Source organism: Cupressus sempervirens, chromosome 1 (assembly GCF_028749045.1).
Source record: "Cupressus sempervirens isolate cs-2001-9-10 chromosome 1, ASM2874904v1, whole genome shotgun sequence".
NCBI lineage: Eukaryota > Viridiplantae > Streptophyta > Pinopsida > Cupressales > Cupressaceae > Cupressus > Cupressus sempervirens.
The window spans coordinates 835,057,845-835,129,933 of NC_143118.1; the positions used below are offsets into that span (position 1 = coordinate 835,057,845).

Here is a 72,089-nt window from a genome sequence, read left to right on the forward strand (position 1 = left end):
GAATTGTTGATATATCACAGCTAGATTGATGAATGTTTTAAACTATTCCAAGAACAATTTTTTAAAAGTATCCCAATCTCCAATGCATCCAAGTGACAAGTTAACGTACCAATTGAAGGCAATTTCCCCCAAAGAGTAGGGGAATAAACGAAGAACCACATCCTCATCAGCAATTTGCTTGCAATTGCAAATTTCTTTGAATACCTTGATGTGATGTTCGGCAGTTTGTATCTCACCATAGATGAATCTTGGGCAAAATTTCTCGAGATCCTTAGGGAGGTCATGGAGTGCACCTCTCAAGTTTATTGGTGAGTCTACAGCATTCACGAAAAAGGCCATCAGAGGGTTTGGCAGACCTAAAGGTGGTTGTTCAGGTGTAGCTATTAGAATATGTGGTGGTCCACCAAGAGGTTGGAGGGGAGGTGGAGTTGAAGAAGACGATGAAAGTTCAAATGTAAGTGGTTGAATTTGGGGTATTCCCTTATCACTACATGGTTTGTGAAAGTGGGTAACCTCAATAAACTCGTGTGCACTTGGCGTAGACCTTAATGCTTGCTAAAAAGGGGATTCTAGATCAGAACCCTCCATCTTGCATCAATTCTAGAAAAAGTACACCTCTACAGAAGTACACTTGCTCACTTCACTGAATTTTGTGCACCACAAAGTTTTTTGCACCTATGAAGTTGCATATCTGTGGACCTGCGAAGTGACAGACCTGAATTTCTCAAAAACTCAAAAAAAATTTTGAACTTGTGTGAAGCGCAAAATTTTGCAAAAAGTGCAAAATTTCAAAACTTTGGCAAATTTTCCACTTTTCTCTGAGAATCAAAAGTGTGGCCCTCCTTCTAGTACCACTTATGTTGAGCTGTCATTTTACACGATGCTAAATGGTAGGAATTCTCGCAAACTCCTCCCTTGAAAAGCTGATTTTGTGAATCAACTCCAAGGTTTAGGGTGATCTTGTGACCTATTGGAATCCACTTAGTTGAAGATAAATGTGAATGTTCATGAGGAGGCCTTTGTTGGTTCATTTTGATCTCGGATGAGATGAAGAATCTGCACACTATTTCAAAAATAACACTAAAAGAACTATGTTTTTGTATTTTCATGTTTTTTTATGAATGCAACCTAACAGTGTAGCTAGTATGAAATCCTATTCTAAAAAAGGGGGGGGGGTGTTAATAAAGAAAATAACATGAAATTGAAATCCTAACGGACATAAGCTACAAAAAGAACAACACTTCTACATGTTTAGCTTTCGAAGAGATCGATAAGTGGTAACCAATGAAAGTAGGAGCAGCACTTCCTCAATTCCACTGATGCAATCGTCAGTGAGAAACTTTAATGATCATATGATATTTCACTCTTCATCAAATCGCAAGGCCACAGAAAGTGCGCTCATGCGAGACAAAAAGTTATGTAGGCACAATTCGATGACTTCCTCTCAAGCTAGCTATGTCAGCAAAATTCGTTCAATTGTAGCAAACACTAGAACTAAAAGATCGTACAACCAGAAACAAAGCAATAAACCATTGGATTAATCACAATTCCATGAACAAAATTCACAAAAATATGACACATTTAGGCAAGAATCACTACACTCCAAATGTGAGCACCAAAAGCATAATTTTATTGCAAAATAATGGCTTCCCTGATTACATATTACAATGGGGTATTTATAAGAAATCGTCTCCTTAATTTGTGTTGAGAGTGAGATATTTTCATGCAATAAAATGCTTTTTAATTAAAAAAATAAACTAATTATATACAAACTACAATCTAATTGGTGCTAAGTAGGACTCCATCCATATTTCATTCATTAATTGGATACATGAGCCTTTACATGTCAAAACAAAGAAATTATAAGTGAGAAAGAATGAGAGCTCTGAGTCGAAGTGGAAGTGTTTGGAATTGCCAAAAATAGAAGCTAATCCTTCACAAGGCATTTGTAGGAGTTAAACTATTGTTAGAATGTGTTTTCGATGCATGGAAAGCTCTATTTTTTAAACTGGCAGTTAACTGTCGGTGAAACTTTTTTGAAAATGCGCACCTGTTGAGCTGTAGACCTGTCGACCTGCAGATCTACGCACCTCAAAATGGTCCAAAATCTCAAAATTTTACTTAGTGTCAAAATTGAAATTCTAGCATTTGGGTTTTGTTCTTCTTCATCCCAACGCCATGTTTGGATGTTTGCCCTTAAATTTCTCTATAATCTCAGTAATTTTGGCCGCATCTGGTAAATCCAAAGCCTTGTATTTTTCCTTGACCTTTTGTCTATAATTGTCTACCTCAATTTAGGTGTCAGCAAAATCCCCAATTTTGGTATCCAATTCTAACAATGCTTCTTCAGTCCTGAAGGCTTGTCGAATGTCCTCATCATCAACAACTTCCACAAAAATCTTCCTGGAATTCTCTACTATTGTCTATACAGGTAATAACTTTTCTCGTTCCTCATCTTCAAAAATATCCAAGCATGCATCGCTATAGTGTTTCTCTACTTCCAAAATTTGCTCTTGGGCTTGGTCCTTGAGCCGATGAATTTCCTCATGTAATGTTTCCATTACTTTATTGCTATCTACTATTTTCTCTATCCAATCATCAATCATAACTATTTCTTCTCCTGTATATACATCAATCAAAACTTGGTACCTTTGCCCCTCTATGGCTTGTAGAGTTTGTAAATCCTTACTCTAGGCCTGTACTTCATCCATAATACTAAAGTCCTACTTCAAAATTGCTACGATCTTATTTACGTTCTCCTGCGTAGCATGTAGTAACTTCAAATTTCCCATGATAATCAAAATACCTTTCTCCTCAAAACTTTCTCGCCATTGCTGATAGGCTTTCAAAAATGGATCCAACTGCACAGCTCCCCCTTCTCTAAGAACGGTATTCAATGTGTCCTCGGGGTGCTCAAGATCAAGAGGACCAACCACTTTGGCCAAATATCCTTTCAGGATCTCCATCTGCCTTCGAAGTTCAGTGGCTCTAGCTAGCCGGGTTCTCTTCTGCAAGGGTAGCTTCTCTTCTTCATTTGTCTCCTCTTCTTCCTCCTCTTCCTCTTTCAGAATGGTTTCAAGAACAGACGAAAAAGGAACCATCCTCCTAGTCACCCTTTGCCTTTTCTTCATTCAAATCTTGATCCTCTTTGGTTTTGTGGGGGCAAAAGGGGATGTTGGCTTTTCTTGCAAAGGAGGAATGGGAACTTGTTGACTATCTCCCTCTTTTGATTGGGTAGGCACAAAAGGAGGCAATTAAGGGTCATCCTGGACTTCAGTAGCTCCAGTATCCTTAGACCCTTGTACATCTTCCTATTTCTAGGAAGGTACTTGAACTTCACCCTGCTCTACTTGAATCCTCTAAGGGGAGGTCTTCTTCCTTTTGTTCTTTCCCTTCCTCTCTAGAGGATGATAGTATCCAACTAGGTGGTCAAGTTGGTATACTGTCTTTGGCTTGATGGGAGACTGAGCCGCAAAGGTAGGAATTGTAACTTTCCTCCCTCTACCTTGCTCAGGGCAAGCTTGATAACTGTATTAGGTATTGGATCAAGTTGTAAAGGTTTCTTGATCCAATCCTTAGTCATTCTAACTATGTGTCTTTCTCGATGATTAATATCATCACCTTCTTCCCTATCAACCTCGAGGTTCATGATAGGTCTCTCTCCTATTTAATCCATAGTTGAACAAGGGTGCAGCAGCTCCCGTGAATCCTATTGCCTTATTTCCTCTAGAATGTTGAGCTTGAGAGCCTTCTCTGCTAGATACAAAGTCATCCTACAATAATCCCTTATGCGAACATCATAGTTGTTTGTGGCATTCATCCAATGATCTTCAATGTCATCTTCGTGATGGAACTCCTTGCCGACCAAACTCTCCACTCTCCCAATATTGTCAAAATAGAGCCTAGGGGAATTGTACTCCTCGAGGGGATAATTCTCCCATTCCGATTCAAAGGATGAAATATCTTGTTTCCATTTCACCTAATATGGTCCTCTAACCAAGGGCCATGTCCAACAAGGTCTCCTTTGTCTCTTCACTCTCTCATATGCATATTCAATTTGCCGAAAAATCTCCAATAACACCAGTTTTTCACTTGGATATCTGGGGAGCTTCTTGGGATTGATAGTGGCACTAGGTATCCACAAATATGTGAATGTCTTGAATTGGATGAAATATGCATTGAGAGCTGATATCTATGCTTTTGCTTCTTCGGATAACCTCATTGCATAATCACCTTCAATGAATCGAATGACCGTGAAGATGAATCCGTCATTCATGATTCTATATTCCTTGCTATGTACCGAGAGCTTCTTCCTCACCAGTTGAGGGTAGACAATATAGGGCCAGGCATTAGGATCCTGCATATTGCCTCTCTTGTACAAATCGAGGTAGTTTTTCACCCTTGTTGCAAGTAGATATATCAAGTAAGAAGTCATATAAAACTTCTTCTTCTCTTTAACTGCACCCAACTGCTCACATAAGTTCTCACTTAGTGTGGTAGTCCAGTCTAAAAGCATTCTTGTCGTCTTGATTATCTCAATGAAATTGACCATGAAAGCACTGAGGTGGCCAACTACTGGTAAACCCATGACTCTACTCAAAAGGATGATGGAATATCCAATGCCATCCTTCATGTATCCCCTAGTCATGTCCACCTTTCCTATGATCCTGCCCCGAGGAGGTGTCTCAATGAGGTAAGATGATTGGATAATTTTGGTCGCCTCTTTCTGGTGCTCCCTGTACCACCTCTCTGTTGCTTCATAGGAAAGTCTAATGAATTGGTCTACACTTGGGAGGTGGAAGACCCTCTCAATGTTGTTGGGTCGTAGGTCTAATACAACTTCTCCAGTTATGCTTTTTACCACGCTCTCCTCAGAAATAAAGTGTTGAGCCAATGTCATAACCAATTCTGTTGATTGCACTGATATGGGATGCGAAGTTGTGCTCACCAACTCGGAACAAATTAATGTAGATACTAAGGCTGATCTCTCCGTGGGTTTGTTGTAGATTCTGAGGAATTTTCCTAAATCAATGTGCCCCAAGTCGGTGTCCCTGATTTCTGCATAATCGTCATGAAATCTTGACTTTGACGATACGCCTTGGAATTTGAACACAACGGGTTTGGGTGTCATTTTATCTCTAGATGAGGACATCATTTAATCTATGCATGACACAAAGAAAAACGTTTATTAGTTCACAATAATGAAAAAAATTAGAAAAAAAAAAATGCAAAAGTATTAAATTTATTCTCCAATTAATGTGTTATATATATATAGGGCTTATTAAAAAAAATGTTGAGACAAAGTTGGGTGTACGCAGCATGCTCGGGCGCTGAGCGGAAATGGAGGCAGGCACGCGCTATGCATGGCGCGGGGCGAAGATGCGAGACAGGCGAGGGGCGCTCCGTGTGAGCGAGGAGTGCGCGCAATGTCGCGCAAGGGTTTTTTACCTCTCACCTCTGTTTTGAAACGTGCCCACATACAAAACATTTTTGAAAAGAATGAAAGTTGAACAAAGGTGGGGGGCTTTATAGCCTTGCCCACCTGCAAGGTGTGCAACGCACGGCACCCACATCATGGGCGGTGCGCACGCCTTAATGCGGTGAGCATTTTGTTATATATTAATTTATTTTTTAATTAATTTTTATTTTTTGTTTGAATTTTTTATATTTTTTTGGATCTTTTCAATTTTCTGATTTTTGGAACTTTTGATTTATTATTATTATTATTTTGGTTTTCTCAACTTTTCAATTTTTTGATCTTTTATGATTTTCTGACTCTAACATCTTCTCGAATCTCGAATTGTGAGTTGGGGAGCCCAAAAAAAGTAGGGGGTCCCCATTATGAGGGAATGGGGCATGTGTCATTTATTATTTTGATAATCTCTACTCGACTTAAGTGTCAAATGGAGAAAAATATTAATCTGTATTAATCACTTACTTTTCTTAATTCCTAAATACTAATTGGATTAGCTAAATTAAACCTCTTAATTTAATTAATTTAATTATAAGTCCTAAATACTTTAATTAAATTAAATCTACCCCTTTAGCTAATACACATAAAGAAGGAATTTAAATGCTTTGGTTTAACTAAATATATGTTTTTGATTAAGGAAAACAAGTTTTAATGGGGCCCTGAAACTCTACAGAACTTAAAGCTTAACATATAGAAAGTGCTTAAAGTATCAACAACATAAAAGCCACAGTTTGAAAAAGCCCCCCATAGAAAAATTAGATAAAACCAGATAAAAACAGGGAAGTAGAGAAAAAAACCAAGAAAGGCCCAAAAGCCAAGAGATCAGCTCAGGCAATTTCTTTGAGAATTTTTGTAGATCGAATCTCCAGCTCAGACATTCTTCCAGCTGCCTCTTTCAGGTTTAAAAGATCTCTATAAGGTTCCTAGATGTCCTTCTTCTTTGTGTTGGATCTAGTTCTCTTCCTCGATCCATCATCAAGAGACTTATCTTTGCCTTTGTTGGGACATTGGTCATCCTCCTTACTTGTCCTATGTTCTTCAATTTTTTTTATGAGCACCTTTATATTATCATTTGATGCTTTCAAAATGTTGTAGCTTTGCTCAACAATTTTCTGCAGAGTGCCCTCCATGGTCTTAACTCTACTCTTCACTTCCTCCACTATGTTTTCCATATCTTTTACCTCCTCGTTTTTCTTTTTTTGTGTGTTGCAATAATCTCTCTCTAATCTACCCACTCTATAGTTGAGCTCCTGGATTTAATGGTAAGTTCATTTAGTGGTTCGATAGCTATCAATAGCATTTTTTTTACATTGTTAAGCACATCCATCTGAGAGTTTTCCTTGGTGTTGTCGCTCAAAATAATAAGAATAGGGTCAATTAGCTCCTCTATTTGTATTTTTCCCTCCTTATTCTCCTTAACCAGAGTTTTAATCATCTATCTCTTAAGCCTCATCCTCGCAGAAACATTATTGAAATTCCTCCAAACCACATTCATATCTTTGCTCAAAATCATACAAGTGTAGTGGCTGGACCCAAATTCCTTAAAATCTTACTCCTCTTCTCCACTACCTTGCTTCTCATCTTCCTCATCGCTATCCTTCCCCTCTTGCCTTTCCTCCTTAGACTCGATATGTCTCCCTCTTTTCAACCTCCTAGAAGGCTTGCCCGCGTAATCCTCCTCTCTATTGGCAAATATCTTAATAGTAATGTTTCTCTTTCCACCTATCCTCTCCTCATATCTTAATAGTAATTAAATATATGTTATAATTATGGAAATCAATTATTTAATTAATTAGAATATCTAATTATGACCACATGTTTGAATGGATCAATATCCTTTCCTATTTCATCTCACATGAAAAAGGAATTAATAATATTGATTAATTCAAATATATCCTCATAATTGTTGAAACTATTTATTTAATAAATCAAAAAATCTAATTATGAGCACATATTTGAATGGATCATTGTTATCTCCTATTTACTCTCATTCAACTCTATCAAAAATGGACTCAATCTCATCTTTAATCAGGACCATACATGCGGTTTGATCTTGACCGTTGATCAAATTCCAAAGTTCTACAAAAGAAACCTTCAATCTCTCATTTTGAAGGATGCCCATGAAAAGTATCGAATTAATGCTAATTTGATTACTCAAGTGCCTTGCATTTGAATTTTCTCTTGCTTTCATATGCTCATCATTTAGACTAAAATGCATTCATCTAGTTATTACTTTCCATTGTTCTTAGATTAATTTCATTTTCCTTTAGATTAATCTTTCTATCTTTGCATTCGAAAAACATCAAAATCATAGATTGGATTGCATTTGCATTCTTCCAAATCCTTCATACTAGTTTGGTCTGGTTGTTGATCTCTCAATCTTGAGAGTGAATAGCAAAACCCCGTCTAGTTAGAAGGCAACAAATCACTTTTTCAGGCATATCGATTGGACAATCTCATGTTCATTTCGGAATGTTTCTGACATGTAAAGATCATGTTGAAGTGTGTGTGGATTCAGAGGCCCATAATTAGCACTCACACAATCCACGACCAAATCTAGTAGTGAATCTCATCTAAATAACATCACTAGCTTCTCATACCACGATTCGACTCCACCAAAACTATCCTAAGGAAATATTGATCCACTATCCATAACAGATCACAAATTAATTATTTGCAACCAATCAATGATATATTCACTGTAACTCCTATAAATGAAAACATCAATGCCTACATATGATGACATATATATCATCTCAATACGTACAAGAATATAATCCTAGTTGTGCATGATCTCAACCTCAAAATTGTCTCTTCACTAAAGCTATAAAATACAAAAACCAACTCAAGAACATTGTCTATCTAAACACGTGGTGACATCAATGACAAAACATTAATGTCAAACCAGAATTCCCATCAGGAATCTTACAACATGACTATAATTATAATAGCATATATTTCCCAACTCCAACATGTTATGGACAAACCTATATATGCATCACATGCACATACAATAAATCTATGGCACAAATTTATAACTATCGGAACATAGCAAACAATTTTTTGAGAAGAGGGTGATGCTCCAATGCAAATTAACTTTAATAAGAAAATGATGAATCAACTACATGTACCTATTACACTCTGTGTTGCACTCAATACACAACGTCAATCTACAAAAGTTGATAACAATGACCAACTTTTACGAGAAGTCTTATTATCTAGATTTCAATGTGTCATGCTTACCACAAATGGATAGAAGTTGGCCTTGTCAATGGATCTCTTGGAAAGGTCAAATATATTGTATAGCTCACTAGCTCAAGGCCCCCACAATTGCAACCATGTGTTACACTTGAATTTGCTAACTGTAATCCTCCCCCCCCCCCCCAACTCTAGATGAACGCCATCAAATCATTGCTTTGTTACAACCTATAACTTGAGGTATGTACACACAAGTGTTGTTAGCTACCGCATGCGTTATCACTAAACACAAATCACAATCTTAGCCTAGATAGTCACTGTTGATATAGGTAAAACTAAAAGAACAAGACCTCACCTTAACAAGGATCTCCCAAATAAAATCCCTACAAGGCCTCCATATTGAACCTTCCTTTTCTTACGAATGATATTGCAAAATGAAAAAGAATCCATACAACATTATTAGAACGAAAGAAGAGGCTCACCTACCCTTAATCTCACATGGTTTGCTAAGTTACTTGCATACACTTTTGTCTTTCTATATTTCAAGTTTTTCCCTTCTTTCATTTCAACCATATTTCAATTGTTGACCAGTTCTAATTTTTCACCTTCTACATGTTTAGCCCCCTGATAAACAAGCAGAAACTCTATATATATATATATATATATATATATATATATATATATATATATATATATATTTGTATGTATGTATGTATGTATGTATGTATGTATGTATGTATGTATGTATGTATGTATGTATGTATGTATGTATGTATACATATACATATACGTATACATATACATACATACATGTGTGTGTGTGTGTGTGTGTGTGTGTGTGTGTGTGTGTACAAATGCATTTATTTTTGTTTTCCAATTAATTTCATTGGTATAGTTGTATGGTAAATCTTGTAAAGAATTATAATCAAATAATACTAAATTTTTAAATCATCCCAATGTTATGATGCTTTGTACAATATTTTGTGCTACAATGAAACATGTTTCTACAATGGTATTTGAATATATTTCCTTCTATTATGCAAATCTTCAATTATGCTTTCACATCACCTTGTAGATAAATAATTGGTGTGGCATTGCAAATTGTATAGCCTTTTTAAGTCTATGAGATGCCTTGTTAGTGACCATATATCCCCTTTGACGAGACCTAAGCTTCAAGTAAAAAACTTCTCACTATTGTGGTTTTAGATTGGATTGATTATTAAGGTTTCCCGGATTTTGGATTTATATACTCAAGTATGGCCCATTTGGTTGGTGGAATATGATTTGAGAATTGGCATTCAAAATCTTGGATTTGAGATTCTAAAATTTGAAGTCCAAATTACGATTGCCAGAATTTATATTAGGACCATTTGGTTCAAACCCAAAAATATTTGATATTCAAAATTTGTTATTCCAAACCTGTTTTTTTCAAAAATATGAACAAGTGATTGAGAAGATAAATATAACTGTTACAATGATCAGAACAAAAAGTCTCAAATTTCTAATCTCAAAACTTGAAAAACAACAATTGATAGCAGATTATTCAGAAGGTACTAACTTTCTTCTCCACATTTTCACCTCGAATTGATAGATACAATAGTTTTAAATTGGACTAATTATTAAAGTTTCCAAGTTTTTAGATTTATATACTCAAGTGTCTTTATTCAGAAGGTACTAACTTTCTTCTCCTTATTTTTGTCTCGAATTGATAGATATATTTAATTTTAAGGGAAGAGAGAAATTGCTTCAATAAATAGAAATGGAGTTTTGGAAAGGCAAAAGAATTTAGTATTTTAACCTTGTGTACATGTCTAATATGCATCTCATTCCTTTTTAAGGGAACATAGGTATTTATGGCTCTTCTTTCTCAAAACATAATTGTTAATTTTAGTTATTCTTTAATTTTATAAAATCGTAGTATCATAAAATTATTAATTTATAATATTATTGGGTAAATTAATAGGACTGAACAGTGCAAGCACTAATATCTCCATTGTATTACAAATTAATATATGAGCCTCAATGAAATTTTAACACCTAAATTAAAGTTGCAGGCCTAAACAGTATACCATCTAATATCTTCATGCCATTACAAATTTATATATTATCTTCAATGAAATTTAAACTTCTAAATTATGAAAGACATCTATTATAACAGATTTCCACAGTCCATGATAATATGTTCATGCTTCTGGATAAGATTGTGTGTGCATTTTTTTAACATCAACATTTTGGATCATATACAATGACCCATCATCTCTTTACATTCTCATCTCTCTCATCCTGATGATAGATCATTGTATATGATCCGAAACATTGATGCTAAAAAATGCGCACAAAATCTTTATCCAAAAGCATGAACATATAGAAGACATCATCAATGTCTTTCCTTAATTATAATCATATATGAATAAAAGACGGAAACTCCTCTTTCTGTGAATTTAATTAAAAGTTACGAATAAATCACTCACAAATTATGGCAAATGCTTCTCAATTTAAATCCTCTTCTTTTTAATCTGCATACGATCCAAACGAGGCATCTATATTTGCATTTATTCAAACCCTTGTGAAGGGTCTTTGCTTTCTCCTGTTTTTAATCTGCATACGATCCAAATGAGGCAGCTATGTTTGCACTTATTTACAACCTTGTGAAGGTCTTTTCTTTTCATTTGTTTTTCATCTGAGGGCTGTGGCGGCAGAAGAATGGATCATTATAGCCATAGTACTCCCAATAGTAAATATGATTTTAATTCATTTTCATCAGTCTTGTGTTTTCAAAGAAATAATTCTGTTTCATCAGTAATAATTTTTAATTTTCTGAAATTATCGTTTTAAAAATTCATTTCCCTCCCTACTATTTTCCAATAAACAGTCATAGCCATAGGGCTCAACAGTAAATATAGTAGGAACTTCCTTTTCATCAGAATATTTTGTTTTCACAGAAATAATTGTTTCAACGGTAATAATTTAAAGTTAACTGAAATCTTTGTTTCAAAATTTATTTTTCTCCCTGCTATTTTCCACCACTATGACCAACAAGGTTTTAAATAAAGTCTCTTTAATTTTAATAAATAAATCTAAAATTCCAATTTCAGAAAAAGATTTAAAGCCTTGAAAAAATATTTGACTTTATTGGTCAACAAAAGTTTTTTATTAATTTCCTTCTTCAGCCCCAACGCAAGCAAGCGGGGAAGTCGGTCGACTCAGATGGAACTAAACGGTTCCATAAGTTTTCCTAATTTCCTAATGATAACAGGGATATGAATCTTAAATAGGGGGAATTATCATTTTTATGAGTATTATCTATTACAGCAACGATACTAACAACCAGAACATCTACGGAAGAGTGAATTCATCATGATTGTTTTGCTCACAGAGGAATATACTCAGCCGGACGATCTATGGATGATGATAGTAGGGAAATACCAATTATAGACATGGATATCGTCACCATATCAAAACCGGATGGAAGAAAACATAGGCACTGGGTATCTGGAGGTGTAAGGCTAAGAATGAGTTATTCATACTGACATACATATACACAATGGGCGAATGGGAAGGCATTCCGCTGTGTTTAAATGCTACTTCACATTCAAAAAATTAGATTCACCAAAAGAGACTATCGGTGAATAGCGCTGCAGACGTAAGGAAATGAGATAATAGGGAAAATTAATAAGAGGTTGACTGGAAGGAAGTCACGCCACAGGTAGAACAAACAAAATATGCAGAATTATTCTACACATCATTATCTGAAATCCCTCCGACACATCATAATAAGGTTTTGATATAAAAAAGATCCACTAATTATTGTATCGATTCAGATATAAACGATCCATCAGAAGTTAATTGTAATCGCATGATGGTTAAACATATATCTATTGGCATGGCAAAAGATCTAATCATAATTTAACAAGAATTATAGTACCGGCAAAGAATCCTTGGTATGGCGAGAGAAACACTATCATTGATCTTAATAATTCGTCGGAAATCTTATGAATAGAGGAAGATGGTCTCAGTGTAATCACAAATAAGTATAGTGACATTGATAGCAGAAATCAAGTCGCCAAGAACCAATGATAATGATTTAGTATCAATCTTGGTTAAGAAATATTCATCGCAAGAGGTGTTGTTTGAATATATTAACATACATGGATATTATCCTCATACAAAATGTTATGATTAAGATCATTATAAGGAAGTTACTAATAATCTAAAGTAATCACAATACTAGAGGATGATAACAAGGACATTTCCTGTTAAATAACAAACTGCAAATTAGTAGAAAAAAGTTGAACATGGTGAAAACATCTATACCAAAATTCGTGCATTGACTTCTGAAGAAACCAGTCTCGCCTCCTATAGCTCTGGACAAGGGACGTTACATCATAAAGGCATGACTATTAATAAAAATAATTTTCGTTATCTATTGAAACCTTAGCAAGCAAAACAAAAAATGTTATGATTGGGTCTTCATCAGAATTAATTGCACAAATGGATGTTATAGTAAACTTGCCTACTGGCAGCAACTAACAAGACTGTTATAAACTCTTCCTGCATCCTCTATGCAAAATTCATGACATGTTTCAGGAAAACTGTTCATACGGGGCATGTGTACAGAAAATATAAAGCAATATTGAAAAAAGTAAAATGCCAGACTTTCAGTAAAGGCCTCAAAATTGTAACACAGAACTACACTACATTCTAGATCTCGTACCAAGTCGGGAAAAGTTTGACCATTTAGGAAATTATATTTTCCAGGCCCAAAAATTAAGCTGCAGCAGTTTGAGCTGAATTCCGTTTTTTGGCCTCTTCAATGATAGACAGCTTGACACCTTTGCCCTTTGGTAAAGATATCCAAGGCTTTGTGCCCTTTCCAATGGTGAACACGTTACCCTGTCGTGTCGCAAATTCATGCCCAGCAGAATCCTGGATGTGAATAATCTCAAAGCTACCCTTATGCTTTTCCCTGTTCTTAATTACTCCAACACGGCCTCTATTACGACCTCCAGTAACCATTACAACATTACCAACGTCAAACTTGATAAACTCTTTGATCTTGCCTGTTTCCAGATCAATTTTGATGGTATCATTGGCCTTGATCAAAGGGTCTGGGTACCTAATGGTACGCCCATCAAAGGTATTAAGATAAGGGATACCCTTATCACCAAACTGAACTCCACGAACTTTGCAAAGTTTATACTGCAAAGAGAAGAAATGAATTCAATACAAATTAGTTGTTACATACGTGTAAACAATGCAAGCACGAAAGCACAAGACCAAATTTTATCAAGATTTCTGTCAGTTCAAACCTCACTGGTCTTTACCAAAGTTTCATGTTCCATAACTAGTCTTGGCTAAAGAATCATAACAATTTTTGCAATTCTGAACTTGACAAATTGAGTCAGAAAAATAAATTATATCACCTTTGCTTCCTCATCCTTGATTGAATGCAGTCGGAAACGGCCTTTAGCATCGTAAAGAAGCCTAAAGTTCTCGTTGGTCTTTGCAATAGACACAACATCTGCAAGAGAGAAGATAAGTTTGGATAAACAAAGTTGCATTCTACAATAGGAAAAATTGCCAAGGTTGTTGGTACCCTCAATATAGTAATCATGGTCTAAGACATGTAGAAAGGGATATTGAAAATCAGATCACTGTACACACCCATGAATCCTGCAGGGTAGCATTTATCAGTTCTGACTTTTCCATCAACAGCAATTAGTCGTTGCATTACAATAGCAATGACTTCGCGGTATGTTAGGGCATATTTTAACCTATTCCTCAGAAGGACCACAAGAGGAAGGCATTCTCTTCCCTTGTGAGGACCAGCTGAAGGTTTAGGTGCCTGCAAAAGTAAAAACAATGCCACTAAGAACCACATCAGTTAATAAGAAAAAATATATCTATCTGAAATTTTACATTTACTCCTAGCAATTCAAACACCTGAATCAGCCTCAAACTTCACTAAAACTTTTCAACTTACAAAAGCGCCACCAAGTTTGTCAAGCATCCAGTGCTTGGGGGCATTGAGCCTCTTCAAATGTTTCTTCAATCCACGAGCCTGAATATAAAACAGTGTACCATACCAAACATTAGAAACCTTCAGAAATAGTACATCTCATCTAATATTAATAAATCATCCTATACACATAATAATCACGGCTGACCTGTATACACAAATTAATGTCATTTATATAACCAAACCAACCTACTCGTATCCTTTCAATATAGTTTGACAAATTTCGGCTGTGCTCTCAAACCAAGAATTCCTAAGATAATGTATATTAAGTTATTAACCAATTAAAATGCAATTCAAAGTTAATACTACCATACAACACATTTGTTGCAATTTCAGCTGAGAGATTTGTTGGTTTGTTAAGTGTTGTACCTAACATGTCTTTCGCTGAGGTTCTAAACACATGTTACTTTACTTAGGGACCACATAAGAATCTTCCTACTTTCGCTGGTATTATCGTATTATCACTTTTCCACCTCAAGTGGGACTTCTACCTTTGGTGGACTTATCACTTTATCAATTTTCCACCTTTCGTGGACATGTTGCACAATCGCCTTTCCATCTTGAAGGTGGCTCGCCCCTTTAATGGACAGGTGACATTTTCACTTTCACTTTCCACCTTTGGAGGGTGATCTAGCTTTAGTGGACCTCTCATACTATATCACTTTGACATCAGGTGGGTAAAATACTAAAAAATTATCACTTTATGTATCATGTTAAAAGATTAAGGCACTTGTCATGATCTCATGTCTCACCTTGGTCTATTTAACCAAGGGATCTCCAAATATAACTGGTCTTCTTGTTTAAGGAAAGGTGGGAGGTGTCAACCCAAGTGGTGTTTAGGGAGTTTTTGCCCTACTATTTTAAGGGACCCTATCAATTTTATGGCAGGTGTGGAATTGGGTTTTGATGGATGATTGCTTACTAACTCGTTTTGCTCTTCTGATCTGATATCAGTTACTCCAATTTTGAGGGACTCAACCAAACCCTTCCATGTTATATCTATGATACAATGACTCAATCCCCTTTGCACGCAGGGGCATCTCCTCTCGCCAGGATCAATACCCACTTCTTTCTCAGATGTTTCCTTTCCAGTACTATTCAATTCAATATAACATATTTACCATTTTCCTTACTGGTAAATACCTTAGGGTGTTTATATTTACATACTAGGTGTGCCCTTTTGCCTTGTAATATTTTTTGATTGACTAACAAGGGAGTCAATTGGGGCCCTTACCAAGATACCAAAAAAGATCAACAAGAGGCTAGAAAAGCTCATTGGTGTATACAAATATTACTGAAGCTTGGCCAATATGAGTTTGTGTTGGGACATTTAGTCTTGTAACATTTGGCTATGGAGGTACCACCCAAAATCTAGTGGCATAATAGAAAGCACAATAACAACATATGACTAAATAAACCATATTCTCATCAAGAATGGAGTAATTATATTGAATTAATTGAATTGAATAGTACTGGAAAGGAAACATCTGAGAAAGAAGTGGGTATTGATCCTGGTGAGAGGAGATGCCCCTGCGTGCAAAGGGGATTGAGTCATTGTATTATAGACCTTGGTCTATTTAACCAAGGGATCTCCAAATATAACTGGTCTTCTTGTTTAAGGAAAGGTGGGAGGTGTCAACCCAAGGGGTGTTTAGGGAGTTTTTGCCCTACTATTTTAAGGGACCCTATCAATTTTATGGCAGGTGTGGAATTGGGTTTTGATGGATGATTGCTTGCTAACTCATTTTGCTCTTCTGATCTGACATCAGTTACTCCAATTTTGAGGGACTCAACCAAACCCTTCCATGTTATATCTATAATACAATGACTCAATCCCCTTTGCACGCAGGGGCATCTCCTCTTGCCAGGATCAATACCCACTTCTTTCTCAGATGTTTCCTTTCCAGTACTATTCAATTCAATTAATTCAATATAATTACTCCATTCTTGATGAGAATATGGTTTATTTAGTCATATGTTGTTATTGTGCTTTCTATTATGCCACTAGATTTTGGGTGGTACCTCCATAGCCAAATGTTACAAGACTAAATGCCAACACAAACTCATATTGGCCAAGCTTCAGTAATATTTGTATACACCAATGAGCTTTTCTAGCCTCTTGTTGATCTTTTTTGGTATCTTGGTAAGGGCCCCAATTGACTCCCTTGTTAGTCAATCAAAAAATATTACAAGGCAAAAGGGCCCACCTAGTATGTAAATATAAACACCCTAAGGTATTTACCAGTAAGGAAAATGGTAAATATGTTATATTGACCAACACTTTGGGCTTCTCGCCCTGTAGCTTCTTTCACCATTAGTAAATGGTGTAGCAAACTAAGCGAGCTTAACCCTGGAGGTAACTCCATGCTTAAGTGCACTTGAGTTGAAGTCCTACTAGAATGGGTAACCTCTAAGGAAGGCCTGGTGCTTCACTCCTATGAGTATCACATACATATAATGAGTGTTAAGTATTCCATTGATTCTCATGAGAGACAAGTTCTTGTGAAACACTCGTCAAGAAACATGGTCAATGAGATTGACTCCAAAACTACACAGTTGAATACTAGTGCAATACCGCAATTTGACTTGATGTGGAAAATATCTGCTACTTGACAAGAAACCTTATTGTTTCTCCTATTATTCTGACAACTTACAAGGATATCATAAGAGTGGGTTAGTTTAGGCATGTATAGGCAATCTCGTTAATATATTTTTGTAAGGGTTATAGATCAATCTAGAAATCCAACACACAAGGTTGGTCTTGGAAATGAAATCCCTCATAATTGTGACCAAGAGCCAATATGTTTCATTACTAGAATGGGGATGTGCTTGGAGTTTTATTAAATTTGTATTGAAAACTTAAACCTGATAGAACAGATAGAAAGGGGAGAATTAGAGGTCTTAGAAAGATTGTAAAAACTTACCACATTGAAAAGCCCTAAATTACTATTCCTTAAATTCTAATCATTGTAGAATTAAAAAACTTTAAGAGTAAGAACTTGACAAGAAGTCCCAGTGGAAACTTTTTTTCGATATATTCTATGACTCATTCACCCTGCACCCTCTACCTCCACAAAAAAGGAAAGAACTGTGATGTTTTTGAATCAGTTCTTGAAATAATTGGTAGCATATTCCAAAATAAGAACAAATGTAGTATTGGAGTGTCATCTTCATGTGAAGCAAAGATTCAAATGTATGATTGGATGGATCACAAGACCAGCCAAAATGAAGATAAACTTTGAATAGTTAAGGTTGTACAATGATATAACTAATTTATTCATTTTAGACAGGTCAAGCGAATACTACATATAAAACCCATAGTTAGTAACTGCTTAGTGACATTACCGGACCCATATTGACAACAAAGCACTCCCATTAACATCTGAATCCAATCAAATACAATCAAAATGCCAATTCTTCCAACTCAAAAGAAAACTTAATTAAATTAATGCATGCCTTTACAAAGTTGTGTGAATGAGAAAAATGATCAATTAACCAGAAGCGTTAACATTGTGTACCTAGACAAGAAGACACAACCAATGATGCTAAAATTCTTTTAAGGGATGAGATTGAATTATGTTGGTACTCCTTTGGGAACCCTTTACATCACTCAGCCTTTCCAATGCTAATATGGAGAGGTAGGCCCTCCAACCTTAGAACTACTTAAGTGGAAAATTACAAGAAGACAATGGATCCAAAGGGTTAGGTGGGAACAATAAGGAGCTATGCCACATAAGCTCTAGTGATCATAGCTCATCAGGTATTGGTAATCCCAATGAGGCACAAGGGTAGTATGCATTTGTTCCCTACTACCAGCCATTGACTTTGTTGCACTTTCTTTCACCGTAGGCTCTCAATCAGAAAATGCAATTTAAGGATCTACCACTGGGAATTTTCTTAGTTGCCAATTCGTGAAACGAATCTGATTCGGGTACATGAATCGGATCCGTGGATTCGGGATTTTTATTTTCCCAATAATGATCCGTGGAGGATTCCTGTATATATATGCATTATAAATTTATATATACTAAAAAATAAGAGAAATATACATAATTCTAGAACTAAATAATTTTGTAGTATGAATCTATGATTCTAGTATGCATCTATGAATCTGCTATACTTAATTGATCTATTTTCACTATTATAAAGAAAATCAGCACATTCATGATTTTATGTTTTGGTGCCTTGAATTGCCACGGATTCGTGTTGGATCCTCCAGATTCATGCTTGGAGGGCCGTGGATCCTCAAGGATCCACAGGCAGAATCAAGGATCCTGCCCGGATCCTCAAGGATCCAAGCACGAATCTGAATTGAGATCCGGCCTGTCTGGGACAAATTTGGCTACTAGGGGTATTCTTAATCAACCACCTCCTATGGTACATGGGGAATTATAGATTGCATTTGTTTATTCAATAGGGACTGAATCTGCGCCTGCAAATGAATCCGCAACCAATTACATTCCCCTAATTTCCCAGCTGGGCTATAAATTGTTTTGTCGTTTAGCACCCTATGCTTCATCAGAATAATGGGTAACATGCATTCGTGGAAGGAATTATAGTTGATAAAGGTATCCTCGTTTTGCAAGAAAAACACTCCCCTTTGCACCTAAGTTGCTCCCCTAAAGCAAATATTGTTACTACTCATTCTTCCCACTCAAATATATTTTACCAAATCAGACCATGCACATCTATCAGGAAAATGACCATCAGAATCAACTTTGCACAATATAGATCTGTCAACATAAACAATTATAACTTCAAGAGAGTCCTATAATACCATAAAGAAACATCGCTTTCAGACACACATAAAGAAAATATGAAAAAACAGACAAAACCCATGCAAATCAAAGGCCCCAAAACAATATCACCTTCCACCAAACGGAAAACAATAGCACTTTCCCCAATGCACAAATTGTTTACCTTGGAATTTTGTTTGGCTATTTTTGACCCATCAATGGTATTTAGTAGTAACTATAGAAAACAATCAAAGATTCACTATCATAAACCATTAACCTAAACTGAAAGACCCATTCTACCAAAAGCTTATTTTCCCACGAATATCTAATATAGTCGGGCATGCTTGGTCTAAGACAGAGTTATAATGATATTTTGCCTCAAATGAGTAAAGAGTTGCATTTGATCTTGTTAAACTTATGGTAACCATATATATGCATCAAAGAGCCAAAACTTGGAATCGGCAAGGTCAACTCGACTCGTGAGTCGAATCGGAATCAGTTACAAATTGGCTATTAATTGGCAAAGTGAAAAAACCCTTGAAATTTAGAGATTTTAACAATTTAAAACTTATCCCATGCACCCTTTATAGAATATAACTTTAAAACACTATAACATCATCAAATAGAATTTAACATACATATACAAAGAACATAAATGGCATTCCATCACATACATAAAATTTAAATTGTAATTTGTAGCTGAAGTTAATAGAAAACATAGGATCACATGACATAGATATATAGAATTATAAATGTTGCCAAATCATAAATGTATGTAAGACGAAGATCAATAAAACCAATGACATCAAATCATAAATGTATGTAAGACGAAAATCAATAAAACCAATGACACCAAATAGTAAATGTATGTAAGATGAAGATTCATGAAACGTATGTCCATCTATAAGCAAAATGAAAAAACAAGTCTATCTGCTCTAAGCTCTAACTAAAGTCTATCTCTCACTTTTCCTCTCTTTTTGTCATACTCAACAAGTAGAAGGCCTTTTAAGGCTATAAGAAAGAGAAATGTTTTAAAAAATTGTATTTTTTTATGTTTTTAAGTTTGCCTAATTGGGCTGCCCAAATTTTTGAGCCATTTCATACCAATTCATGTGCAAAAATAGGTGATCCGAATCACTGGCTCAGGAAAAATCACCCATTGTGTTTCGAATCGCAAAATTGCCTGAAATACGACAATTCTGGGATCTCTGATATTCATAGAGCATGCTGACTTGAGAATATTATTTATCATGCGGGATGATAATACTTGTGAGCCAGACTAATAAAAAATAGTAATATGCATAAAACGAGATCAGTGTAATAGAACATAAAGTGTGTTATACTATTGATCAATTACACATCACACATCATGCACCAGGTATCTACAGGTGTAGCTTTAAACATTATAGAAGATGCAATGTATCAATGGTTATTGCATCTAGATGACTTAGTTCACAGTCACACTAAATGAGTTGTGTATCAAAAGGAAATTTATCTAATCAAAAAGGGGTGTTGAAACTGTGAAATAGGAGGAGATATTTAAATAATAAATATCATTATTAATCAATGCAAAAATCACTAAATAATTAAATATTACAGATACACTGACAATTGCTGATAATCATGGACTATCTAGGGTACTCAGTCGGAAATCCGTACTCTAGCACCCCCAAGCACATTACCTTTCCAGGCAGCAGACTAACACAGTTTGACCTTCAAAACTAGGTAATGAACAAATATTTTCATAAAACTCATATGATTCAATTAAGAAATTTACAACTAAAGTTTTGGGATTTATAAACAACAAATGATGAGAGCCACATTCGTTTCTGAAAAACAAAAGAGTCTCAAACCCAGAAAAGCAACAGAAATTTAAAACCCACCTCACGGGGTAGCCCTCGAAAGTGCTAAAAACTCATACTTCAGTACACCCTGAACCATAAAGCCCGATAAAACGTATCCTACAAAGCCCAAATTCTAAAAACCACTCCATATCTCCGCAGTCACGCCTCAAATGATATGCTTCAAGTTGAAACCCCATCCGATTAGCCCAACATTCACACCCTAAACCATAAAGTCGCCATTTAAAGCCTAGCCCGTATACTCAATTCATCCAATTTGAACTCGTAACACCACTCAACTCCAAAACGGAATTTAAAAGACCTTTTAAATAAAAACCATCTATTAATGCAGACTTCTGCGAAAAAAAATTGCAAGCCTCCAACCGATCCTAACAGTATTTGATGACTATTTATCAAAACACAGCATTAAGATTTCAAGGTGTTTGAGATCGAGGGCAGTATAATCACAAATAGTGTAAATCGTTAGGGACAGCATTTATGGTATGAATTCATCAGTTCGTAACTCAAGAACCGAATAACGCGCGTAAATATAAAATTGTTAGCTTCTCGTACCATTGACGCTGTTCCTAGTCGCTCTACTGCTCTCGCTGCTCCGATTCTCTAGCTCGAAACGCACCCCTCGCCGCCCTAGTGAGAAATTTTGTGAGATTCAGGTTTACCGTAGTGTTTGTGAGTTCCAAATTCGTGGAAACCTAAAAACCTAACTAAAGAAATTAGCAATCTTATATTAGGGTGCGATTGTATAGAAGAGATATCTAAAGTGAGTGAGAGAAAAATATTGGTATATTGTTTTTTAAAAAACTAGATTATTTAATCTATTATAGATCAATCTTTTATTTGAGAATTTATTATAACATTAAATTATAATTATAACATTATCTTAATTTTAGGCCAGTTCAAATACAGTTATAATTATAATCATGACATTAATCTAAACAATTATTTTAATTTTAAGAATAATAAAGACTCTAACTATAACTATAAACTATCAATAGTGGCATGTTGTGATGATTAAGTTGTTGTGCTGTTATCCTTGTCATCAAGTTTCTAATCTAATGGGGATGAGGTCTCCCGGCTTCATTGGTTCATAGCTCCAGGTCAAAGCGTTTACCAATCTTTAAAAATAAAAATAAAAAGCTATAACTATAAAGTAGTTTATTCCTAAATTTAACTTCAATTGTAAGCTTAACCCTAATCAATAATAGTAATCATGATGTAATCTCTTACCTTAACCATAATTCTTACATTAAATTCTATGGACAAAGCTAATGCAATCGTAATTAGAAGCATAATTCCAATTGAAACATTAAACCCAAATTCCAAACAAGATCATAACCCAAACTCTAAACCCTATCATAATCCTAACCATGGTGTAAACCTAAATCATTTTACTAACTCAAACTCAAAATCTTAGCCCTGACCATCATTACACCTATTATAAAAATCTTAAGCCTAACCATAATCATAGTCCTAAACTTTGAAAATAATCCTAATGATAATAGTAACAAGTAAAACTTAAACTAACCATGATCTGAACTATAATTGTAACCATACACCTAGAACATAATCATTTTCTAACCATGAACTCTAACAATAATAAAAAACCTGACTCTAATCATGATACTAAAAATAATGTAACCCTACTCATTAGATGTTATTTATTAGTTAATAAATTTAATTTTTATTTTAAAAAATAAATCAATAATAAGTTATTTTTTATTGGAGCTATGAGTCAGTGAGGCCACAAATTTGGGGAAGCTCATCCCCTTGAAACCAACACCTCGGACCCGTGTGTGCTCAGGAGGGACACTGAGCCTGCGAGACGCAAGAGACATACACCCAACATGGATCTAGCACAAGATCTACAAGCACTCCAAGACCAGTGTGGGTCTAACAGTTGGATCGACATGAACACTGTTATCTTCATCTTCATCATACTCATGTGGTTTTTATGTTCAACAACAACTCTCATCCCCAACTTTCATCAATTAACTTCGACTATAATTCTTGTGAGACTTGAACCATGTACTTACATTGAACAATGATTCCTTCAAACTCTCCTTAAGTCGTACAACCCAATTCTTTGTTGTGCTCTATTATGCTCTGTCAAATACCCGTACTAGTATTTCAACTGTAACTTGCGTTGTATTGTTCGTACACATCTGCGCACTAGCATACGTCATCATGATACTATCATAAAGCTATCCTCAATTGTGCATAAGCTAATTGAAAGTGTGTCATCCGTACACATCATATATGTCTCTGTGCTGCTGTAAATTGTCTAACACAGACAATTTTCTAACTCTAAATGCATAAATGAAATGTTGAATATATGTTGCCATAAATGACAACACTCAAGCATTTAACTTTACCACACATATTAAATTGTATTTCTAACTATAAACATACGAAATCAAGCTAAAACTATAAACATAGCCCTATAGCCCCAATCATATAAAAACTATAAATTCAACTATAAAACTAACCATATTCCTCAATCTAGCCTCAATTTGAACCTTAACCCTTATCCTAATTAAAATTCTAACTCCAACCATACTATTAACCATGACATAACTCCTTATTTTAACCATAATTATAAACCTAAAGCCTTTGGCAGTTCAAATCCAACCGCAATTGTAACTAGAACCCTAACCAAGCATTAAACCTTGATCATAAAAAAAATTACAATTCTAAATTTAATCCTAACCTTAACCATTGTGTAAACCTGAGCATTTATTCTAAAACCTTGATCATAAAAAAAAATTACAATTCTAAATTTAATCCTAACCTTAACCATTGTGTAAACCTGAGCATTTATTCTAACTCTGACGATTGTGTAAACTTGAACTTGTTAGAGTAAATAATTAATTATTAATTATTTATTCTATTTACTTAAGCTTACTTAGGTTAATGCATTTATTTAATATTTTGTATTCAATGCATATAGTGGTTAGTTGTTGACAACACGAGAGTTTGTTCCCTTCTAGCATGTTCCACCTTTTGTGGATATGTGTTGAGTTGTCAAGCTTATCTTCTACCACCTTCTAGCTTGTTCTACAAGCTTCCATGAGCTTTTTATAAGCGGGCTCTCCCTCATTGTATTTTCATAACATTATCACATAACATTGTGCATATTGTAAATACATTTTCTTCTTGTGTTTGCACATATTGTCTCTCATGTTTGTTTAGGGTTTTTCCCTTGCTCCTCGCTCTTCCTTCCTTGGCTTCTCTTTGACAAGTTCTCCATGCAGGTGATCTTGTGCATCTTCGGAGTTGGCTTTCCTCAACTCCAACATGGTATCAGAGCCTTCCTGCTGCTACTTCATTGAAGAAATTTTGAAGCCATGATTTGAAGTCACAAACCCTAGTTTGTTTGTGCATTTTTTCTTCAAATTAGGGGATCAACGATTTTTTGAAGCACATTGGGGCCAAACAGACATCACCATTGGATCTGGAAGGCCGTTTGCAGTCAGGATTCATATAAAGCTTGTCGATTTTGGAGACAAAGCTTTGGGAGGCAAAAAAAAATTTAGCCCTACAGACTACCGTACGGACTGTACGGAGCTTTTCGGTAATTTTTTTAAAATAATTTTTTAAGTGGCGCCGCCCAACGGCCATCGCCCGAGCGCGGCCCGCAGCGGCGATCGTAGGTAGTGCCACCGGTCCGCCGCCCAAGCTGCTCTTGGCCCCTGCTCCGCTACAGCGCCTCCTTTTTCGGTGGCGCTTCCTCTGTCATCGGTGGAGCCTCCTCTTTCCGTCGCTCCGTCTCTGATCTCGCCGCTCCTGGCATAGTCAACGATAGTTCAGCATCCTATCGCCAGCGTGTTCTGCCACCTGTGCTGCTCTGTCAACAATTTTTCGCAGGCTGCGTCTGTGATTTTTTTGAATCAGCACGTGACACGTGGCACAGGCGCCACGTGGCACATTACCACGTGGCCCCTGCCACGTCATCTCCTCTACCACGTGGCCTCTTTTTTTGCAGCGACAGCCTGTAAGCTGTCAATTTTAATGCTGTGACTTGCTGACATCAGCATGATGTCATCAGACCTTACATGCACCTCTCCTGATTTTGTTTTGGACCTACTTGTGGTTTTTTGGCCATAACTTTTGCATATAGAGGTATTTTTTCGTGTGTAGGTATTTTTAAGTTTTGATGCTTTTTTATTGCCCGTTTTTTCAATCAAAGTCTGAAGTTCTATTTTTGACTCCGGCAAGCATATCTTTTGCGTCCCATGCCCATTTTTTGAAAACTTTCTATTTTTGGAAAGCTGGTTCTGTCACCTTTTCAGAAATGTGATCCTTTTTCTAGTTTTTTGGCCCATTCTCTTTCTATCATAGTTTTGGCATTTTTGCTATATGGTGGATATTTTGAGTATTTTAGGCCTGAGGATCATTTTCGTGGCATGGTTTCTCTTGTTTTAGGTTGTACTTTCTTTTTTATCAGCTCATTTTCAGTTCTGATCATTGTAGCTATCTTTTTTAAGCACTTTTATGTATCGCACTGAGCTAAAGTGCCACTTTTGCATTTCGGGGATCATGAACGTTGTTTTGAGTCAGTTGTACTTGCACTATTTTCATAAAGAACCATGGGGGGGATAGTTGTTTGATGTTTTAGGTCTTCTCCCTTTGTCAAGTGAGTGTCCCTTCTACGACATTAGCCCCATGTAGAGTCAGTTTGACCGTGTCTTTATAGGTGTTTGTACCTCTTTTCCTCTCTCGTCGTTCTTGGTTCATCTGCAGGAGACTTTGGCCCACCTTCTCAGTTGCCTGTCATCACACCCCGTCTGTATTAAGGGGGGGTTATGATGTTGTTCTAATGCATCCATGGTTCGATGGTTCGATAGTGTGAACTATGTATTCAGTGGTTGATCCTATATACAAGGCAATTGTAGTGGCTGGCTACCTATGCATTTCGGTGAGACGAATCATCTACCATATAGACATGCTCGGTTCGTGCCTTCTTCTTCCATGGAAGTTCTTCAGATCAGTAATTTGGCAGGTTTGCGGCTTCTTCGTGCTTCAGTGATGCTTCTTCATGATCACTCCTTGTTCCTATTTTAAAGGACATTTCCCTAGTTGGAGACTTCTTCAGTTCTTCACTAGGTTACCTCTTTTTGGGGGAGGGTTTTTCCCACGTGGTTTTCTCTCTTTCCCCATTTACAGAGGTTGCATTTTCTTGCATTGTACTTGGGTACCTAACATGGCCTCGTTGCCGGGACCCATTCTGCATTCATCTTAGTTTTGTGAGCTTAAGGCATTTCCCTAAGTTGCATTTAAGGGAGGGTGTTAGAGTAAATAATTAATTATTCATTATTTATTCTATTTGCTTAAGCTTACTTAGGTTAATGCATTTATTTAATATTTTGTATTTAATGCATGTAGTGGTTAGTTGTTGACAACACGGGAGTTTGTTCCCTTCTAGCATGTTCCACCTTTTGTGGATATGTGTTGAGTTGTCAAGCTTATCTTCTACCACCTTCTAGCTTGTTCTACAAGCTTCCATGAGCTCTTTATAAGTGGGCTCTCCCTCATTGTATTTTCATAACATTATCACATAACATTGTGCATATTGTAAATACATTTTCTTCTTGTGTTTGCACATATTGTCTCTCATGTCTGTTTAGGGTTTTTCCCTTGCTCCTCGCTCTTCCTTCCTTGGCTTCTCTTTGACAAGTTCTCGCATGCAGGTGATCTTGGACATCTTTGGAGTTGGCTTTCCTCAACTCCAACAGAACTCTCATCCTAAACCTAATCCTACATATTAACTCTAGTCAAAATCCTAACTTTGACAATAATTACAATGATGGTATAAACCTTTTATCATTGTTTTAATCCTAAATAGTAATCTTAACCCTAATAATCACAATAATGGTTATGTAAACCTTAACCATGACCATGATCTTAATTATAATATTAATCATGATTCCTAAAATATATCATGACTCTCAATTCTAATTCTTGTTACACTCATAAAATCCTTATCATTTCATACATTTTGGTTTTTCCTATCTCCAAAGTCAAAGTTGAACTTGAACCTTCATTTCATCTCAAGTTCAAATTCAGGTTTAAGTTAGTTGTATAGAAGTTTTAAAAGTAAAGATCTTCTTTTGATCCTAGGACTCTTCAATTGACAATCCATTAGTTTGAAGAGTTTAAGTTGAATTTGATATCGAACCTTTCAACTTCAACATTATGTTTACTGACAGATTGTAGCTCCACTTTTTCTACAAGTCTTATTCAAAAAAGGAATTTAAGTGTAAATATTTGAAAACTGTACATAATGTCATGATCAGATGTTGAAAGCATGATGACACTGACAATTGGGAGGCGTGTGTCAAAGTACAAGTCATCATTGAACAAAGTGTGAGTACAAGCTGAGGTCATTCAAGTGTGAGATCGTGTGCCAATTTGACAAGAGCATTTAACTGAAAAGACTAACATGTATTGTCAAATAAATCTTCCCATGGATGTATTAATGATTTCACATTCTCGTATTTATTCATGATCTCTCTCAAAATTGTATCTTAAGTACCAATTTCTTTGTTATTTGTCCCTAACTTGCTATTCTGTAGTCTGGAGCTACAAAGCTAGTAAGAGTTTGTAGGAATAGTTTGGCACACGAAATCGGTGAGTACCAAGCAACCTTTTCTATGTTTTTCCATTTTTGGTTTTCCTTTCAAAATTTAAGGCAATTGTACGTAGTGGGTTAGTTTCATTTTCAAGTTAACATGTCTCTATTTCGGCCAAAACTCCCAAAACTTGAAAAAACCTATTTGTTGAGTTCCCTTCCTAAAATTCGAGATACATTTTTAGTGAATGTAAACTTGGTGGAGTTAGTGGAAAGAACCATAGGTGCCCAAAATGGAACCGTAACTCATAAATTAACCAATAGTGGATTTTTAGTGTTAGAAATAGATAATACTAAGAGGGGGGGTGAACTAGTATTTTACAAACTTTTACCCACAACTAAATATTGTTAATTACTTGTATATGAAAGTAAACCAACAATGTTGAACAGTAAATATAACCATACATATAGAAAACTCATAACACCATTAGTTTTTAACTAGGGAAACCCTGGTTAAGGGAAAACCCCAGTGGGGATGATACCCACAAAATGATTCACTAAACAAAAGGATTGTGTTAAGGATATTGACCCTGTTAGGAGTCTATGAAGTACATATAGTGTCTCGAGTCCTCGTTAGAGGACTAGGCCTTGTTAGAAGCCTCAACCCTATTAGGAGTTGTTTCAACCTTGTTAGGAGTTGCTTCAACCCTGTTAGGAGTTGGTAGATCAAATACAACGTATGCAAGAAGAACCCACTGCCCTAACATGCATTTATACAATAAAGTTATTCACAAGACTAGATATACATACAATACTTTATCACTATTGTAGTTCACACTTTCTTTGATCAATACATCATACCTCACATCACATAAGGCTCATATATCTTTCAATTTGTTTGTACAATAGTTCACATATCATACAACTTTTACATGTAGCACGCTTATTTGTGCAAGATAAGATCTTTACTTATACTTCACAAATTAGTAATTCTCTACTCAATCGGCCTTCATGTCATTTCACGTTTGATATAATATAAAATAACTTATGGACTAATATCCACAAAGTCGGCTCATCATAACTTAGCAATTATTTTGTTACCAAAATAATTCCTTAAGTTGTACAACTCAATTCTCTGTTGTGCTCTAATTTGCTCTGTCAAATACTCGTACTAGTATTTCAACTATAACTTGAGTTGTATTGTTCGTACACATCTATGCAATGGCATATGTCATCATGATACTATCATAAAGCTATCCTCAACTACACATAATCTAATTCAAAGTGATTCGTTTGTACACATCATATATGTCTCTGTGTTGCTACAAATTGTCTAACACTTAGAAAATTTTCTAACTCTAAATGCATAAATGAAATGTTGAATACATGTTGCCATAAATACCAACACTCAAGCATTTAACTTTACCACACATATTAAGTTGTAATTCTAACTATAAAAATAGAAAGTCAAGCTCAAACTATAAAGACAACCTTGTAGCCCCAATCATATAAAAACTCTAAATTCAATTATAAAACTAACCATATTCTTCAATCTAGCATCAATTTGAACCTTGACCCTTATCCTAATTAAAATTCTAACTCCAACCATATTATTAACCATGACATAACTCCTTATTCTAACCATAATTATAATCCATTAGTTTGAAGAGTTTAAGTCGATTTTGATATTGAACCTCTTGACTTCAACATTATGTTTACTGACAGATTATAGCTCCACCTTTTTTGCAAGTCTTATTTTAAAAAGGAATTTAAGTGCAAATCTTTGGAAACCATACACAATGGCATGATCAGATGTTGAAAGCATGATGACAGTGACAATTGGGAGGCGTTTGTCAAAGTACAAGTCATCATTGAACAAAGTGTGATTACAAGCTGAGGTCATTCAAGTGTGAGATCATGTGCCAATTTGACAAGAACATTTAACTGAAAAGGCTAAAATGTATTATCAAATAAATCTTTGCATGGATGTATTAATTATTTCACATTCTCATATCTATTCATGTTCTTTCTCAAAATTGTACCTTAAGTACTAATTTCTTTGCCATTTGTCCCTAACTTGCTACTCGGAGTCTAGAGCTACAAAGCTAGTAAGAGTTTGCAGGAATAGTTTGGCACACGAAATTGATGAGTACCAAGCAACCTTTTCTGTGATTTTCCATTTTTGGTTTCCTTTTTAGAATTTAAGGCAATTGTATATAGTAGGTCAGTTTCATTTTCAAATTAGCATGTCTCTATTTCGGTCAAAACTCCTGAAACTTGAAAAAACCTATTTGTTGAGTTCCCTTCCTGAAATTTTAGATACATTTTTAGTGAATGTAAACTTTATGGAGTTAGTGGAAAGAACCATAAGTGCCCAAGATGGAACCGTAACTCATAAACTAACCAGTAGTGGATTGTTAGTGTTAGAACTAGTATTCTACAAACTTTTGCCCACAACTGAATATTGTTAATTACTTTCATATGAAAGTAAACCAAAAATGTTGAACAATAAATATAACCATACATATAGAGAACTCATAACACCATTATTTGTTAACTAGGGAAACCCTAGCCAAGGGAAAACCCTAGTGGGGATGACACCCATAAAATGATTCACTAAACAAAAGGATCATGTTAAGGGTCTTGACCATGTTAGGAGTCTATGAAATACATATAGTGTCTCAAATCCTTGATAGAGGACCACAAAGTCATCTCATTGTTACTAAGTAATTATTTTGTTACCAAAATAATTCCTTAAGTCGTACATCTCAATTCTCTGTTGTGATCTATTTTGCTCTGTCAAATACCCGTACTAGTATTTCAACTATAACTTGCATTGTATTATCTGTACACATCGACACACTAGCATACATCATCATGATACTATCATAAAACTATCCTCAACTACGCATAATTAAATTCAAAGTGTGTCATCTGTACACATCATATACGTCTCTATGTTGCTGCAAACTGTCTAACACTTAGACAATTTTCTAACTCTAAATGCATAAATGAAATGTTGAATATATGTTGCCATAAATGACAACACTCGAGCATTTAACTTTATGACACATATTAAATTGTAATTCTAACTATAAACATACAAATTCAAGCTCAAACTATCAACTCAACCCTATAGCCCCAATCATATAAAAAACTCTAAATTCATCTATAAAACTAACCATATTCCTCAATCTAGCCTCAATTTGAACCTTAACCCTTATCCTAATTAAAATTCTAACTCCAACCATATTATTAACCATGACATAACTCCTTATTCTAACCATAATTATAAACCTTAAACCTTTGGTAGTTTAAATTCACCCCTAACTGTAACTAAAACCCTAACCAAGCATTAAACCTTGATCATAAAAAAATTTACATTTCTAAAGTTAATCCTAACCTTAACCGTTATGTAAACCTGAGCATTTATTATAGCTCTAATGATTGTGTAAACTTGAACTCTCATCCTAAACCTAATCCTGCATATTAACCCTAGTCAAAATCCTAACTCTGACAATAATTACAATGATGGTATAAACCTTTTATCATTACTTTAATCATAAACAGTTATCTTAACCCTAATAATCACAATAATGGTTATGTAAACCTTAACTATGACCATGATCCTAATTTTAATATTAATCATGATTCCTAGAATATATCCTAACTCTCAACTCTAATACTTGTTACACTCATAAAATCCTTATCGTTTCATATGTTTTGGTTTTGCCTATCTCCAAAGTCGAAGTTGAACTTGAACCTTCATTTCATCTCAAGTTCAAATTCAGGTTCAAGTTAGTTGTATAGGAGTTTTAAAAGTAAAGATTTTCTTTTGATCCTAGTCTTCAATTGATAATCCATTAGTTTAAAGAGTTTAAGTCAAATTTGATATCGAACCTCTCGACTTCAACATGATGTTTACTGACAGTTTGTAGCTCCACTTTTTCTGCAAGTCTTATTTTTAAAATGAATTTAAGTGTAAATCTTTGGAAACCATACACAATGGCATGATCAAATGTTGAAATGATGATGACAATGACAATTGAGAGGAGTGTGTCAAAGTACAAGTCATCATTGAACAAAGTGTGAATATAACCTAAGGTCATTCAAGTGTGAGATCGTGTGCCAATTTGACAAGAGCATTTAACTGAAAAGACTAAAATGTATTATCAAATAAATCTTCACATTGATGTATAAATGGTTTCACATTCCCATATCTATTCATGATCTTTATCAAAAATGAACCTTAAGTACTGATTTCTTTGCCATTTGTCCCTAACTTGCTACTTTGGAGTCCGGGGCTACAAAGTTGGTAAGAGTTTACAGGAATAGTTTGGCACAAAAAATCAATGAGTACCAAGTAACCTTTTCTATGGTTTTCCATTTCCAGTTTCCCTTTCAAAATTTAAGGCAATTCTATGTAGTGGGTTAGTTTCATTTTCAAATTAACATGTCTCCATTTCAGCCAAAACTCCTAAAACCTGAAAAACCTATTTGTTGAGTTCCCTTCTTGAAATTTAAGATATGTTTTTAGTGAATGTAAACTTGATGGAGTTAGTGGAAAGAACCATAAGTGCCCAAAATAGAACCATAACTTATAAATTAACCAGTCCCGTACTGTTAGTGTTAGAAATAGATAATACTAGGGAGGGGTGAACCAGTATTCTACAAATGTTTGCCCACAATTGAATATTGTTAATTACTTGCATATAAAATTAAACCAACAATGTTGAACATTAAATATAACCATACATACAGAGAACTCATAACACCATTATTTGTTAACTAAGGAAACCCTGGCCAAGGGAAGACCCTAGTGGGGATGATACCCACAAAATGATTCACTAAACAAAAGGATCATGTTAAGGACATTGACCCTATTAGGAGTCTATGAAGTACATATAGTGTCTTGAGTCCTTGATAGAGGACTAGGCCTTGTTACAAGCCTCAACCCTATTAGGAGTTAGTAGATCAAATACAATGTATGCAAGAAGAGCCCACAACCCTAACATGCATTTATACAATAAAGTTCTTCACAAGAATAGATATACATACAATACTTCCTCACTATTTTAGTTCACACTTTCTTTGATCATACATCATATCTTGCATCACATAAGGCTCGTATATCTTCCAAGTTGTTCGCACAATAGTTTGCATATCATACAACTTTTACATTAGTACACTTATTTGTGCAAGATAAGATCTTTACTTATACTTTGCAAATTAGTAATTCTCTGCTTAGTCGGCCTTCATATCTTTTCACGCTTGATATAATATAAAATAAATTATGGATTAATATCCACAAATTTATCTCATCATAACTTAGTAATTATTTTGTTACCAAAGTAATTCCTTAAGTCATACGACTCAATTCTTTGTTGTGCTCTATTCTGCTCTGCCAAATACCCGTACTGGTATTTCAACTATAACTTGTGTTGTATTTTCCATACACATCTATGCACTGGAATATGTCATTATGATACTATCATAAAGCTATCCTCAATTGTGTGTAAGCTAATTCAAAGTGTGTCATCTATACACATCATATATGTCTTTGTGTTGTTGCAAACTGTCTAACACTTAGATAATTTTCTAACTCTAAATGCATAAATGAAATGTTAAATATATGTTGCCATAAATGACAACACTCAAGACATCTTACTAACCATCTTTCCAAAAACCTCCTCCTTTGGCATTGATGGCAACATTTGGGAAAATTGGCTAAGTCCCAAAATGATGTCATACATAACAAAAACAAGTAAAAGTAACTACACAAAATTGCCTTCAAAACATAACAATTTTATTCATGTTTTGATGGATCATTACATTCCTTATCACTCCTTACATTGATACATAATTGTAACCCCCTCTCCCCCCCCCCCCCCCCCCTCACATATACAATCATACAATTTACATATTAATACTCCTCACTCATACATATGATTTTCCTTACATATTACTCCCCCTTTGACATTAATGACAAAGGTGTCAAAAACTTTGTGCCCTGTTGCTAATTAACTTGATATCCTGGAAAAATAATTTGCATATACAAGTTTCAATCTTTCTACTTCCTTCTTCCATTTCTCCTTCACTGTATTAGAAATAATGATTAGTGTGAATAGTGCATAAGATGCCACTTCAACTATGCTCAAGTCAGTATAGGAAAACTTATCATAGGAAGCCTTTGCTACAAGACATTCCTCCAGTTGGCTCTACAAAAATGTTGATCTTTGGTGACGAGATTTCTCTAAGAGTAGAGAACCTTTTTGTTGTCTTTTCCTTATTAGACTCCAAACCTCTTATCACATTATGGGTCTTCTACACTTTTGTTCCATAGTCCTCAATACTAATCTCAGGAAGCTATAATTTTATAGTGAGCGTGTCAAGATCACTCAACTTACCCTTAATCTAACTCTCAAAGTCTTTCAGGTACTTGTATGACAGTGCACACTTTCCATACAACTTCTTACCTTTCATCAATATGTTCCCTTAACTCCTTGATGCTTGCATCAAGTGCCTTCAAGTCATTTCTCACATTCATGCACACTGTATCAAAAAGTGTTGCTTCATGCTTGGCTTGTGCTAAAGTTACCTTAGATAATGTTATGAATTCCTCATCAAAGGTCTTCACCAATTCCTTTGCTTTCAACTGCAAGTCTGGATTAGCTACAGTTGTGGTAACTATCTTTTGTATTCTATCTAAGACTTCAATTAGTGTCTTCTCCAAAGACTTCACAAATTTATTCTTTTGGAGCAACTTGCTCAAAGAACTCATTAGTCCCTTTTGACAATTGGTCTACCTCACAATAGGTATGTGATAATCATGCCCAAGGCCTTACTTAGGAATAGTTTATTCAATATAAGGCTTACTTCTCCCACCATGAGGTGCATTTAATTTTTTAACCAAGAGATTTATAATTGAAATGGTCGGCATGGTATGTGCACTAGGTTTCTTAAGGAGTCGTTATGCTTATGCTGTAGGAAAGTTAAATTCATACAAAGAACCTAAACTAGTGCTATAGGAAAGTAACACACTTAACTCTTTGCTGAAATGAATGCTAGAAATACAATTATATGCTAACCTATATTTCAACTTAGACCATCCACTATAACTACTCTCATGGATGCTGCAAGAACATTCACAAAGTACAATATTGCAGGAAGAAACTTATAACTTCTACCTAAAATACTAGAAATGATGAAAGTAAATCTACACTACTCTAATTTAATCCACCTCCCAAGTGGGCCCCCTTGGTTGGCTTCTGCTAATCTACTAATGTAGAACATAAACCAAGAATTACTTCATTATATTTCAAAACTCTTTACATAAGAACAATACATAAAATTGTAAGATAACTCACTACTTGAGTCAACAATGTTTTTCCATAAACTTTTCTCCACTTTCAAAACTATTGATCTAATCCAGGTATAAATAGAGGATCGACACTTATTCTTAAATAGGGAAGAAAACAAATTGATTAAAAATCTACCAGAGAAGAAGAAGGAAATATACTAGCTTGCGGTATAAGTAATAAAGTTTGGGTAACCAATTTAGCACAATAGTAAACACAAAGGGAACATAGAAACACTTCATCTCTACATTCCTAGAATAATAACTCCTCCTTTGTAGTAGTCATGTCTCTTGATGCCATCATGATTCCTCTATTGCAGTTGGGCCTTGACGCTCCTCCTTGAATGTTGTTCACCATTCTCTAGCTTCTCCCTTTCCTAACAAATTAGTTGTGATGCAAAAATATTCACACAAATAAGCATAATCAAATTAAATCCAAATATTAGAACACACATTCTGATGGTTATATGAAATATTGCATTATATGTATAATATTGGCAAAGTGTGACAACTATCCACCTATGGGTTAACGGTTCTTATTTGGATTTTATCATAAGTTCAACTAGTTATAAGTTCACAAATGTCCTGGTAGTATTAAAAACAAAGTATTAAAATTAACATAAAATAAAGGCTATAATTGGCCTTGTCAATCATCATCATCATCATCAGATAGTACTACTATTGTTGTTGTTGTTGCTACTGGAGTTACTACTAGAATGAGTGTAACTGCTTTCAGTTTAGCACTCTTCTTCTCTTCCTCAGCCTTCTTCCTATCTTCTTCGAGTCTCTCAACTTCTCTCTTTGACTTTTCTTCTAATTTCTTCCTCTCCTTTTCCTCTTATTTATTCTATCTTTCCTCTTCTTCTTTCTTTTTCTTTTCCTCGTTTTCTTTATTTGTCTTTTCTTCTTCTTCTTCTTTTTCCTTTTCCTCTTTTATCTTCTTTTCCTCTGCTAACCTCTTTGTTTCTTTCTTCTTCTTTTCTTCTTGCTTCTCTTCCTTTCTCTTTTCCCCTTCTCTCCTCTTTACCTCTTCTTTTTTCCTCTCCTCAGCCTATTTCTTATTTTCCTCTTCTTCATCATCATCAGAGCTGGAGTATGTTGTTATATTCCCAACAATGGATTGGCCAAATGTTGCAAAAACATTCTCCTTTGCGTCCATAGTTATGTGTGTATTGTCCATTTGCATGGATTCAGTGCCCATAACAATGTGTGGTGGTGAGAGTGCATGTTGTGTCTCTTATACTTCTTCCTCATCACTAGAAGGTGAACTTGCTAATACATAAGTTAGGCTCTTAGGTTTGGACTGCACACTCACCTTTGCTACTATAGGCACTAAAGTCATGTATTTCACAATAGCCTCCTTTGTTTCCTTCATTACATCTTCGTAGTTGCCTCCCATCAGAAGAATTTCTCTACTTTTGTTCCTCAACAAGGGCTCAATACCCTTCAAAATTTTATATAAGTCCTCCTTAGACTTAACTTCACATAACTTATTGATCATAGTCTCTCTTAACTTAGTGTCCTCTTTAGTCACTCTTTTCTTTCTATTAAACAACCTATTATATAGGTCTTCTAGTATCTTATTCTCAATGTTATCAAATCTTTTATACCTCAAAATCATATTCCTGACTATGGAATTCTCTAGTTGCCTTCTATCCATACTATTATACAAACTATAATGCTTATTCAACTGTACAAAGTTGTCATCATTAATGATTTGCATGTTAAGAATTTCTACCTTAGGCTTCCATGCTTCCTTTCCTACTGGTGTCTTGCCTTCTTGCGTGGCTTGCTCTACTGGTCTATCCTCAACTTCATCCTCAAAATCATTGGCTTGCAGTGTCTTCCTTCTCTTTCTTGCTCCACTAGTAGTCTACTTGACCTTTTTCTTGGTGGCTGGTGTTGGTTCTTGTTTAACCTTCACCAGTTTTCCTGACTTTCTCTACACAACAGGTGTTTCCACCTCTAATTGCTTCCTTGGTTGGTCACTTCTTGTTCTTACTATTTGCACTTGTGCAATCGCTACATATGGTACTTGCGCACTTTGTTTGGTAATGGTTACACCTTCAGAAGGTGTTGCAAGAATAATAGGAGTTGATGTTATCACTTTAGATTGCCCACTTGTCTTCATTTCTAGTGTAATGCCTTTAACTTTATTAAACTTCTCACTAATCATTCCTGGAATCAATCTTCTTTTCTACACTCTTCTTTATCGCTTTACTATGAAATTCAGAATGAACTTCTCTCATCTTCTCTTCATAGGTTCCCTATTTAGGGCACTCAATGTCCTTCTCATATTGGAGTATGATTTGTGCATACCCTTCAATAAGTTTTGCGCTCATCTCATATCCCATGGGCTCTATAAAATATAACCTTGGTTCCATAGCTTTTGCGTAGGCATTATTAGTTTCCACCATGAAGTATATATCATCCTTATACTTCTCCACCAGGGAGGGAGGTATTATGTACCTCTATTTCATTTTAGTCTAGAAATTCTTTATCATTCTATCAATGTCATTATCTTTGACATTCTCCTACATTGATATGTAACATTGGGTTACCAACTTCATTGTGCACTCATTGCTCTCCCAATTAGTCATCCCTAGGAACTTCTTTGTTGCATAGAAAAAAAATGAGTCAATAAGAACTCAAATTTGAATACTATGTTCTTGGTGTTCTTAAATTTTGCAATGTTCTCAAACAACTGTAATCTAATTATTTCACACAAATTAACTTTCCTTCCCTGAATTGCCATTACATAAACTCTATGCAAGAATCCAGCTGGTATTGAGTTAACCCTTGAACCATGGTTAAACGTTTTACCCTAATATCTTACTCAATAACTTTATTCCTTTGTCATGAATTGTATCAATCTTCATGTCTCTTCTGTCAAATATTGTATTTAGATTTGTTTCAACCATCTTCCTTACATTCTATTCATATATAGGATTGCATCCCTCATTACTTAGTCATGTGACCTTGTGAATTAGGTCATTATCAATTGTGACATGCTCATCTCTTAACCAAAATATTTCATCATGTCCCCTACTCAAAATGATTTGTGTCCAATCATGATTATCAAACTAAGTATAAAACATATACTTCACTAGGTTTAATTTGTCCAGGTGTGCATACTCAGACTTCAAGTTTAGGTCATTATTACACATGACTCCTAAGTCCTTGTGTATATCATGATCTCTTATACTCTCAATCTTATAGTGGATATAACTTTTGATATCTTCTACGTAAAGCACATTCTACAGGACTTGCAAAAATGTGCCTTATGGATCATCCACAAGAGAAGCAAATGGATGTTTCTTGAGTACATATCTTGGCCTTTCACTAACATCATAAATTAACTGTCTAGCCATTGTATCTCTAACTGTATGCACTAAAAGCTTACTTTGAGCTCCATAAAATACCATAAAAATTTTATTTTAGGGTTTTTGCAACTTCACACTTCAAGAGTTTCTTTTCACACTCCAAATTACTGTCAAATTGCTCTTCAATTCACTCTAGACACTTCACATGATTAAATGATACTCATAATCTTGTTTGGGATCCTTAAATCATTTCAAATTGCACTACACATTAAATGTGTATCTACCACAAATTCACAAATTGTCTATGTTTACCAGTAAGTTTGTTGTCTTTCTCAAATCTTTCCAAGATCGTATCTTTGTTTGCGCACTCAACCATAGCTTCCTTTCTATGTCTTCTACCTTTTGTTAACTGCACAACTTCTAATCCTTTCTCTACCATTAGTTTTGACCAACTGATGCTCTATCTCTACTATAGTTGTTCAATTCAAATAGGACAAGTCACGAACAATTGTTCACTTCAATTTCTCATCAGGTGCATCAAATACTATTCCTCCAAAACTGTATAAGAAATTTCTAGATCCTTAGCTTTCACAAATGCTTCCTTGAATTCATCAACATGTTTCTTGATTGCTTCCTTCTGACTATTATCACTGCTATTCCCACTCCTTCTATCATTCTTGTTGTTGTTCCTTCTATGATTAGGATTCCTGTTGAAATTCCTTCTCTCCATTCTGTAGTATATTGTTGTGTGTCCAAATTTATTACATAACTGACATACATGTACATTCCTTCTCTAATTGGTTCAATTCTGACTATTTGGTGCTCTGTAATTCCTTGCAATGTATTGAGGATTGTTACACTTGTAACACACAAACTATTTCTTTTCTCCATTAGATCTTCCTCCATCATTAGATCTGCTCTTTGATCTCCCTCTTACATTACCTATAGGGTTAGTGTTCCTAAACATTCTACTATTTGCATTATTACCATCAAACTTAGGTTTCTTACAATCTACTACTTTATGTCCATAACAATCACAAAGTCTAGGGCTCATAAGGTTCTTTGTGAGAAATTTTCAAAGCTAATACAATAGTAATCCTATCAATCCTTGTTAAGACTTCATTTGAAATATTCTTTATGCTCCTACTCTAAGGATCATAGTGATTTGCACATTTTATTACTAATATAGTGCATCCCATGGCAAGAGGAAAAGATGTGGCCTCTAATTGTTGGCAATATGGTCAATAAGATGTCTTGATTGTTGTCATTCATGGAAACATATATTTAGCATTATATTTATGCATTTAAAGTTAGAAAATTGTTTTTGTTAGACAATTTGCAGCAGCACAAAAATATATATGATGTGTAAAGATGACACACTTTGAATTAGCTTATGCGCACTTGAGGATAGCTTTATGATAGTATCATGATGACGTATACCAGTGTGCAAATGTGTACAAATAGTATAGTGCAAGTTACAGTTGAAATATCAATACGTGTATTTGAAAGCATAACAAAGCATAGAGAGAGTTGAGTTGTACGACTTAAGGAATTAATTTTGCTAACAAAATAATTATAAGTAATGATGAGTTGACTTTATGGATATTAATCCATAAGTTATTTTATATTATATCAAGAATGAAAAGACATGAAGGCTGACTAAGTGGAGAATTACTAATTTGTGAAGTATAAGTAAAGATCTTATCTTGCATGGATAAGTGTGCTAGATGTAAAAGTTATATGATATACAAACTATTGTACATACATCTTGAAAGATATTTGAGCCTTATGTGATGCGAGATCTGATGTATGATCAGAGAAAGTGTGAACTATAGTAGTGAGAAAGTATTGTATGTATATCTATTCTTGTGAAGAACTTTATTGTATAAATACATGTTAGGGCAATGAGCTCTTCTTACATACATTGTATATGATCTACCAACTCCTAATAGGGTTGAAGCAACTTCTAATAGGGATGAGGATTCTAACAAGGCCTAGTCCTCTAACAATGACTTGAGACACTATATGTACTTCATAGACTCCTAACGGGTTCAATATCCTTAATGGGATCCTTTTGCTTAGTGAATCATTTTATGGGTATCATTGCCAAGGTTTTCCTAGTTAACAAATAATGGTGTTATGAGTTCTCTATGTGTATGGTTATATTTATTGTTCAACATTTTTGGTTTACTTTCATATGCAAGTTATAAAGTAATTAATGATATTCAATTGTGGCCAAAAGTTTGTAGAATACAGATTCACCCCCCACCAGTATTATCTATTTCTAACAATTGGTATCAGAGCCCATTTACTCTGAAGAAGCTTAACAACTTGAGTAAGATCCATATGAATATGGAACACTTAAAGAGAAACCTTGAAGAAGCTCTTGAACAGATTGACCTTCTCACAAAAGAAAGAGATAACCTGAAAGATAGGTATGAAGATGTAAAAGTTTACATTGGAAAATTGAAAGACAAGATTGACGATCTAAAATCTGGCAAGGAATCAATTGTGTAGGCTAGTGAAAATGATGAAGTAGGAAATCTCAAGAAAGAAAATGAGATCTTGAAACATGAACTAAAATTGTTGAACTTAAGTTGAGTCTTAATAAAGATGGTAGTAAGAGTGAACCTAATCCAAAAGTATGAGAATGTAGACTTTAGATCCTAGTTGAGTCAAGTAACATCTTAATTAGATTCTATTAAGATTGAGCATTCAAAATTAGAAAATTACAATATGATTGTGAAATTAGAATTGACACAAGCTAAGAAACAGTTACAAAAACTTTATTCCAGTAATTAGAATAATGATGAACAAATATTTCACCAGAGACCTTCTCATGATAAGATAGGACTTGGATATCTTATTGGTGATACATCTACTAAGAAAGTTGAAATTAGAAGAGAACCACATTCGGTTGTTGAATCCCTTGAAGAATTTGATCTAAGTAAGGTAGAATCAAGAACAATTGTTGAAGTATCAAAAGAGATTGAATTAGTTGATTTGTCAGTGAAACATGATGAACCTAAGAATATAGAGAAAGTTTATAAACCTAATCAAGATGAACCACCCAAGGAAGTGAGACTTGAGTTTAGAGGTAGATGTTTCATATGTAATGAAGCTAGTCATATGAAAAGAGTTTGCATAGGTAAGTCTTTTGAACCTATTACTAGAATTTCTATTGTTATACAACTTCACTCAGTTAGGTCATGCAACCCAACTTTTCTCAGTAAGGTCTAAGATACTAGTTTGGATTGACATACAACTCAATGATCCCAATGCATCTAAATTATTGATTTGGATCATCTTTCTTGCTAAGTGGAACTGATATAAGATGTTTCTTTAAATCATTGTTCCACTAAACTTCATGGATAACTAGCTTGAAATGGTTGAACCACCCAATTCATTGACTTAAGTGTCAACACTCTCATGACTTTGACTTACATTCTCTAGAGATTTCTTTACGCATTGTTGCTTCATTTGATTTCTAATATTGTTAGCCTTTTCTTTCATTTCATCTTAACTATAGCTCAATTCATAGAGTTCTTGGCTAGATGACCAAGTTCTTTGCATACAAAACATCTCTTTGTAGGGTCTCTCTTTCTCATGTGAATTCTTATGCAATTTGGTGCAATGTATCCATGTTCACCACACAAGTGACATTTGCACCATGTATTATAATCCCAACCAAAGATAGCTTTCACAATTTTTTCTATTGGATTCCATTTCTTAGTTTTGCATTCTGAAGATTTGCGCCCTTGTTTGTTGCATTTGAAACATTTTCCTTCACACTTGGTTTTCTCTATGCATTCACTTGCTTTGTAGCCTTTCTTGTTACAACTATAACATTTTTAGCTGAATTTTGATTTACCATTACTCCAACACTTGTTTGATGTATGCCTTGTCTTTCCAAAATAATTACATGTAGGCCTTTTGTTCTTCTGAGCTCATTGTTGTGATGATTCACCTTCATTTCTATAGCCTAATCTAGCTTTATGTTTGTGTCTAAATTGACTTTTCTTGTCCAATTTGTTTATGCTTTCTTGAGATTTCATCATCCTTTCATTGATTTTCCTTTCTATGTTGAGATCATTCTGCAATCTTGAATTATTTGTCCTTAAGTTGATAAGCTCTTGATTTGCACAATTGAGTTGATTTATCAAATCTGCCTACTGAAGAGATAGGTGTTGAATTTCATTATCCTTTTCTTTTCTCTTTTCAGTTAGCAATATTTTATCTTATTTTGCTATGTCCTTTTGTTCCATGCCTTCACACATTCTAACTGACTAGATTTCTTGTTCTCTTTTTAGTTTTCTGACTTCTTCATTCAGAGTGAGATTCTTTTCAAGTAAATCTTTAATTGTTGCATCAGCTTCATCTAAATTTTTGTCTTGACAAATGTCTTCAATTCTTTCTTCTATGTAGAGATTTCCATTCGTCTGTGCTACTAGTCCTATCCTTCTTTGCAAGGATTTAGAGAGTTGCTCCTTCAGTTTCTCAAATTGATCCATGACCATCTATAGATCCAACTTTTCATTTTCAATAGCTTTCTGTAGTCTGTAAATTTTCATTGTCTCTGATCTTTTCTCAAGCCAATAAAATTCTGATATGAGAACCAAATGCTCTGATACAATTGTTGGAAATGTAGAGAAGACTAGGTGACTAAGAGTGGGGGGCGAGGGGGGTGAATTAGTAACTAATAAAACTTTTACTTTAATTCACCAATTAATCCTTCATAAAATAATTTGATCTAATTGCATGCATGAAAGACTAAAAGCAATGAAACATTCATAACACTTGACACAATATTTGATAACCTAGAAACCTTCCAAATAGAAAGTAAAACTGGGGTGGGGATGATATCCACAAGCTTTGGTAGTGTAGTATAAAGTTGGCCAATTAAGGCTTACAAATGATCACTTCTGGTGATCTACACTGTCAAGAGCAAATAAGGACTATTAGGTCCACCTTGTAAAATGATTTATATAATACAATGTAGTATGTACTTAGTTAGGAGATTCTTCATAAGATTATTAAGTCCACCTTGTTAGAGGATTTGACTAATGCACCTATTAGGATGAACCAGTAGTTGATCTCTACTATGCAACTCGATTTGTTGAATGAGATTCCTTTGATGTAGAATGATCACCTTAATGTGATGGATGAGACTCTACTTTTCCTTATACTATTTGTAGCATTTATTCAATCTTCAAACTCTAATTCACATTTCTACTTACACTCCATGCTCTCTTGGATATGAAAAGATATCTAATATTTATACTATCCAAATAATTACCTTCTAAAGTTGGCTACAATACCTTATTCAACAATCTTCACGTAGTCAGATCAGTGTTGAATCATAAGTCCACTCAGGTGATATATTAATACTTGAAAAAATAGTGAATTTGATAATCTCTAGCACTCGATTAACAATGGTGCATAGTCCACATTGATCACTAGGGAGTAGGTGTGAACTTGGCTAACATAGATGACTCAAGAAACATTGAAGAGCTTCATTGAAACTGCAATAATTTGGTTACAATTGCAGCTCGGTCAACACTACTTTTACTTTGCTCAATTAACATAGCCAGCTCGATTAACATTCCATGACTGGCTCAGTTGACATTGTTTGCAAGTTTAGTCTATGGTGCTCGGCAACAATGTAACCAACCAAATGATTAAGTGTTTTGGCACTAATTAACAACTAGTCTAGACATAAGGTCAACACAAATATCTCACCATCATGTATTTGTTGGATACAATCATTCAATTGTATGTTGTCTTTGATGTTACACAAATGTCAAGTATATACTGAAAAATTAGTGTGTGCCAAGCTCACCCAGGAGTCAAAGGAAGTTGTAATGTATGATGAGCATTTCAACATTGACCAAATCTAGAGCCAGTGTTAACCAAGCTCACTCGGTTACCAAAGGGAGTTTGTAGGAAGACAGTGTCTATCGAGCTCACTCAGTTACCAAAGAAAATTTGGCATGGAATGGGTGTTAACTGATCACTTGGTTACCAAAGGAAGTATGAAGGAAAGTCATTTTTGAATTAGTGTTGATCGAGTTGGGTCGGCTAACAAAGGATTTTCTTGTATTAGTTTATTTGATCTGACAATTTTGCTGGTTAGTTCTTGCTGACTCATGGCATGAATTTCATTTGTTTGAAATTGTATTCAAGCCGAATTGACAAGGTAAAGCATATAAGTATAAGGTCAAGTTGATGATTGAATTGGAGAAGAAGTGTGGGATTAAAAAGATAAATCAAGGAAGTGAATTAGAAGGATATCAAAGTATCTGAGTTGATTGAGCTGCAAAGAACATTTTGATCATGTATTCAAGCTAGAAAAAAGATTTGAAATTATAAAATATAGTTGCATCAACAATCAAGTCATATCATTGTTAGTCTCTAACAATTATAGCTTTGAATCAAATCTCCTAACAGAGTTATCTTAATAACTATTTACAAAATCCTCTAACAAGGTGGCATTTCTAGATTGAAGTGTCTAAAGACCTCTAACAAGGACACTCCTAATAGTGTGAACTAAATATTTTAACAAGGTCACACCTAATATTGTGTTTTGTAACATTTAATAGGGTTGGCTCCTAACAAGAATCACTTCAGAAGAGTGAAAAATTGTATCTAGTTACAATTGGTGGTTTTTCCCAAATTGGGTTTCCATGTTAAATCTTGGTGTCTCTTGTGTTCATGTTATTTTCTTTATGATTATGCAACTAAGTTAATTAAGGTTAATCACGCTAAACATCTTAAGAAGCAATTATTTCAATGTTTTCCAAGTGGCAACAATTCTTAGTGTTAACCAAGTGTTCCCGTGTTAACCAAGTTACAACAGTATTTCAGTTTTAGCAGAGTTTGGTTTTGAACTATATTGACATCTTAAGGGATCTTGGATTTTTTTTTGTGGTAACTAATTCACCTCTCCCCTCTTAGTTACTCCTCTTATATTTCCAACAATTGTATTAGAGCTTTTGGTGCTTGCAGAGAAGGTTTCAAGGACCTAAACTAAAGATGAAGATGTCTTATAGAAGGAAGATTCCTAAGTTGAACAAGTATAAATTCCAAGCATGGTAGGAACTCATGAAGCTTCATTTGGAAACCATTGGAGACTGAGGCCTAAAATACTTGAACACCAAGTATGTGGCATCTACTAGAACTATGAGTGTGGAAGAAATTATAGAAAAGAAAAATAATAATATTATAATGATTGACATTGCTTCCAATCTCAATTATGTTGAATTTGATGAAGTCAAAGATTGTGCTACTACTTAAGAGATGTAGATCAAGTTGAAAGCTATCTATGGAGGAGATGAAAATGTAGGGAGAGCTAAGGTAGAAAGTCTCAGAAGTTAATTTGATCAAATGAAGATGAGAGAAGATGAGAACATTGCACAGTACAGTGAAAGAATCAAAGCTAGTGTTTGTGCAATCAAAGCCTTAGGTGAGAAAATTGATGATGTAACAGTGGTAAGCAAGGTACTTAGAACCCTTCTTCCTATTTATGCAATTAGAGTGTCAGCTATTCAAGAAATGAAATGTGATCCTTAGAATGATATAACCTTGGATGCACTAGTGGGAAGGTTGACAACATTTGAGTTAGATAATTTTGATAATTATGTTCCTAACTTTAGTAACCTTGAGTCTACATTCCAAGCCAAGCTATCACTCAAGAAGAAAGCTGCAAAGTCTAAAAGCAAGAAGTCTAACAGTGAAGATGAAGATGGTTCTGATGATGATCTTGAAGTCATTAAAGCATTGTCTGCAAGAAGACTTCCCAAAGGCAGAGGAAAGTACAAAGGAAAAATTCTTTTGATCTACTTTTCTTGTGAAGAAGTTGCTTACATTGTTGCAAGGTGTCCAAACAAAGAAGGCAAAGAAGAAAAGAAGCATGAAAAGTACAAAGGCAAGAAGAATTTCAAAAGTTACAAACACTACAAGGACAAAGGTAAGAAATCTTGTTACATGGATAAAGATTCTGATAGTAGTGAAGAAGATGAAATGGTTTACATGCTATTAAGGACGAATCATATGATAAGAATGATAAGACAACCCTCATTTCTCATGTTAGTAAGAATGATACATGGACTATTGGTAGTGTTTGTTCTCATCACATGACTGGCGATGAATCTAAATTTGAGCACTTGGAACACTATGATGGTGGGAGTGTCAGATTTGGAAATGATGAACCTTGTGATGTGAAGGGAAAAGGTTGTATTGCACCAACCAATGATCTCAAATGTGACAATGCTTATTCAGTTGAAGGAATGAAGTATAATCTACTTAGTGTGGCACAATTGAATAAAATTAGATTCAAGGTAGAATTCATGAATAAAAAAGCCAAGTTGTTGGATGGAAATGGAAATCTATTTGGGATTGACAATCAAACAAGAGGTAATCTATTCTACCTAGATCTAACTATAAATTCATGTTTCATAGCTCAAGTAGAAGAAATCTAGTTATGGCATAAAAGGTTGTGTCATTTAAATTTTGATAACTTGGTCTACATAAGCAAGAACAAAAGAGTTAGAGGCATTCCAAGCCTAAAGAAACCTAATATGGGCATGTGCAAGAATTGTCAAATTGGAAAGATGGGAAAGACAAGTTTTAAAAGCAAGAACTATCATTCTGAAGAAGTCTTGCAGTTGGTTCATATAGACTTTTTTGGGCCTATTGGCATACAGAGCTACATTGGAGATAAGTACTTTATTTTGTTTGTTAATGATTATTCCATGACGATGACAGTTATGTATTTAAAATATAAATTAGGAGCTTTTCAAAAGTTCAAATGGTATTTGGCAAGAGTTGAGAAAGAACAAGAAAGAAACTGAAATATTTAAGATCAGATAAAGGAGGTGAATTCAATGAATTCTAAAATGAAAGAGGAATCAAAAGATGGGCATTTGCACTTGGTACACCTCAGTAGAATGGTTTTGCTGAGAGAAGGAATAGATCCATCATGGATTGTGCAAGGATGTTGATGATATAAGAGAATGTTGCTATCAAATATTGGAAGGAAGCAATCAACGTTGCAGTTCATACCTTGAATCGAGTCTAGTTGAAGAAGGATTCAAATTAAACACCTTTTGTATGGTATGGCTATAAGCCTAATGTTTGTTATTTTAAAGTATTTGGAAGCAAATGTTATATTCTAAAGGAGTCAAGAAAAGGAAAATTTGATGTAAAAAGTGATGAAGGCATATTCTTGGGATACTCCAATAAGAGAAAAGCATACAAATGTTTGAATCTATCTTCTCACAAAGTTATAGAAAGTGCACATTTAAAGATTGATGGGTTTGTAGAAGAGTCTGAAGAACAAAGTAGAAAAAACCTAAAAACTACAAAAAATTTGCTTACTATAAACCTAATACTTTACTTAAAGTTCAAGAAAATGGTAGTCAACAATATTCACCATCCGAGTTCTCAAATTCCCCAATTCAACCCGAGTTGAAGCAAGTGTAACCCAAGTCGCAGTCAGAAGGACCCGAGTTTTAGCCAGTGCAAACCGAGTCATTTGATGGACCCGAATCACATACAGTGAGACCTGAGCATGATTAAGAAGATCATGGTGAACCTAGTGAATTCAAAAAGGAGCCCAAACTTGTTGGATATGTTAGAAGGCATCATGTATCCAAGAAAATAATTGGAGATTAGTCAAATAGTACATTAACAATGAACAAATTAAAAGGCACATGTTTTCTTACTGAGTTTGAACTTAGAACTGTCAAAGATGCATTAGAAAATGAAAGCTAGATTGAGGCAATGAATGAAGAGATTGATCAAATTGAAAGGAATCAAACTTGGACTCTTGTTCCTAGATCCAAGGACAAGAATGTAATTGGCACAAAATGAGTATTCAGAAATAAGGTGAATGAGAATGGAGAATTTTCAAGAAACAAGGGAAGATTAGTTTGCAAGGGTTATGCTAAAAATGGCGGTATTGATTATGGAGAGAAATTTTCTCCTGTTGCTAGACTAGAAGGTGTTAGAACACTCCTTACATATGTAGCACACAAAGGATTCAAAGTATATCATATGGATGTGAAATCAACATTCCTGAATAGAATCTTAGAAGAGGAAGTCTACATTGAGCAACCATAAGGTTTAATTGATCCTAGCAAAAGGGACATGGTCTACACACTACACAAAGATGTGTATGGTCTCAAATAAGCCCCTAGAGCCTGGTATGAAAGGTTACATAAGTATCTCATAAAGATTGTTTTTCAAGGAACTAATGATAACAACAACCTATACATCAAAGAAGGACTAGATAAGAAGGTTGTGTTGGCAGAAATCTTTGTGGATGATACATTATTTACTAGAAATGATGTTTGTGCAAATTTTTTTCTATGGAAATAAGTAAGGAATTTGAAATGTCAATGTTTGGAGAGACTAAATTCTTTGTTGGCTTAAAAATTCAATAGATGAAGGATGGTATCTATATTAATCAATCAAAATACATTAAGGAGATACTGAAGAAATTTGGAATGGAGGATTCTAGAGCAGTTGGAACACTTATGTCTACTAGACATAAGCTTTCCAAAATGATGATTTGAAAGAGGTAGATTAGACTACATACAGATTAATGATTGGAAAACTTCAGTATGTAGTGCACACAAGACCTAATATAGCATTAATAGTTGGTATGGTGGCTATATTCTTTGCTATTCCTAGAAAATCATATGATGGCAATCAAAAGAATCATGAGGTATCTAAAAGGTACTAAAGATTATGGTTTGTGGTATAAGAAAGGAGACAACTTTAAATTGAAGGCATTCACTAATGCAGATTGGACAGGAAGTGTTGATGATAGAAAGAACACTAGTGGTGGAACACTTTTTCTTAGAAAGAGGGTAGTATCTTGGACAAGCAAGAAACAAAATTGTATCTCTCAGTTTACAGCATAAGCAAAATATGTTGCTGCAACATTCAATTATTCCAACATTATGTGGTTCAAGCAATTGTTGTCAGGTATGAAGGAGGAGATCAAGGACCCAATTGTTATCTTCTTTGATAACACAAGTGCAATCAACATATCCAAGAATCTAGTAATGCATACCAAGACCATGCACATTGAAATAAAATATCATTTCTTGAGAGAATTAGTGCAAGAAAAACAGGTGAGATTGGAATATGTGAATACAAAAGAAAAAATTGTAGACATATTCACCAAGCCATTACCTAAGGATGCATTTTTATATCTAAGAGGTAAGCTAGGGGCCATTCCCCTATTTGAAGCTTGCTAATTAGATTTTATTGATGCATCAACCAAGCATGTTGAAGATCAGACAAGTTGATGTAGTATTATTAGAGCAGATTGCATATGAATGTAATGTTCCCCTTCGAGATATTTATTTATTTACCTTTTTATTCATGAGTTTTATAATATTTTTGTAATATGCTTTCCATTGTTTAATATTTGATATATATATAGTCATGTCCTTTCATAATAATAATAATATTATAACATATATTATTTTAATAATATATCAACTATATATATATATATTATTATATTATAATACTTATTAATATAGTGTTTCTATATTAAGTATATCTTAATAATCATAATATCATTATTTATTTATAATTATATTAGATTGTCATTTCATTCATTTCATACTTTCATATTGCTATTATAGTGTTATAATAATGTGATATATACAATATGATATTTATATGATAATAATATAACATTACTTATAAAATATTATTAATAATATTACTTTATATATAATACTTATTTATTATTTAAATTATATGTCAAAAATGGGGATATCATAGTCCTCCCCTCTCGAAATTGCTTGTCCTCAAGCAAAATCATTCATACATAAGCTCCTTCATAGATACAAAAAATATTTGCATAGAAAAGGCCTAAAAGATTTATGAGTTATGATGAGCCTCTGAAAGGCCATTATTTTGAGAACCTTTTATCTTGTTTTTAGACAATTATCTTGCAGAAACATTTTATGACTCTATGGTTTAAGCAAAAGAACTTATATTTTTATGAATATATTATCTATATGTTAAGACATGAAGATTGAAGTATAGATTGTTCAAATATGTTGTGTTTGCTTGAATCTATGGACTTCTATGGTTTAATGAAGGAATATTACATGTCGATAAATATTTCCTCTTTAATGCTATGTTTGGGTAGGTTCCTTCCTTTAGCCATAGGATTTGCAAAGAGTGATAGTTTGAACATTATACCTTTTCTAACATTGATGATGAAATGAATATATATGTATATGGAAGTTGTTGCATTCAATGTTTTGTAGGTACTTGCCGCACATATTCAAAGTCAGTATTTCAACAATAAGTCAAAGTGGACTAGATTGATGAATCACCACAACAAGCAAATTATTGTGATTTTTATTATCACAGCACACGAATATAACTTCCTCAAGCTGCTATATTCTTGGAGGAGTTAAAGTGTACTTAATGATATTTTTGTTGTAGACTTTATGATCTATAACTGATCCTTGTTGATGGAGTGATCATAGAAGTAGGAAGTTGTTGTAGCTTTCCTTTAAATAATGCCTGTTGTAGCTTTGAAAAGGGATTCTTGCTGGAAGGAAGATAGAATAGATTATTTGTTCAAAGCAGCAATGTATAATCTTGTTTTCAGATGTAATCTCTTACTATGAATGAATAGAATACAAAGTTCAAGTTTTCACCTTCTGTCTTGACCGTCTTTTTGTTCACTCATCCAAGGGGGCCCACTTGGTGAGTGAACTGCTTTGTTATAATATATTTTATTTCCTTGTTTGTTTCTTTGCAAAGTAGATTTCTATTATTCCTGCAGCCATTGATAATAGAATCATTGAATTTTTCCTGCAACATAGGTGCATAAATAGATTTGCTATTTGTAGCATTACTCTAATGATGTAGGAAAAAGAGAGAGAATAACTAGGGCCAAAGGCACACCCAACTATCCAAACCACTCTGCAAGAGTTAACACAGCGAAAAACACAACACACATAACAACAACCAAAGGAGGAGGAGTGAACACATTGAATTGATTCATCAAATATTCAACATACATGCCCAACTATAAGGCCTTCTGGGTTATGGCCAATAACAACTCAATTATAATCCACAATGATCCCACTTCGCATTCCTTCTTATCATTCTAGTTTTGCTAATCTACCTAAAACTCAATCTTAGACCTTCCTTAAATACTTGCCAAAATGGCTTACAAAAGATTCTAGAACATAGAAAGGCCACAAGTCGGCCTGATGCAAATACCAACTAATAAACCCTTACATTTAAATGCATAATCAAGCCACAAGTTGGCTCACATCATATATTAACTACCTATATTGGAATTAAATATGAGCAAGGTCAGACCAAATTAGAACCAGACATAGACTACTTGGCAAATGAAAGCTTTTCAAAATTGGCACTCGACATCCACACAAGCTTGGCATCCAAACAATCGCTCGACAACAACTACAAACTCGACATTCTCCAACACTTGGCAACCACAGAGAACTTGGCAACCAAAGTACCACTTAGCAACCAAAGGAATCACTTGACAACCAAAGGAATCACTCTACAACCAAAGGAATCACTCGGTAGGAATTGAGAACTTGACATCCACTCAATGCTCGGTAGCAACTAAATGCTCGGTACCCACTAAGAACTCGACACCAACTCATAGAATGAAACAAAAGGTGCAGGATTATAAGGCAACCCAAGATTCTCTTGCATCATCTATGCTTTAAGACAAGACATCATTTTAGTTCTTAGCTCAGTTTCCTTCAACATTTCTTTTATGTTTTAGTTGTAATGACTTAAAAAGGAATTAGAGCATATACTTTGCAACCACCCTTTCAAGCTTACACTCCCAAGTTGACAAAATAAAATGAATTCAATATGCTATTCTTAGGAAAACACATGATTCTGTCTAATCATAGAGTCAATGTGAAAGGATGTCCAATCCTTTATTACTGAGGTATTTAGTCGACTGACCATTTTTGGCGTCATTGCTGGGGAAGGTGTCAATCTAATTCAACCTTGAAGTCATTATGTTGGATTAGATTTCACATTATCAAGTCACAAGTTGGGTCACATCAGATATTAACTACCTATACTAGAATTAAATATGAGCAAGGTCGGCCCAAATTAGAACCAGACATAGACTACTTGGCAAATGAAAGCTTTTCAAAATTGGCACTCGACATCCACACAAGCTTGGCATCCAAACAATCGCTCGACAACAACTACGAACTCAACATCTTCCAACACTCGACAACCACAGAGAACTTGGAAACCAAAGTGCCACTCAACAACCAAAGGAATCACTCGACAACCAAAGGAATCACTCTACAACCAAAGGAATCACTCAGCAGGAATTAAGAACTGGACATCCACTAAATTCTCGATAGCAACTAAATGTTTGACACCCACTAAGAACTTGACACCAACTCGCAGAATGAAACAAAAGGTTCAGGATTATAAGGCAACCCAAGATGCTCCTGCATCATCTAAGCTTTAAGACAAGATGTCATTTCAGTTCCTAGCTCAGTTTCCTTCAACATTTCATTTATGTTTTAGTTGTAATGACTTAAAGAGGAATTAGAGCATATACTTTGCAACCACCCTCTCAAGCTTACACTCTTGGGTTGAAAAAATAAAATGAAGTCAATATGTTATTCTTAGGAAAACACATGATTCTGTCTAATCATAGAGTCAATGTGAAAGGATGTCCAATCCTTTATTACTAAGGTATTTAGCCGACTGACCATTTTTGGCATCGTTGCTGGGGAAGGTGTCAATCTAATTCAACCCTGAAGTCATTATGTTGGATTAGATTTCACATTATTTTGCATGCATAGAAGAAGAGACCCCTTTGAGAGATTTCTTCCCCATAATATTCAAGAAGACATGATGCAGGGAGTTCAGAGATAACTTTTGACTCAAATCTGGGTTTTCATAGATTTTTCTGAGTTTTTTCATAATCTATAGTTGAGGTGGATTCCAACTCAACTAGCTCAATTGGGGTCGTTTTGATTTTTTTCGAGAGCTAGAAATTCCATCTTGACCTCCGAATTTCAGTTTTAAAATATCTTAGGTGTTTTAAAATTTTTTTGCTTTGTTATAGCTTCAAATTTTCTTTCTAAATTTTGGAGATTAGTTGGCAATTCACCTTTTTGGTTTAAAGGGTAGATTTAGGAAACTTCAAAATTGCTTTCGAAGGTTTTTTAAAAGTTACCAAAAATGGCATGTTTTTCCTATTGTTGAAATTTGCCAAATTTGGAAATTTCCTATTTTTTTGTGGTAGTTGTTATTTAATGGAGTTAGAGATCCATGTAGAAGCAATTTTGAGGAATGAAGAATTGAGAGTTTGAATCAGTATTGTGTTTTGTTATGAATTTATTAATTTCTCTGTGAGTTGAGATTGGCCTGCTACATCAAGACATTTTTAATCATGAACCTAAAGAGCCTCACAATGAGAATGAAGAACTTTTTGAAAATCCATTTGCTACTACTCAAGAACGAATACTCTCATTCTTTGATGAATCCTTGCATCTGAATGATCTCTTTGTTGAACCCGAATACCAAGATAATCCACTTGCTCTTGTCATCTATCAAGTACCTTTGCCAGTACCCCCTCTAGGAATGGCTCATCCTTAGCCTCGACCAACATTTCCTTTTCCTATCCCTCCTCAACAAGGTAACCAAAATTTGAAGAACATACTTGCTACTGCACTTGCCAAGTTTTATGGCTTGATCATTGAAGACCCAGAAACCTTTCTCTTTGAGTTTGGCATACCATGTAGAAGTTATGACTATTTGTTTCGTTCTACCCTCAAAGAAGTTGCTCTGAGATGGTTCATGGGGTTGGGTGTCAATGTTGTAGCAGATTGGCCTAAAATGAGCAATTTATTTCTCACAAAGTGTAAGGAATATTGTAGGGGTCAAGATTTAAAAGGGGATGACATTTTCAAAATGCCCCAAAAGGATGATGAAAGCTTGAAAGATTATGTTTCCCAATTCATGTTCAACCTACAATGTAACACACAACATCAATTGAATGAGGAATCAAAGAAACATCTTTTTTTGAGAGGTGTAAATCATGGAAGCATTGAAGCTCTAGACCTTATGGAAGAAGGGATATCACTCAAAAGACTTGGATTGATATACATAGTATATGCCTAAATTATTCCAGAGCTAATATAAAGAAAGGTAGGGGACTTAGAGATCTACCACATAAGTCCAATGGAAGTTCAAGAGCATCCAAGATGGAATTATCTAATTTGCTATCAGATTTCAAGAAATACATCATTAATGATGTAGCTACTCAACTAGACACCATGCAAGCCTAAAGAAAGAAAGCTGAAGCTAATGCCATGTTGATTGAATACTGTCCACATTATAGAGAAAGGAAAAAGCACTATAGACATAAGTTCGTTGCAAGTATGGAGACACAACAAATGCCAATCGAGTTTAAAGCCATTGATGAAAATGGAGAAGTACTTTATGTTGCTCAAAGAAGGCCATGGGTTCAAAGAAAAGGTATGCCACAAGATCCTCTTTAAATCTATAATAATAATAATCAATGGCAAAATTTTCAAAATACTAGTTTTAATGAAAATCGAGGTTGGCAACAACCTCAGAATTGGAATACCTAATATAATCAGCCAACCCTATTGCCACCACCTTAGTAGCAAGCTCTAATGCCTCCTCTTGTAGCCACTAATACTCCTTCCAAGAAGACCCAACTGCTAGTTCAACCTAATCCTAATCTGAACAATACTAAACAATAGGCTCAACAGCAAAGCTATGTCATCTCATTGAATGATATTCACTTAAGGTTAGGCACCACTCTTCCTGCACCCCAAAATCCTATGATAACTAAAGTTTTAAGTCCTTTGACTGAGCATATAGATGAGTCAAATCAGCAGACCTCTCTCATAGCCAAAGAACCTTCATTTCTCCATAGGTTGATAAAACAAGGCCAACCCATAGAGAACCATGTAGTCATTGATTTCCTTAATTAGCTAAAGAAAATGACAGTAAAAATACCATTGTTGGATGCTATTAAGGAAGTCCCTACCTAGACTAAAGCTATTAAGGAAGCATGCATTAAGCAACCAGTAAGGAAGAAGAAAGATCCAAAAACCATTCATGTCCTAGGCTTGTTGTTTGACTTAATGCTGGAGAAATTATCTATACCTAAATACTTTGACCCTGGGAGTCCTATAGTTACAGTCACTATTCATGGGATCCAAGTTCAAAATGCTTTGGTTGACCTAGGAGCATCTATTAATGTCATGAAAAAGGAGGTGTTGTCTCAGCTGCATATCATTGGCCTCAGAGAGACACCCACCATCCTTAAACTTGCTAATAGCTCTACCATTAAACTAGATGGGATGATAGAAGATGTTATAGTCACCTTAAATTCTTAGGAGTATCTAGTTGATTTTCTTGTTCTCTCCCTAAAGGCTAATATGGGAGGATATCCTTTAATCTTAGGAAGACCATGGTTGGCCACTGCAAATGCTTATATAGCTTGCTAATCTAGGAAGATGACAATATCCAATCATATTCATACCGAGAACCTGACTTTATGCTCCCCTGCTCAACCATTATTATTAGAGGACCAAGGAATTCGACTAGGCTTGGGTGATCATGATCCAGAAGTAAATTCCATACATTAGTTGATGATGATAGGTAGAGAATCATTTATAGTTGCTTGAGAAGAAGATGAAATAATTTCATCCATTATTCTGAATGAATATGGAATAGAATCTCCAATGTGTCCTCAAGCTGAATGTATTTTACAAACCATTGTACCATCCTTGAATTCACCACATCATTCATAAGCTTCACAGTTTCTCCATTAATTATTACCTCATAAGATGGATTCTTCTCCTATTGCACAATTATTCATGGTAAATAAGGTTATTAAGATGGAAAATGGTCTAGGCAAGGAATTGAATGTAAGCAATGCCTTATCATCCTCTCAACAGAAAGCTATGTTGCAGTTATTGTAGGAGAATCAAAGTGCATTTTCCTAGGATTACATGAACATGAAGGGATTAGATCCCATGCTCTACACTCACAAGATTTAGATCAACCCTGACTTCAAACCTGTTCGATAGCCTCATAAGAGTATTAACCCTATCTTAATAGATATCGTTAAGAATGAATTGTAGAAACTATTAAGTGCTGGTTTTATATACCCCATCTCTAATAGCCAATGGGTCTCCCCCTGGTCATAATACCAAGAAGGGAGGAAAATGGTGGGTTTGTGTAGATTATAAGGAGCTCAATTCAACCTCTAAGAAGGACCATTTTCCATTGCCATTTATAGACCAAGTCCTTGACAACCTAGTTGGTAAAAAGTATTTTTCTATTCTGGATGGTTTCAATGTTTACAATTAGATTCAAATAGCCCTAGAAGATCAAGAAAAAATAACTTTTACCTACCCATGGGGAATGTTTTCCTACTTAGTCTTGCCTTTTGGCTTGTGCAATGCCCCAACCACATTTCAACGAGCTGTCATAAGTATCTATTTAGATATTTCTACTGATTGTATGGAGATCTATATGGATGATTTTACTATTTATGGTGCTACTTTTGAAGAAGCAAAAGAAAATTTAGAAATAATACTCAAAAGATGTTAGGACTATAACCTTTCCCTAAATAGTGAGAAATATTTTATGTTGATGGAGGAAGGGGTAGTGCTAGGCCATTTCATTTCATCTAAGGGCATCCAAGTAGATCCAACAAAGATTGAAGTCATTAGTACCTTGCCTACATCAAAGAAGTAGAAGGATGTATGCAGTTTTTTGGGACATGCTGGATATTATAGAAGATTTATTAAAAACTTCAACCAACTTGCAACACCTCTCTACAACCTATTCAAAAAGGATTTTGAATTTTCTTGGGACTTTAACTGTGTAACATCCTTCCTGCAGCTTAAGGAAGTTCTTTCTACAATGCCTATTTTGAGAGGACCCAATTGGGGTTTGCCTTTTCACATTCATACAGATGCCTTAGACTATGCTATCGGTGTTGTGCTGGGATAGAAAGTAGACTCTATCGAACATGTCATTTATTTCATCAATAAGAATTTGCAAGGTGCAAAATTTAATTACATAGTCATTGAAAAGGGATTACTTGTAGTCATCTATGTCCTCAATAAGTTTAGGCACTACATTATGAAATATTTGTTCACACTAAATTTTTTTCTCTAAAATATTTGGTGAACAAACATGCAATTTCAGGAAGATTGACTCGATGGTTATTACTCATGCAAGAATTTGACATCACCATAGTTGATAAACCTAGTAAGGCCAATGTGGTAGTCAACTCTCTCTCTTGGTTACATGTCCCTGATGATCATGCAACCATTGATGATATTTTTCTAGATGAGTACCTTTTTTTGTTGTCTGCACAAAACCCATGGTATGTAGATATTGCTAACTACCTCACCATAGGTAAAATGCTAGTTTACTTCTCTACCCAAGAAAGAAAGTTACTAGCAAAGAAGAGCTTTAATTGTTCATGGATTGTCTGATTTATGTTCTATTCTAGACCTAATCAAGTCATGTGTAGGTGTCTAAGAGAGGATGAAACATATGATGTCTTGAAGGCCTATCATGATGAGCCCTATGGAGGTCACTTTGTAGCCGAAAGAACAACCTTCAAAATCTTGTCAACTAGATATTATTGGCCAAGCTTGCACAAGGATGTAGCTAGATATATTAAGAAATGTGAAAAATGTCAATGAATGGGAAGACCCACAAAATCTAATGAAATGTCCCTACAACCTCAAGTAGTTGTCATGCCCTTCAACAAATGGGGGATTGACTTTTTAGGACCCATTGAACCTACTTCATAAGGAAAATCCTACATTCTGGTGTGCACTGACTATGTAACCAAATGGGCAGAGGCTAAACCCATGAAACAACCAAGGGATATCAACATGGAAAAGTCTTTGTATGAATCCATCTTTACATGGTTTGACATTCCTAAACAATTGACATATGATTAGGGGACTTAGTTTACATCAAATTTGATAACTACTCTTATGAAGGAGTATACTATCAGGCATGGTAACTCATCACCTTATCATCCTCAGGCTAACGGTCAAGTAGAAGTTACTAATAGGGTGCTAGAATCCATTCTCACCAAGGCTGTAACACTCCATAAGAAGGATTGGGACACATGCATTCTTGAAGCTCTCTGAGCTTATAGAACCACTTGTAAGTCCACAACTGGTTTTACTCCCTTTGAGCTTGTTTGTTGTAAATCAACAATAATGCCTATAGAATTTGAATATAAAACATTGAAGACTACCTTGGAGCTCGAGATAAAACTCACTATTGCCCAACAAGAATGAATCTTGAGTTTAAATGGTCTTGATAAATGGAGGAAATCCACATTAAACAATAGTGAGCTCATTCAACATCAAAGAAAATAGTGGCATGACAAGTTTATCAAACATAAAATGTTTGCTGTAGGAGATTGGTTACTCCTTTATGACTCAAAGTACTAGCATAACCCAGGGAAGTTCCAAACACATTGGTTAGGGCTATATGATATTGTTGTCATATTTCCAAATGGTGCAGTTCAACTATCTACCATTGATCCTGTTCACTTCAAACTACTTGTCAATGGGCATCGTCTCAAGCTTTACAATAAACTAGTTAACCATGAAGACTTCCTGCAACAATTCCAGCATAATGAGGACATTTTCATTCCTGTAGCCAATGAGTTTGAGTCTCCTACCTTGACTCTTGATACTTCTTGACTCCGTTCAAGGCATTCATAATAAACACTTTCTTTTTTAAAGTACTTTCTTCACATCCATTCCACTTCAACTTCTCTCTCTTCCATCTTACCATTCCATCCCATCACTCTGTCAATTCTAATGATCTTTTCAAGAACATCTTTCCTACAGTAGTTGCAAGGTACCTACCACATAATTTGCATGCACTTTATTTTATTCATGCTTTGTTAGGATTTGGTATTGTTTATAATTATTCACTCTTGCATATCCTAGCCTGGTGGGAACCATGCCTTTATTTAGTTGGGGGAAGGGAAATATTAAATGTTTGCTTTTAAAATCAATTTCAAATTGCATGTAACTTCAAAAGTTCATTGAGATGACTGGAAATAATTGCATATTTAGTATCACATCTTGGTGACTTGTCCTTTTACGATTGCATCATTATGAAATTAAGGACATTAAAAGTAGTTACTTAAATTTTAATGATGGTTTGCAATGTGTTCGGGTGACAAACCTGTATATGAGTAGAAATTATGAAATTTGATGCAAGAAGGATATTATGAGATATTGTGCATTAAATATTAGAAACAATAGTCCACCAAGATATTTGGGGGGGGGGGGCTGAATTAGTTATCCACTGATTAAAACATTTATCTGCTTTAAATAAACTTAACCACTCAACCAAAGTAAAAAACAACCATACAAAGATCCACATACACAATAATACCAGATATGTTAACTAGGGAAACCCTTGATAAGAGGCAAAACCCTGGTGGGAATGATGCCCACAAGATGATGTACTAATATAAATATTCCTTGTTAGAGGATGGACCCTATTAGGATTCTATTACAACATTTAGTACATATGAGTCCCTTTTAGGAGACTTTGAATCATTGTTAGGAGATTCCAACCCTGTTAGGAGTTATCATACAATGTATGCAAGAAGAGCCCATTGCCCAAACATGCAATTTCAATTACAAGAAGAGTTCACTGCTCAAACAAGTAATTTACTATTAAGTTCCTCTTTCTTCTATTTTTTTAACTGAACCAATCACTATGAGACCTTGTAGACCGGGTCACAAACCTTGAATCCAAGTATCCAACTTCGGATCACTCAACACAACCTCGATAATAAATTTTCCTTCACTTCTGCTCTTCTCTGCTCAACTTCGCATTCCACTCTTTGTGCTGCTTACAATCACTTCACATAGATACTTAATCCATGCCATGATAAAGGAAAATGTCCTTCTTTTATATTAAATCCATAAAACAATTTCTTGAGTCGATTTTTAAACCTTCTCAATTAATTATTATAGGACCACATTAAGAACACATTACAATTAGCAATAACATTAATCTTCCATGTTGCAGCTTGAATAACTTTCCATAAGCATGTCATTATGATGAGTGAACTTAGCCACATAATCACCTAACATGTCTTCTTGACATCTATAACTTTGGCTTCTTAAGAGACACAACAAGTTTACGAGAGCATAAACTCTATCTTAGAACAATCTTTACAAAAAACTTACATAACTTCTTCCAAAATTAATATCTTGTGCTTCTGAGGTTAGCTACATATACTAGACACTTAGTAGTATCTCCCTTTAACCTCGCTACTAAATGTATGCAATGATTTGTCCGTACCAACTTGATCTTTCTGTTGTTCTTCTGTCAGATACCATAGAAAACTACTATGTTGACATCAATCACAAACAAAATCATGAATGTAACATATCATCATGATAACATATCTACAATACACCCCCATAGGAATATCATCAGAATTCATGCTTCCAAAAATCTCCCCCTTTGGCATTGGTGGCAACATAGATGAAAAACATCTAGTTCTAAGAATACCAATTGCAAAAGATTGTTAACCTTTCTTTTCAAATCCTCTTCATCAATCATTCTCCCATGCTGTACTTCTCCAAAACTATTTTCATGCTAAACTTCTCCTAAACATGTTGTACTTGTTCTTACTTGTTTTTCATGCTGAACTTCTCTCCCATTGACATCAATGTCAAAGGTTTCAATAACCAACAATCTCTACAACATACGGATTCTAACTATCTCAAGTGTCCAAAGACACTATTCAAAACATTATTCAACAAGAGTTATAGATAACTCTGTCCATCACAAATACTCCCCCATATAGGAAGCATCAACATTTAGTCTAGACAAACAATGGTGCTATGTTATACTTCTACTTTGATGTAGGAAGGGACATAGCCCTTAGCATACCTCACAAATACTCAAAAGTCTCTTTGGGAAGAGGCTTAATGAAGATATCTACAATTTTCTCTTTAGTGCTCACATACTCCAATATAATTTCCTTTTCTACAACTTTCTCTCTCAACACGTGATACTTGATAGAAATGTGCTTAGTCTTAGATGCAATACTGGATTCTTAGACATATTTACTATGCTTGTGTTGTCATAATGTATGAAAACAAGTTCACTTAATTCTATCCTTATATCCTTCAACATCTGCTTCATCCAAATAAATTGAGTACAATTGTTTACTACTGCAACATATTCTGCTTCCACTATACTCTGTGAGGTACAATCCAACTTCTTGCTTAGCCAATAAACCAATCTTCCTCAAAGAAAGAATGCTTTACCACTGGTGCTCTTTCTATCATTCATACTGCCTACCAATCAACATCAGTATAGACACATAAAGTGAAATCATTAGATATCCTTTTGACTATTGCATAATGTACTTCTCTGGGATCAACTTGAAATCTTGTAACAATTCCAACTACATTTTCTATATCCGGCCTTGTGTGAGTCAGATATTACAACCCTCCAATCATAGATCTATACTTCTTTTGTTCAACAGTAGGTGTCTCATCCTTTGTAGATAACTTGTGTCTAGTTAGCATAGGTGTTCCAACAGGTTAACATATTTCCAAACCAAACCTTTGAAGGAAACTCAGGTGTGGAAACAACTTCCTACACTAATCTCATAAGGAAAGTATGATGCAAATCCTATAAAATTTTCTTCTACACTTACAGATTCAATATCATGTAAACAACAATATTGCGGCCAACCATGCATATAGAAAATAGACAGAGAAAGGAACTCATAACACAAGGATTTGCCAGTGGGGAAAAACCTTTCGGTAAAACAACCCCACCCATTCAGAACCTGCACAATGTATTATCTTTAACACAAGGTTACAATACACTTGCAATGCAAGTTCAACATCGACAACAGAAGACTCCAGTAGCTACTCGCAGTACCAACAATACACCTTTTTCGCATCGCATCTCTTCGCAACCCTAAAAATGCTTATAACATGCACTTCACTTTAAAGCTACTCCCAAAGGTAAACTATATTAGGGTTTTACCATTCTTCAAGAAAATAGGAACCCCAAAATTTTTTTTGGGGCGATGCCTCAAATCCCACTATTGGGGTAGAGTGTACAGCACTCAAATATCTTAGTTGCCACATGTCTTCACCTGTCATTGAATCTTCCTAACATAGCTCTTACGTGTCATAGGAATCTGTCATAACCGTTTTAGTCATGATCTCCTTACACACAATTCAAGATGTCAACACATCAACATTATTTGCAAGAAATACATTTTACAAAACAAATAATAAGAATAGGAATTATACAAGGTTGAGACACCTTATTCCTAACAACCTTTTCATTAAATCTTCAAATACTTAGTTTGAGAAATAAATATTCCTTCTTTATCCTACACAATTTGTAATCCTAGAAAATATTTCATCTCTTCTATCATACTCATTTCAAATTCCTTCTTCATTTCTTCTACAAAGTTATCACTTTTATTACCAGTTCCTCCAAGTATGATATCATCAACAAATATTACCAAAATCATCAATCCATCATCAATTTGTTTCCAACATAGATTACTATTTTCCATACCTTTGCTATATCCAAGTTTTGTCAAATTCTTGTCCAACCTTGCATACTAGGTTCTAGGTGCTTGCTTCAAGCCATAAAATGCTTTCTTCTATCTACATACTATGTCCTTGTCATCTGTCAAAGGACAACCTTCAGGCTATTATATGTACACCTCTTCTTCAAGTTCTCCATTCAAAAATGTTGACTTGACATACATCTAATATATTTTGAATTTCTTACATGTTGCATATGTTAAAAATAACCTTACTACTTCTATTCTTTCCATAGGAGCATAGGTCTCATCATAGTCTATTCCTTCTTGCTATGAGTAACCTTTACATACCAATCTTACTTTGTTCCTTACAACTTCACCTTGCTCATTCATCTTGTTTCTAAATACCCATTTAGTTCCTATCACATTATTGTTTGCTAGTCTAGGGACCAATTCCCATGTCTTATTATTTATTATCTGATCGGATTCCTCTTTCATAGCTTGTTTCAAATAGTCATCTTTACATGCTTCATCTGCATTCTTAGGTTCAACTTGAGATATCAAACATAGTTCTTCATTGACTCTGCTTCTTGTCATCACACCTTTATCTATGCCTCCAATGATCTGCTCGGGTGGATGATTCTTTGTCATATTATTACCTGAAGTCAAAGTTTATGTCTCAACTCTTAGCTCTACTAAAGGTTTTGAGCTTTGTTCCGACTTTTGATCTTGATGTAACCACAAGGTTTGTTCTTGCTTCCTAGTCCTTTCCTAGGGCTTATAGGTCATTCCTTTGACCTTGATGGTGATTACCCACTCACCAATCTTGGATCAATCCAAGATCCACTCCATTCACCTTGTGACACCAATTTAAAACAAAGAACAACTTCCTAGGTGGCTGCAATTTTCATTCACCACATGGTTTGTCAGTTGCTTCCTAAGTAACTAGTTGCAATGTCATCTCCAACCTTTCTCGAGGTTCTTGGTGGTCTTCCCATGCTTCATCAAGCTTGTTTAATCATGTTCAAACCAAAGCAAAATAATTTAGAAAGATTTTCCAAGTTTACAAACAAGTTGGTAAAGTGCTGCTATAAGGTTGCCAAAACAAGGCTAGAACATAGCCCTTGTGCTTTTCCAACTTTCTTAGGTTCTTGAAGACCTTTCCACTACCTTAACATGTTCATATAGACATGATCAAGCCAAGAAAAATATTTCAAAATAAGATCTTACAAGTTCACACAAAGACCTTTACAAGTGCTGCTGTCATACAACCAAAATGAGGGTTTGAAACATAAATTTCATGCTTTTCCAATCAAAAATAATAAACAAGGCCACCAACACTACTTGTAATTTGGATATTCTTTTGAAAAACCACAAATATTTCATAGGTTTCAAATTCCTAAACCATTCTTACAGACCAAACCTTCAATAGGCCAAAAACACGAGGGTTTAAAGAGTTTTCTAGCCTATTTTAGAAAATACACTAGTTTCTTGCTCAAATGGAAATGCTTTACCCTCTAAATGCATGAGGGATGTTTTAATAACATTCTCCATCACCTTAAACCATTATTTTAAGGATTTAAATCACCTAAATGGAGACTTGTTGTTGTTATCAGTCAAAAACCACTAGTCAAGTTGCACATTACTTGCCTGGGGCATCAACAAACAATTGTTTCCCTTCATCTGTAAGAGCCCTTATTTTTGGAACATAATGTAGACCATGTCTTCCTCAAAATTCCATAGAATCATGAGGTTTCAATGGTGGAAATTGGAGAAAGAGTCCATTTAATTCAAACTACTACTATAAACTAGAAAACTAGCAAAAACTACAAAAACTTATGTAAAATATTAACAAAGCTTGCAACTATCAACTTGAGCACATTAAAAAGACTAATATTAATGCAAATAAATGTTCCAAACAAGAAAAAATAGACTTCAAACCATATTTAACACAAAAATGTTCATTTACCAAGTGGCTACAATAAAAAAAATGCACACAAAATCTGTACATGTATGGCCACCAAACTTGCCAACTCTTGGCACAACACAAAAATGGACTTAAATAGGTTTCTCCAGCCTTGGATAGGCAGTTTCCAACCTCTAACTACCTTTTCCAACCAAGTTGCTCTTTTGGCAAGAAAAGTTGCAAAGTTGTCAAAATGCCACTTTGCAATTTTTTTGACAACTTTTGCCATATCTTGGAAATTTGACAAGATGAGCCCACCAAAATTGGAATAAAGTATGATTAGGTGAAAAATGATGTTTTAAAGTATTTTTTTACGCTTATTCAACCCTTCCACCTATTTGGTCAACAAATTCCCTATTTTTCAACTTTAAGCAATTTGAGCAATTTAGGAGCATAATCAGACTCAAACAAAGTTGCCACTCTATCTAACCACCTTCAATGACCTATTAAGTCCTATTATTTGGGTGTCAAAATTTCCTCTATTAGATGTAGGACTATCTTTCATGAACATTCTCACCATGGATCTCCCAAAGCTATTAAACTTTTTCTTCAAGGACCTGATGCTCTGATACCAAGTGTTAGAAATAATAGTCCACCAAGATAATTGAGAAGGGGGGAGGGGGGGTTGGGGGCAGTGGTGGATCAGTTATCCAATGATTAAAACATTTATCCACTTTAAATAAACTTAACTATTCAACCAAAGTAAACAACAACCATATTAGGATCCACATACACAATTACACCAAATATGTTAACTAGGAAACCCTTGATTAGAGGGAAAACCTCGGTGGGAATGATGTCCACAAGATGATGCACTAATATAAATATTCCTTGTTAGAGGGTGGACCCCATTAGGAGTCTATTACAACATTTAGTACATATGAGTCCCTATTAGGAGACTTTAAATACCTATTAGGAGATTCTGACCCTATTAGAAGTTGTGCCAAACCTGTTAGGTGTTGCAGTACAATGTATTCAAGAAGAGCCCATTGCCTAAACATACAATTTCAATTACAAGAAGAGCTCACTTCCCAAACAAGTAATTTACTATTAAGTTCCTCTTTTTTTTATTCTATCAATGGAACCAATCACTGTCAGACCTTGTAGACTAGGTCACTAAACTCAGATCCAAGTATCCAACTTTGGATCACTCAATACAACCTCGACAATGAAGTTTCCTTCACTTCCACTCTGCTCTACTCAACTTCACATTCAACTCTTTTGCTGCTTCAATCACTTCACATTGGTACTTATTCCATACCATGATAAAGGAAAAAATTGAATCCATAAAATAATTCCCTAAGTCAGCTGTTAAACCTTCTCAATTAATTATTATAGGACCACATTAAGAACCCGTTACACTTAGTGATAACATTAATCTTTCACCTTGCAACTTGAATAACTTTCTATACACTTGTCATTATGATGAGCGAACTTAGCTATATCATCACCAACATGTCTTCTTCACATCTATAACTTTAGCTTCTTAGAATAACAAATCTGCTAAGAGATATAACAAGTTTACTATAATATGCCTCTATAAACTCTATCTCATAATAGTCTTTACCAAAACTTAGATAACTTCTTCTAGAATTAATATCATGTGCTTCTAAGCTTAGTTACATATACTAGACACTTAGTAGTATCTCCCTTTAACCTTGGTACTGAATGTACACTGTGATCTATCTGTACCAACTTGATCTTTTCGTTGTTCTTCTGTCATATACCACATAAAATTGCTATGTTAACATCAATGATAAACACTATCATGAATGTAACATATCATCATGATAACATATCTACAATACTCCCTCATAGGAATATCATCAACATTCATGCTTCCAACATTAAACTCTCCAAATACACGCCATTTTTTTGAAATAATTAGGGCTAGTGTTGTAATATTGTAAACCTTGATTCAACAAGCTCTGAAATATCATGGTTTTGCCTCAATTCAGCTAGAATTAACCATGGGTGGAGGTATACAGAGGAATGACCCCGTTGATCATCAAGTTCTTTTGGGTGATGTAGTTAGTTGTGAAATGTTTAGAAGAAGGGGATGGTTAGATTATTGTCTTGGTTTGAAAGGATTTGATGAAGAGGTAGCTCTTCAATTCATGAGCATCTTAAAAGATCACATTGTAGTGGTTAAAGGTCCTAGAATTGAGTTCTTAAAGGAGGTGGTAGCCAAGGTCACTGGGTTGCCCTAGGATGGTAAAAATTGGGAGGAAGAGTTTGACCTAAAGATAACTAGGGAACAATTCAATATACACCAGGACCCTCCACTGGACATTGATAAGAAATAAGGTACTTCTAGGTTGTCCTTGCCAATAGAGTTTTATTCAACCAACCATGTTTATCATCTGGTACTTTGTGTACGAGGGATGTTACAAATACCTACATGCTCTACATTTGAAAATGTTGGCTCACCTATGACATGATTATAGATAGGTAAACCTTCCAAATTTCTTGTTTAACATTGTTAAGAAGCAAGCTTCTCTAGTACAGTCAAGAAAAGACTAGTCTGTCTCTCACCATTACTTAATAAAATTAATCATAGAAAGAGAATTGAATAAGAAAGCAATTGGGTCATGGGAGGAGTTCTTGAAGGAGGTAGAGCCTAGGTTGGTTGGGTATAGAGGCCAGGGTGTTGGACGAAGGGAAAGAACATCCACTAGTTTCTATAAAGTTGTCCCCATAGTTGAAAATGCTCTTGACGCCTCTCCCTCTAGTCCTAGACCAACTAAGAAGAGGATTTATAAAAGATAAAACCTCCATTGTTAACAAAAACAAAAACAAAAATGTAGAAGTTGCTAGTGCTCATAAGGCCCTATCATCTATTAAGAATAGGTCTCCCACTGAGAAAGACAAAGGTAAAATTTTGGAACTTGAAGCAGAAAGGTTAGAATAATAATTGGTTGAGGAGAGTAACCTTAATGAACCCCTAGACTCTCAAGAGGAGGAAGATCCAAAAAAACCTCCTGAAGTGCCTATGGCAGAAATGCTTGTAAGAAAGAGGAAACAAAATAATCCTCCATGCCTGTCAACACCACCCATGAGGAAAAGTGTGAGACTCTCTGAAAGTAGGGTTCCTGAAGCCTTTTCTCCCATAGTTACCCCTAAAGTTTCTAAATGTGAAAAGGAGTCCTCTCCAGAGGAAAAATTGCAGCAAACTGAAGCTAGTGAAAATGAGAGCAAAACTTAGAATCTACAACCAGAAGCTGATTGTAGTGTTGATTATGTGCTTATTGATGTATCACCTACTTTAGCAGAGTAAAATGAATGCTAATCTATAAAAAGCATTCTCAATACTAAAAACAAGTAAACACTTAAGATAGGACCAAAGAAGACAAAATTGAGGAAAGTAGACCAAAGATGGTAAACTCCTCAAGTGCTTCTCATGATGACAAAGCTATGTCCCTGATGGATAGCGGATGTATGCTCATGATGTGCTCAAGCTCCAAGTGGATGAGTGATAATCAAATATGGGTGTGGATGAATGATTCAACAATGAAGGTATGGAGGGGTTTCAACATTATGATGGTATTTTGGTAGTTTTTAGGCTCTCAAAATAGCATTATAAGTTTTCTTGAAAAGTCAATGATTTTAGTGAAGGAAGAGGCTTTTGTTTATAGGCTAAGGGATAGAGGGATGGACGGTCAGGATGCAAGGATGGAAAGATGGTGAGGGAGGGTCAAGATGCACTCAAAGGGGAGCACATGGATTGTGCTTGTTTGGAGCCAATAAGGAAGTGACACATGTCATAGGATGATTGGATGTGAGAGGATAGGATAAGGGTTGGTCAAAAGAGTAATGAGGGAGGTTGAGCCATAAAGAGGGATGGTTGAGCCATAAATAGAGATGGTTGGGTTATAAATAGAGATGGTGAGGAGGAGGATGAGATTGTTGACTTTGGCTTGGGTTAGCAAGTCTTAACCCTTGCTTAAGTTGTACACATGATTAGAAGAGGGATTAGGATTAGCTTAGGAGTTGGCTAACCTTGTTTAGGGAATGTGACAAGGTTGGGGGGGGATTAGGATCAAAGATAAGGATTGACATCTTCTAGAAGAGTCTAGGCTTTGGATGAGGATAAAGACTTTCTTAGAAGAGTCTAGAACTTCCTAGGATGAGGATAAATAAGGTTTTTAGGAAATAAATAAAGTTTTATTTATTTCAAGGGTTTGGGTTGAGGAGATATTTATTAAAATATTTTTAATAAACATGAGGATTAATATTTAATCTTAATTAAATATCTTGAGTTGGGATTAGGGTTAGGAAATGACGGGATTAGCCTTTAATCAAAATTAAAGAAGGATTAGAAGATTCTGGAAGAGGTTAGTGGTCTTAAGGAAATTGGCCAAGTTTTGGGCAAATTTTTTTTAAAAATTTATTTTGGGATTTTTGGTCAATTTATTAATTAAATAATTAATAAATAAGGAAATAATGTTTAAATAAGATTTAAATATTTTTGGGAGGGATTCCGTAATTAAATATTTCAAATTAAGATAAAGGGATTTAATGGCATAAAAATAGATAAATTAATTAAATAATTAATTAATTAATAAATGATGATGTCATCAGGGAATTTTTTCAGAAAATAAAAATACTTTATTTTCTAAAGGATTTTTAGGTGTCTATAATTGATAGTGATAGTCTGGTGAGCTTGAAATATCTGAGGAGTTTGGAGAAAACACTACTATGTAAGACATTAGTGAAAATTATGTAGAACTCCCTTTGTAGGATTATCTAGAATTTAGACCTAAAATTATTAAAGAAGTACTAGAAACACTAGATCAAGAAGGGACATTAGCTGTAGTAGCCACTGAATCTAGTAGGGAAGAAAATGTGGAGACAACTATTGTCATAAGAAAAGGAGAGTGCTCTACACTGCAGAGTGTCAACAAAACTCCCCATTTGGCACATGAATGGACAAAACTCTTTAATCATGAGCCATTGCCACCACATAATCTGTCTACACCTTTGTCTATAGGAATTAATTTGTTTCAACAACTGTTATGGAGAGAGCTCAATGGAAATTAGAGAAAGAAAAATTAAAGCTTGTTATTAAAGGGCATAGTTCCCATTTGAAACAAAGTTCAGATCATAATGAAGTCCTGAAGAGAAGAATTGAGCAGATCATAGGATTGATTCCTGAGTTAATGGAATGTAGGTTACCATCACCAATATATGCTTTGTTTCTTAAAGAATAATTTGCAAATTATAAATTGACTGGAACTGTGGAAGGTCTTAACCCCTCTATCTCTACCCCACATGAGTTTTATAATGCATTTTGATATATTCCCATGGATTTGAAAAATTTACTATGTGAATTGTATCTTCACAATCTGGCAGTGCCTAATGACACTGAATGGAACCCAGTCTTGTATGTAGGGCATGTGTAGTTAATAGCAATAATGTCATGGATATAGAATGAAATAAGCAGAGAACATCAAGCTGCACCCTATAAAGAGAATGAAATGACATCACCTTTGTTCATGAGATTAGATGTTCAACATTCTAGATGAACATATCTAGATTAGATTTCTATTTTGGGAAATCCTGTAGGACTTGGTAAGGTGAGTACAATCAGAGAATGGGCCTTTACAAACTGGGATCAACACTTATCTTAGAATGTTGAGACAATAATCATTGCCTCAAGGAAACGATGGGTTAGAATGCCACATGATCTAAAAATAAGAGAACGCCACTCTCCACAAAACTTGACTCTTGCTACAATTAGGATTCCTTGGTATATTGACTTGGGGAGAAATTAGTACAAACATTGGTTATCATTAAGGTATCAACCCCTAGTTCTCCTACAAACACTACTAGTAGCAAATGACAATGCAGAAGATCATGACATAATTGCTAAAGTTCAACGCTGGAAGAAGCTCAAGACAAATTATGGTTACTTAGATTATGTGAAGAATGAGCTAGGTGAAAGGACACCTAGTGATTGGAGAGTACGGGCCTGAATCAGGAACTTCATGATTGTTAGAGACTAGCAATAGATTAGTTGGAGGGAATGATGAGCCTCTAAAAGGCCATTATTTTGAGAACCTTTTATCTTTTTTTTAGACAATTATCTTGTAGAAACATTTTATGACTCAATGGTTTATGCAAAAGAACTTAAGTTTTTATGAATATATTATCTATATGTTAAGATGTGAAGATTAAAGTATATATTGTTCATATATGTTGTGTTTGCTTGAATCTATCGACTTCTATGGTTTAATGAAGGAATATTACACACTAATAAATATTTCCTCATCCATGCTATGTTTGGGTAGGTTCCTTCCTATAGCTATAGGATTTGCAAAGAGTGATAGTTTGAACACTATACCTTTTCTAACATCAATGATGAAATAAATATATGCGTATGTGGAAGTTCTTGCATTCAATGTTTTGTAGGTACTTGCCACCCATATTCAAAGTCAATATTTCAATGCTAATTCAAAGCCAACTAGATTGATGAATCATCACAACAAGTAGATTATTGTGATTTATGTTATGGCGGCACACGAATATAACTTCCTGAACCTACTATATACTTGGAGGAGTTAAAGTGTAGTTAATGATATTTCTATTGTAGACTTTATGATCTGTAATTGATCCTTGATGATGGAGTGATCACAAAAGTAGGAAGTTGTTGTAGCTTTCTTTTAAATAATGCCCATTGTAGTTTTGTAGCTTTGAAAAGGGATTCTTTCCAAAAGGAAGACATAATATATTATTTGTTCAAATTAGCAGTGTGTAATCTTGTTTTCAGATGTAATCTCTTACTATGAATGAATAGAATACAAAGTTCAATTTTCCACCTTCTATCTTTACCATCTTTCTATTCACTCATCCAAGGGGGCCTAGTGAGTGAACTACTTTAGTAGAATAGATTTTATTTCCTTATTTGTTTCTTTGCAAAGTAGATTTATGTTGTTCTTGCAGCCATT

At 34.8% G+C, this 72,089-nt stretch overlaps 1 protein-coding gene across 1 annotated transcript; it reads right to left on the reverse strand.

Annotated features, from left to right (window-relative positions):
* Positions 1–13,071: 13,071 nt before the first annotated feature.
* LOC149580445 (small ribosomal subunit protein eS4z) lies at positions 13,072–21,982 on the reverse strand. The gene is made up of 5 exons (XM_089790985.1): positions 21,841–21,982; positions 14,655–14,732; positions 14,336–14,516; positions 14,095–14,192; positions 13,072–13,870 (listed from the first exon to the last, which is right to left on the reverse strand). The coding sequence occupies exons 1-5, from the start codon at positions 21,841–21,843 to the stop codon at positions 13,439–13,441; spliced, it is 792 nt and encodes a 263-aa protein (XP_089647111.1). The 5' UTR covers positions 21,844–21,982; the 3' UTR covers positions 13,072–13,438.
* Positions 21,983–72,089: the final 50,107 nt, after the last annotated feature.

Bases quoted from the DNA above. Each gene is read 5' to 3' on its own strand.
- LOC149580445 (XM_089790985.1), bottom strand. The intron at 14,517-14,654 runs GTAAGTTGAAAA...TTACTTTTGCAG, and splicing joins ACAAACTTGGTGGCGCTTTT to GCACCTAAACCTTCAGCTGG. The intron at 13,871-14,094 runs GTGATATAATTT...TTCTCTTTGCAG, and splicing joins TCAAGGATGAGGAAGCAAAG to TATAAACTTTGCAAAGTTCG.